This window comes from Nelumbo nucifera, chromosome 2 (assembly GCF_055504915.1).
Source record: "Nelumbo nucifera cultivar China Antique chromosome 2, China Antique-T2T, whole genome shotgun sequence".
Lineage (NCBI taxonomy): Eukaryota > Viridiplantae > Streptophyta > Magnoliopsida > Proteales > Nelumbonaceae > Nelumbo > Nelumbo nucifera.
This window is the reverse complement of record NC_142650.1, coordinates 52,755,728-52,827,518: the sequence shown is the minus strand read 5'-3', so window position 1 is coordinate 52,827,518 and position 71,791 is coordinate 52,755,728. Positions and strand designations below refer to the sequence as shown.

At 40.0% G+C, this 71,791-nt stretch overlaps 3 protein-coding genes and 1 pseudogene across 3 annotated transcripts; 1 reads left to right on the top strand and 3 right to left on the bottom strand.

Moving 5' to 3' along the window:
* The first annotated feature begins 13,405 nt into the window (after positions 1-13,405).
* LOC104601199 (uncharacterized) lies at positions 13,406-14,430 on the top strand. Its single transcript, XM_088896895.1, has 2 exons — positions 13,406-13,843; positions 14,060-14,430. Exons 1-2 carry the CDS (start codon positions 13,514-13,516, stop codon positions 14,114-14,116), a joined length of 387 nt encoding a protein of 128 aa, XP_088753021.1. The 5' UTR covers positions 13,406-13,513; the 3' UTR covers positions 14,117-14,430.
* Positions 14,431-18,833: 4,403 nt separating this feature from the next.
* On the bottom strand, positions 18,834-51,329 carry DEX1 (defective in exine formation protein (DEX1)). Its single transcript, XM_010264453.3, has 13 exons — positions 50,811-51,329; positions 50,398-50,508; positions 50,064-50,146; positions 49,755-49,872; positions 49,468-49,634; positions 45,872-46,380; positions 45,624-45,694; positions 25,593-25,849; positions 21,640-21,821; positions 20,363-20,646; positions 20,106-20,223; positions 19,835-20,017; positions 18,834-19,727 (listed from the first exon to the last, which is right to left on the bottom strand). Exons 1-13 carry the CDS (start codon positions 50,966-50,968, stop codon positions 19,410-19,412), a joined length of 2,559 nt encoding a protein of 852 aa, XP_010262755.1. The 5' UTR covers positions 50,969-51,329; the 3' UTR covers positions 18,834-19,409.
* Positions 51,330-52,107: 778 nt separating this feature from the next.
* On the bottom strand, positions 52,108-52,226 carry LOC148802220 (5S ribosomal RNA; annotated as a pseudogene).
* A 2,537-nt stretch (positions 52,227-54,763) lies between these two features.
* Positions 54,764-60,938, bottom strand: LOC104601197 (zinc finger CCCH domain-containing protein 40-like). The gene is made up of 4 exons (XM_010264451.3): positions 60,028-60,938; positions 59,150-59,419; positions 57,897-58,120; positions 54,764-55,854 (listed from the first exon to the last, which is right to left on the bottom strand). The coding sequence occupies exons 1-4, from the start codon at positions 60,130-60,132 to the stop codon at positions 55,035-55,037; spliced, it is 1,419 nt and encodes a 472-aa protein (XP_010262753.1). The 5' UTR covers positions 60,133-60,938; the 3' UTR covers positions 54,764-55,034.
* Positions 60,939-71,791: the final 10,853 nt, after the last annotated feature.

The window sequence follows — 71,791 nt, the reverse complement described above, 5'->3', positions numbered from 1 at the left end:
CATAAACAGCTATATAAGGGGATATTTATGTATTTTGGTTTTTTTTTTTTGGGGGGGGGGGAAGAATGACACGAATGCCTCCAACAACTATATACCAAGTAGTTTGGGGGGGTATTTTGGGTAAAGTGATAAATAACTTTATAATGACCAAAATACCCCTCACAACAACTAAAAAATGACTAGTTTTTAGGGTATTTTGGGCAATTGAATTATTTTCAATTCCTATAAATAGCCCTATCATCCACCATTCTCATCACACCAATTCAATAATTCTTATAAATAGCCCTATCCTCCACCATTTTCAATTCCTACAATGATCAAAGTTAAGAACAATAGGAGAAAATGATGAAGTCAATATTTTTTGTATACTTAATAGTTGTATAGTATTTTTTCAAATTATTATAAATTTTGTTTTAATTTTATTTAATTTATTTGATATTTTTTAATAAAATAATTTTTTATTTTCAATTTGTAACTATATTGTATTTTTTATATTTTATTAATTTATTCCATTTTCCAATTTTCATATTTCATTCATCCAACCATTGTATGCTTTATATCATTCAAATTTGAATGAAATAAAATTCTTATTTTCTTCCAATTTGTTATTCACTTTGAGTCTTTGTCTCTTTGACTTCTTATTTGGTTAAGTATTTTTTTATTTATTTGTTAGATTTCTTATTTTTTCAAATAATTCCCAAAGGAAAGTTAAATATTTTAGCTTTACTTAACAAAGAAATAAAAAATAAATAAATAATGTAAATAAAAAACAAAAAAAAAACTAATCTGGCCCAGTTCGGCCCACACTCAAGGCCCGGCCTGTGGCCCAACTCAGCACGACCTGTAGCCCACTCGGCCCAGGCCGTGGCACAACATGGGCCCACATGGGCTTGGGTTGTGGGCCGACCCCCCCAAATTATCCCTAGGGAGGACGACCTATTTTATACCTCTAATGAAATGCAATGTTTTAAAAAAACGACCCGAAACTAAAACTGTTTTGGCCACCAATTTCTGGGTTGACGATTTGACCGTCCGATCTGAACGGATGGCCCGTTCTGACAAAATAAATTTAAAAATAAAAAAAACAATTAAAATTTAAAAAATGGCAAAAACCGTTGAACGAGTTGATTGTTCGACCACCCGGGTCAATGGGCCATTGACCGATTCAATGGTTTTTGGCTTGGGACTGGTTGGTGTAAAACGAAACTGATTTCTTGGAAGGTTCCCGAGCCAAACAGTCTGACCATCCGGGTCAACAACGGTTCGAAAACCATGATGAAATGTGACAACTAAAAATGTAATTTGAACTATGATGGCGATGTTTGATATGGCTTTTGTTTATTTGATAAACAGTGCCATGCCATCATCAATCAACATTTGCCCCATCATGATTTGTATGCATAGGCATTGATAAAAGTTGGTCTTGATTTATGTGTACGCCAACCGTTGAGGGAAGATTCATTTTAACACTTCCCCCAACGGTTAAGCATTTATTCACTCTTCTGATGATGTGGTGCCTAATGGCGCTTAGTTGTCAATAAACGATTTATTAAGTACTTTTTCTTGGTTTTGAAGACAAATAAAATACAAACATTTATTTAATAAACAAAAGCTATACCAAACACATAGTATATTTCATCTCATTAAGTTTCATATTTAAGGTACCAACTCCCATTATCTTGCATTAAATCCTATGTTTAACTGTTTTGTTCTTTTTCTCTTTAATAAATTCTATTAATTACATTTATATCTAATAAATTTTAATAATATAGAATACATGTTCTTCCAAACCAACCTAGAAACAAAACCATTTTTCTATCATAATGGTAATTAAGCAATTTAACCATCTAACTAAAATGGATGAAGCCCATAATATCATATCAATTCAATCATCATGTAAAATTGTTACCTACAAAAATCAGGTATACCTTTGCTAGTATAAAGAAAAGGAGATCTAGAGAGAGGAAGCTCAGGTGTTTTGGTTTCAACTTTAAAAAGGGATGTTATTTTACTCATTACACACAACATACTTTCAAAACCTTAAGCCCACGACTGAAAATTTCCGGACCGGGCCGGACCGAGCAATTAAATTCTCTCTCCTTACCAAAACAAGAGATTCAAGATTCAGAGCTGCACCCCCGATTAGATTCAATATTCGATCTCTCTCTCTGCCTACCAAAAGAAGGAATTGGGATCTGTTCCTCACATAACACGCCTCACACCGACCTCACACCCACATTTCACTCTGTATTTGGAGCATTTATGGGGGAGATGTTCTCTATGTGCGGCCAGAACATGCTCTGAGGTTAGTGTGAGGTGTGCTTTGTAAGTAGCAGACGCGGACTCCAAAACAAGGTTCTACTCACTCCATCACTGTCACAAAAACCATCGAACCGCAACCCTTTTATTGTTTCTAGTTGAAGAACTCAAACGCCCAACCTACCTGGAATTCTTTACCGAGAGCAACAACCCACCCTTCAAACCAACCAAAACTCCTCCAACCAGAGAAAGGAAAGTAAAGCGAAAGGAAAAATTGCAACTTGAGCATTTTGTTTGAGCTCACAAGTAGAAAAATCACCCTATCAAATACACTTGTATTTCTAAGTTCATATTTGCTTGGTGATGATAAGCAATCCGACCGATCTTAGCTGCCAACGACCTTGCCTCTGAATCGAGTAGCGGGGGACCTGAAATGGGGGAGATGATGAAGCTCCGGGGAGAACCCGGTGTAGAGGCTCCGAAGCTTAAGTTAGAGTCCTTCAAAGGCAAGATAAACCAGATAGCGCAAAGTTTGCATACCTCCTCTTTGGGGGTGGAGAGCCTTTTATAACCACCTCGTGCACTCACTCCTAGACTCCTATCAGATCGGGAATGAGTATTTCTGTGCTTCTACCAGTTCGGGCATCATCGCCTCTACTGGGACAGAACCGTCACTGCTCTTTTTGTCGGAGCCGTCTTTGTAACTGGAGGCAGTGGTGACAAGTGACAGTGGTAGGTGGCCGTTGGAAATGCGGCCGTCAAGCGTCAGATCCCAAGTCAGTCAGGTGCGCCGCCCCTGGATATGGACTCCTTCGGTGTCAGGTACGGCGTGGTTTGTCCAGTTCAATGCTCCGGGAGCGAAGTGCCTGGAGCGGTGTGTGAGGCAAAGTCTCGAGTTCGGATAAGGGGAGGTCCCGAACTGTCATAAGGCGGGCCAGTTCGGGCCCTTGCTTTGTGTGACTCGGGGTCAAAAAGGGGGGAGTTCGGGCTCCTCGCAGGGAGTCCGATCACTAAGTAGGGAGTTCGGGCCTCTTGCTAGGGAGTTTGAACTCTAAGTAGGGAGCTCGGGCACTGAGTAGGGAGCTCGAGCCTCTCGCTAGGGAGTTCGAGCTCTAAGTAGGGAGCTTGGGCCTCTTGCTAGGGAGTTCGAGCTCTAAGTAGGGAGCTCGGGCCTCTTGCTAGGGAGTTCGTGATCTAAGTAGGGAGCTCGGGCCTACTGGTCCCTTCCCTTTGGTGTTTGTACCTTCGGTATGCTGTCTTGAGTGCCGAGCTGCTTGCCTTTTTTGCCACGTGCCGTGATTTGCGAGGTCGGGCCAAATCTTCCTTCATCAATTGCCCCCCACTCCTCGTGCTAAGGTCTTGCCCTGGCGTGGGGAGTTCACAAGGTGTCATGTAGATTTGTCCTGCACTTTGAACCTTGGTTCTGCTGGTGCGAGGTGCGTTGTCAGGGTTTCTTGGGTTTTTTCGAGCATCCATTTATGCGGGAAGCGTGTTGGCCTGTCTAAAGGTTGCTAGATGTGGTGGTGAGCGCGCTTTGCTTCGAAATTTCAAAAAAAGGGGGCGCGAAAGCGGGCGTTTATTAAAATTTGAAAAAGACGTGCCGCTGCCGTTTTTTCTGAGACGTGCGCTGACGTTCCATCGGTTTCGGGCGACGTGCGGTCAGGGCGGTCGTAGGCCGTCGGATTGGCTTTGATCTGAGCCGTTGCCTTTTGGTCACTGTGAGCATAAATAGCGGAGGGGGGGGGACCCCGGTTTGTTGTCGCTTTTGTATTTCTCTCGAGCACGCGTCTGAGTTTCAGCTTGCATCCAGTTCGCGTCCAAGTTTTTTCAGTTCGCGCTCAAGGTCTTCCGTTCGTCCGAGCTCCTGTGGTCTACAACTTTCGTCCGGGTGAGTACTTTCCTGGGTCTCGTCACTCCCAATGTCTAGCTCGGATGGCTCAGATAGTCATTTCAGCGGGTCTGATGCAGGTTCTACGAACCAAGTTGCATCCCCCGATAGCCTTAGCGAGCCGGAGGTAGAGCTCGAGGAAGAGTTCGAGCCTGTAGGCCGTGGCGCTTCGGGTAGTTTGGCGTCCACCTCTCGCCGGGGTCGGATGTTAGACAAGTTCGGCCCTTCGACCATGACGCCCGAGGGGCTCCAATCCCTCATTACTTACTATAACTTGCCTGAGGAGTATGCTTATTTCATACCTTCGAGTAGCTTTCCTTGGGAACACGGTCCTGATGAGATCATAATATTCCGGGAGCAGCTCGCCGCGGGGTTGCGATTGCCTTTCCACCCCCTCTTCGTCGAAGTCTTGAACCACTTCGGCGTGACAGTCGACCAGCTTCACCCGAACTCCATTCGGAACTTGGTGGGACAATCTCCCTTTTCTGTGACAAGAGCTTTCCGTTGGACTTGGAGATTTTTTCTTCAATCTTGATGTTCAAGAAGCAAGCGAGTCCTCTCCCCGGGCGCAGGCGAGCTTACTACCTGTCTCCTCGCCCGGGTTTTAAGCTTTTACACGAGCTCCCCAACAAGGTCCCAGCATGGAAGCGGGACTATTTCGGGGTGCGAAGTGTGATGGGGTGGCCTTTTCAGATCGGGTGGGGAATGGCCGCTCCCGACTCCGGGGTTACGCTTGACAAGGAGACGGCGAAGGTTCTCCGGCAATGGGCGCGGATTGGGCTGAAGTGTGAACAGTATCTGACAGAGGCCAAACTCATTGCGGCTGGCCTGAGCTCGGGTAGGTCCTTCACTTAGAGACTCTTATCTTGCTGTCTTTCTTGCTTTTTACTGATGGCGAACTTCTTTTCGCAGGTGTGATGGATTCGCGAGGGACCCGAGGTGGACACTTGTTTCAAGGTATGAAGAGGAGAAAGCGGGTTGCCAAGCGAACTCGCGCTGAGGTGCCTCAGGATGCGGAGCCCGAGGTGCCGGGCTACCAGCCAGAAAATCCGCCCAGCGGGCCCGAGATGGTCCCTCCGATGCAGGAGCCAGCGGGGGGCCCTTACGCTGAGACTACACACACAGGGGCTCCTACATACTCTGGTGCTCCTGCTTACTCCGGGTCTGCTCATACGCGAGCTGGTCCCTCGGGCTCGGGGGGCCCCGGGGGATTTCAGGAGCGTGTTGACGCCGACCTATGCTCTTCAAAAGAGTAAAGAGGCCATCTTCCCCGAGGAGGTCGCGGCATGGACTGATCTCCCTCTGCATCAAGTGGTCTGCCATGCCGTTACCCATGCTATGGTGGTAAGTGTTCTCCTTTTTTAGCTCTTTGGCTTTTGTTTTGTTGGTTCTTTTGATCATTCGGTCTCTTTTGGCAGGTAAATTCTTCCATTCACGCCTTGGCGGCTCAGGTGGAGAGGAGCTCGAGGCAGGCGCGAGCTGCCGAAGAGGCTCGTCGTGAGGCCGAGGAAGCCGCTCGTGCTGCTGAAGAGACTGCTCGTGCTGCTGAAGAGTCTGCTCGTGCTGCCGAAGAGACTGCTCGTTTTTACCGGATCAGGTAGGCGAGGTCTCAGAGAGATGCCGAGGCCATGGGAGTGGTGGTGAAGCACATGGCGGACTTGAGGCTAGATCTGCAGCATCAGGTCGAGTATCTTCAGGAGGACATCAGGGAGAAGACGCAGATCTTTTCCCAAGGTATCAAAGATGCCAAGAAGAAGGCCGTCGAAGAGTACATCGCTTCGCCGGGTTTTGATGATCTGATGGTGGATTCATATTGGAGGGGTTTTAAACTAAGCCGGTGGATGATCCAGAATACGTACCCCGAGCTTGATGTTAGCGCCATATCCACTTCGCGCATAACTCAGGAGATGGCTAACGCTGCTGACGCCGAGCCAGACTCCGAGGGCAAGGCGGGGCCTTCGGGTTTTGTCGAAGTGCCTTCTGACGATGATGAAATAGCTCCTGGCTTGTAAACTTCTTTTTTTTTGTACTACTCTACCTTTTGGAATGGAAGGATTTGTATAAGTGCTGAGCATATTTGCCGAACTGAGCATTCTCTCCCGAATTGAGCATATTTGTCGAACTCCATGTATTTGCCGAACTGACCATTCATTCGATCTGTTTTCTGCCTGAGTTAACCGCACTCGCGCAGACTGTTTTCTTTGCTTGCTTGTGCCGAGATTCCTTTGTTAGCTCGGCATCCTAGCCCGTAGGCTTTGGTGGTGATTTTACCCATTTCGCTTAGCGGTCTATAGATAGTATCGCCTTAGGTTGACAATGTTCCATGCTCGGTGTACTTGTTTTCCCTCTAGGGTTTCGAGCTCGTATGCCCCCCCGAGTGCTTTCTTTACTCTGTAAGGTCCTTCCCAATTTGGTCCAAGTTTCCCTACGCCAGGTTCGGGCACCATGACCTTACGGAGAACCAGGTCGCCGATGCGGAAGTTCCTCTTCTTTACTCTGGCGTTATAGTATCGAGCTACCTTTTGCTGGTAGGCCGCAGTTCGGATGTGCGCGAGGTCTCTCACCTCGTCCAGTAGGTCGAGGTTGGTGCGTAACTTGCCTTCGTTTGTCTATTCGTCGTATGCTTCTAGTCGCAGCGTAGGTACTTCGATTTCCGCCGGGATTACCGCCTCGGTGCCGTAGGTGAGGTTAAAGGGGGTCTCTCCTATGGCGGTTTTTTCCGTGGTTCGATGAGCCCATAGAACACTTGGTAGCTCATCTGCCCACAACCCTTTAGCTCGGTCTAGTCGTGCTTTCAGTCCGCGGAGGATGGCTCTGTTCATTACTTCTGTTTGGTCATTTGCTTGCGGGTGTGCGACCGACGTGAAGTTCTGACTAATTCCCATACTTTGGAACCATTCTTGGAACTTGATATCCTCGAACTGTTTGCCGTTGTCGGAGATCAGTACCCGAGGTAGCCCGAAGCGACATACTATGTTCTTCCAAAAGAAGTTATGTATGTTTCGGGCTGTAACTATTGCCAGAGGTTCAGCTTCTATCCACTTTGTGATGTAATCTACTACCACCACTAGGAACTTTCTCCCACCTGTTGCTGGCGGGAATGGTCCCAGAAGGTCGATGCCCCATTGGGCGAAGGGCCATGGACTAGGGAGGTATTTGAGATCGGTAGGGGGCTGATGGTGGATATTGGCATGCTTTCGACACTTGTCGCATCTTCTGACGAGCTTGATGGCCTTTGTCTTCATCGTTGGCTAGTTGTATCCTCGTCGAAGTGCTTTTTGGGCGAGGGCTCTGCCCCCCAGGTGTCCGCCGCACAAGCCTTCATGGGTGCCACGGAGTACTAGCTCGGCTTCGACTGGGCGCAAGCATCGCAAGTAGGGGAGCGTGTAGGATCGTCGGTACAACTGTTCATCTATCATGACGTATTTGGTTGCTTGGCGCTGCACCCTCTTGGCTATGTTGCGGTCCGCGGGGAGGGTTCCATCTAGCAGGAAGCTCGCGAGTGGGTCGATCCAGCTCAGCTCTGCTTCAGTGACGGGAGCGACCTCTTCTGCCCCACCGAGAATGCTGGGCCGAGGTAAGTCCTCTACGTACACGGTTCTCATGGCGTTGTGGCTCGTGCTGGCTAGTCGGGACAGGGCGTCGGCCTCAGTGTTCTCTGACCTCGGGATTTGCTTGATGAAGTGTGACTGGAAGTTGAGCAGAGCCTCCTTTACCTTTGCCAAATATGCAATCATTGTGAGCTCACGCGTTTCGTATTCGCCTGTAACTTGGTTGACCACGAGCTGGGAATCACTGCAGATAACTACGTTCTTTGCTCCAACCTTGTGCGCAAGGTTCAGCCCGGCTATTAGTGCCTCGTACTCCACCTCGTTGTTGGATGCCGCGAACTCAAAGCGTAGTGCATATTCCAACTTTGTTCCGCTCGGGCCGCGTAGCACTATTCCAGCCCCGCTGCCTTGCTGGTTCGAGGAGCCATCTACGTGAAGGATCCAGGGCTCCTCATCCCAGTTCGCGCTTGGTCTAACCAGGAGAGATGTTACACTGGCTGCTACTTCACGGGGTTCGGACTCGATTGGCTTGGGAGCTCCGAGCTCGCCCGAGCTGGGGATCTCAGGCTCGATCGGCTCAAGGGCTTTGAGGCTAAACGTGCATTCTGCGATAAAATCTACCAAATCGGCTCAAGGGCTTTGAGGCTTGGCAGTTCTTGGCTTGTACTGGAGATCGTAATTGCTGAGTTCGATGGCCCATTTCGTCAGTCGACCGGAAACCTCGGGTTTGAGTAAAACTTGTCTCAGAGGTTTGTCGGTCAGGACGATGACGGTGTGAGCCTGGAAGTATGGGCGGAGTTTCCGAGCTGCTATCACGAGTGCATATGCTAGCTTTTCTATCTGCGGGTACCTTGTCTCTGCTCCCTGCAAAATTTTACTAACATAATATATGGGTCGCTGGACCCGGTCTGTTTCCTTTATTAGTACCGAACTGATCACCTCGTCGCTTGCCGAGAGGTACAGTTCTAAGACCTCGCCCTCCTCGGGCCGAGCTAAGGTTGGCACACTGGCGAGGTAACCTTTTAGCTCGTCAAACGCGAGCTGGCAGTCTTGGGTCCACTCGAACCCTTTGCCTTTAATTGCTTTGAAGAAAGGTAGGCAGCGGTCTGCTGACTTGGACATGAAGCGGCTTAGAGCGGCTATGCGGCCATTTAGCCTCTGAACTTCTTTTACTTTCCGAGGTGGTCTCATATCTAGGCTGGCTTTTATCTTGTCTGGGTTGGCCTCAATACCGCGCCGATTGACAATGTAGCCTAGGAATTTGCCCGAGGTCACACCAAAGACACATTTGTTGGGGTTCAATTTCATGCTAAACTGACGTAGGATTTGGAAGACAAAATCTAAGTCTTGTATTAATTATTGTGAAAACTGTGTCTTGATGACCATGTCGTCTACATAGCACTCTATCTTCGTGCCAATCAGGGGTCGAAACAGCCTATTTACAAGTCTTTGGAAGGTCGCCCCAACATTTTTTAATCTGGAGGGCATGACCTTGTAACAGTACAGACCGAACTCGGTTATGAAGCTGGTTTTTTCCTCATAGGACCGGTCCATCCGGATTTGGTTGTAGCCTGAGTAAGCATGCAGGAAGCTTAGCAACTCATGTCCCGAGGTCGCGTCCACTAGGCGGTCAATTCTAGGGAGGGGGAAGCAATCTTTCGGGCAAGCTCGGTTCAGGTCAGTGTAGTCGACGCACATGCGCCACTTGCCGTTCGCCTTTTTTACCAGCACAGGGTTGGCCACCCAGCTCGGGTAATGGACCTCCCTTATGAAGTCTGTTGCGAGGAGCTTCTCGACCGCCCTCCAGCGTTCTGGGGCTAAGTTGCGTTTCTTCTGTCTAACGGGTCTGACTATAGGGTCAGTGTTAAGTTTGTGAGTTATAAGGCCAGGGTCAATACCGGGCATATCGGCTGCGGACCATGCAAAAATATCTAAATTTTGAAGCAAAAAACTTACTAGTTCGGTCCGTAGGGGTTCTTCGACGGAAGCACCAATCTGGAGTGTGCGAGCTGGGTCCGTGGGCGAAGTCGGGATTGCGACTGTTTCTTCTGTGGGCAAAGCTCGTTCCTCGCCTTGCTCCGCAGGCCGCTCCAGATCGAGGTCGTCGGCTGCCTTGGTTTTTCCCTTCACGGCGGCAACATAGCACTTGCGGGACTCGAGCTGGTCGCCCCGCGCTACCCCCACACCGAAGTCCGTAGGGAACTTCATGGCCAAATAGTAGGTGGAGACCACCGCCCGTAGGATATGCGTGATCAGCCGCCCTATTATGGCATTGTATGGGGAGGGGGTCGCAACCACCAGGAAGTCATGGTTGAGTCTGACCGCACAAGGCCATGTGCCGACTTCCACAGGTACTGTTATTTTTCCAAGGGGTCTGACTTCCTCTCCGCTGAAACCCACCAGGGGAGTGTTTGCAGGCTTTAGTTCGCTCCTCCGTAGCTGTAGCTGGTCAAATGCTGATTTGAAGAGGATGTCCACCGAGCTGCCCGAATCTACGAGTACGCGTCTAACCTCGAAGTAGCTGATCCTTAGTTTAATGACAAGCGCGCCATCGTGGGGGTAGCAGACTCCTCGTGCGTCGTCCTCTGTGAAGAAGATTGGTTCTTCGGTATTTGGTCTCTTGGGAGGGTTCCGCTCCTCGAGGGCCGCTTCGCGAACTGAAGGCCGGGCTGCTGCCGAGGTACACCCTGCTACCACCGAACCTCCCACAATTACATGGATGGTTCCCCAAACTGGCCTCTCCACCGGAGGCTGTCGCTGCAATGGTTCGACAGGCCTGCTGCTAGATTCGGGGGCATCCTTTTCGTGTTCCCTTAGCCGATCTGCCTTATTGTTGTGCTATACAAAGTTTCTCAAGTATCCGCGACGGATGAGCCCCTCTATCTCGTCCCGGAGATTATTGCATTGCTCGGTACTGTGACCATGGTCTCTATGGAAACTACAATACAAATTCTTATTTCTTTCGTTCGAATTTCCCTTTAGGCGGGGTGGCCACTTCACTTATGGGGCGTCCTTGATCGTCATTAAGATCTCGGTCCGCCTTGTGTTCAGTGGCGTGTAATTCGTCCGAACTGCTAGGGGAGCTCGGAACGGCTGGTTTGGCTTCGGCTCTCGAGCCGGGTTTTTCCGGTCGACTGGGTTAGAGGGCTCGCCTTCCCTCTTTCTTTTCTTGTTTCCGCCCTCGGTCCGTTGGTTGATTTCTTCCTCTGTCCTCATGAACTTGTCCGCGAGCTTGAGGAATTCGGCCACGGTTGCGGGCTGGTTAGCTACCATGTGCCACTTGAATTCTTTGTGCATTACCCCTCTTTTTGCCGCCACGAGCTGCACCGTGGGGTCTAACCGTGGTATCTGCAAGCATGCTTCATTGAATTGCTTGATGTAGCCCCGTATGGATTCTCCTTCCCTTTGGACTACTCCGAAGATGCTTTCTTCTGCTCTGGGGCACCGTTTGCTGGTGACAAAATGTGCGGTGAAGACTTGCACAAACTGAGCCCAGCACTTTATCGATCCGGGGGCCAGGTTCCTATACCAAGTGCGGGCTACCCCCCTGAGGGTGGTGGTGAAGGCACGCACATGCATGATTCGCTGGCTCTGGCGAGGTGCATTTGGGACTGGAAGGCGTCAACATGGTCGTTGGGGTCGAAGGACCCGTCACACTTGTCCAGAGGTGGGAGCTTGAAATCTCTGGGCAAGGGGACCGCCAAGAGTTCTGATGCGAGGGGGGAACGAACTGAGAGAATTGGGGCAACTCCTATCTCGTCCGAGATCGCCTCTTCTTTGCCTCTGAGCTCTGACAAGACACGGGTGGCGGTTTGGCGACTTCGCCGGCGCCTTCGCTGTTGAGTGGGCCTTGTACTGGCGCTCCTAGCCTCTGTGTTGCCGAGCTCAATGGGCCCGGAATGCTGGTAGTCTGCTGCTGCCAGTGCGCCGAATCGGTTTTCCATGAGGGGGAACTCGGGCTTGGAGCGCCGAGGTGCCGACCTCGCGGGCGAGGTTCCCGACCCGCTTACGAGCTGCGAGGCGATGATGAATTTTTTCTCTCTTCGGCCTAGGGACGAGGCCTGGCTGTTAGGGGGGTTCTGGGGCCTGGAGGCCTTTCCTTGGTGGGGGCGCCCATCCTACGGGGAGGCCATGACCGGCCTCGGAGCAGGGTGGCAAGGTGGAAGTAGTGATTGGTTCAGTGGCAGTTTGGGGAACTGCTGTTGATAGTGATACTGGGAGATGTTGTGCAGCACTTGGTGCTGGTGAAGCTGGTGTTGTTGGAACTGTTGCATTTGGGCTTGCATTGCCCGCATGCACTGCATCAGGTCATCCAACCGGTTTTGGCTGGCTGCCAGGGGGACGGCAGTCGTTTCAGTAAAGGTTGTCTCAATAGGGGGAGGAAAGGGGATGCTTGTGGCAGGAAGGTTTACGGGCGCCACTGCTTGTGGCGCATTCAAACTGGGGATTCCATCCACCGAAAGGGGGATGGTGAACTGTCCAACGCACACCACGGGAACTTGAAGCTGTTCCCCGGTGGTGTTTGTCTCTATGCTGCGTCCGGCGTTGCTGGAAGAGGCCATGAGTGTTGGGTTTTTTGAAGAAGAAGAAAAAAGGGGGTATGAGAGTTTGGAGGGAGGCTTTTTGAAGCGATCCCACAGACGGCACCAATTGATGATGCATAATCCGGCCGGTCTTAGCTGCCAACGACCTTGCCTCTGAATCGAGTAGCGGGGGACCTGAAACGGGGGAGATGAAGAAGCTCCAGGGAGAACCCGGTGTAGAGGCTCCGAAGCTTAAGTTAGAGTCCTTCAAAGGCAAGATAAACCAGATAGCGCAAAGTTTGCATACCTCCTCTTTGGGGTGGAGAGCCTTTTATAACCACCTCGCGCACTCACTCCTAGACTCATGTCAGATCGGGAATGAGTATTTCCGTGCTTCTGCCAGTTCGGGCATCATCGCCTCTGTTGAGACAGAACCGTCACTGCTCCTTTTGTCGGAGCCATCTTTGTAACTAGAGGCAGTAGTGACAGGTGACGGTGGCAGGTGGCCGTTGGAAATGCGGCCATCAAGCATCAGATCCCAAGTCAGTCAGGTGCGCCGCCCCTGGATACGGACTCCTTCGGTGTCAGGTACGGCATGGTTCATCCAGTTCAATGCTCCGGGAGCGAAGTGCCTGGAGCGGTGCGTGAGGCAAAGTCTCGAGTTCGGATAAGGGAAGGTCCCGAACTGTCATAAGGCGGGCCAGTTCGGGTCCCTGCTTTGTGTGACTCGGGATCAAAAAGGGGGGAGTTCGGGCTCCTCGCAGGGAGTCCGATCACTAAGTAGGGAGTTCGGGCCTCTTGCTAGGGAGTTTGAACTCTAAGTAGGAAGCTCGGGCACTGAGTAGGGAGCTCGGGCCTCTTGCTAGGGAGTTCGAGCTCTAAGTAGGGAGCTCGGGCACTGAGTAGGGAGCTCGGGCCTCTCGCTAGGGAGTTCGAGCTCTAAGTAGGGAGCTCGGGCCTCTTGCTAGGGAGTTCGAGCTCTAAGTAGGGAGCTCGGGCACTGAGTAGGGAGCTCGGGCTTCTTGCTAGGGAGTTCGTGCTCTGAGTAGAGAGCTCGGGCCTGCTGGTCCCTTCCCTTTGGCGTTTGTACCTTCGGTATGCTGTCTTGAGTGCCGAGTTGCTTGCCTTTTTTGCCACGTGCCGTGATTTGTGAGTTCGGGCCAAATCTTCCTTCATCACTTGTCATTAACCAGACTCGAGCAATTCTGAGTTCCTGGATTTTGAGGAACACCAAACGATACAGAAAAACCTGCATTTGGGTCCTTTATTTTCCTTAAAAGGAAAAAGAAGATATGAACTTCAGAAGCCTGGAAGAGTTTTGGCCCTTCTATGTCAACCAACACTCGAAACCATCGACAAGGCGTTGGCATTTTCTAGGCACGCTTACAGGTCTTCTCTTCTTGATTTCTTCAATCCTATTCAACTGGTGGCTTCTGTTCTTTGTGCCATTCTTTGGCTATGGCTTTGCCTGGTACAGCCATTTCTTTGTCGATGGTAACATTCCCGCAACATACGGGCATCCGCTTTGGTCTCTTTTATGTGATTTCAAGATGTTTGGGTTGATGCTCACTGGGCGGATGGACAAGGAGATCAAGAAACTCGAAAAGAGGCCGGTATTGCAGGTCTTTTGATCCTCTTGTTGTTGTATTTTGAAGTGATTTCAGCTGTATCAGAACTCTATATGCTTTGAATTCCTCTTTTTCTCAAATGATTCCGTGTTGTTGCATGTGCTCAATGCCTGAATCTGTAGTACTAAGCCTAAGCTTTATGCTAGATTGTACAGACTCTGTAAGCAAGTTCTGCTATAATCGTTTCTGGGTTGGATATTTTTCTTGCAGCACAACTGTTTTGTTTTAGATCGTTCAAAATCTTATGAGTTGGATTCGTTGCATTGAACACAGTACAAATTTAAGAGCATATAGACAAGGTTTGATGGTTTCTGTATCCAGTTTGCTTTGCCTTATCATCGAGGAAAACTAAGGAAACTTTGGCTTCTCTGGTTGTCTATAAATTCAAGCAATTTCAGAATGTTGTAACCTTGTAAGCGCATTACTCTTGTAAAATCTCTGAATTGGTCTTAAGCCCAATGAGCTAAATTAAGAATGTTTGTTTATTGTTAATTTTGTTTCCAAACCTTTTGTTCTCTGCTCTTGCATTTCTGTAGAGACCCTTGTATTCGAATAATCAAGGCAAAGTTAGGTGCAAGTGGACTTTATATGCATTTGTTATTGTTTCTTTCTTTCTGTGTGAAGGATTCTGTTTGCAATTGTTGTGGTTATAGATTAGTGTGGTCATATAAACTTTCAAGCAAAATTTAGAAGTTATAGAAATGATAGTAGAATTGCTTTGAGAACTCGTCTTTGAATGTGCCGTATGCCTTGATGTTTCCATGAAGTGTTTTGTTATTTCCTGTGTAATCTTGATGTATGGCACTTCTTTGATAAAATAGATGCTCTCTTCTGTATGAGGAAAAAAAATATTGTTTATGGAATATCTGATAGAGGAGTGTAGGACTAAAAGTGAGTAACAACTCCTTACAATTTGACCAGATTAGTCTACCATTAAATTTGGGGTGATGAATCTTCTCCATCACAACCTGTTAAATTTTCTAGTTTATGGACTAGGTCAGTATAAAAAAGGGGCTTCATTTATAAGATTAAAATGTGTACATGAATTTGAATTTGGGAAGACCACCTGTATCTTGTTCTTTAATTTGCCAGTAAAGGTGTGTCTCAATGGTGCCTAGTTTTCAGATGGAATACTTTTGAGGTAGGATCAATCTTAGACCAATTTTTTTGCTTGTTCGGATGTATATATAATTTGTTATGGAAGCAAACTGAGTATGGATGTGATATCAATAAGCACGATTTGGTATCATTTATCACTTTTTGGCATGGAGCAGATTTATACTCTTTATTTCAATGGTGAGCAGATGGTCATTATGGTATATATACCACCATCTTCCGTTTATTGGGGTATTTGAAGGTTAAGGGGTACTGATTTCTTCTGGTGAGGTGTAAGATGATGCTACTAGAATGTGCCTTTATCTGCAAATAATTTTGAGGTATGAGAACCGTGTTTCTTTGCTGGGTCAGTGAAAATTTGAGTTAAGGAAGTGGCAATTAGCAGAATGTATTGGAAGAAACCTCTAGGGAGAAAGAACCTCCAAGTTGCATGGCCAAGCTAAATTATGGTGATCTTTCATTATTGAATCCTTGTCCGTATACTCTCTATAGTTGTTAGCAGAGTGTGACGTGGCGGAATTGGGGCACAGAAATAATTTGATTTCATTTTTAATGTGATTTTAGCTCTCTGAAATAAGTAATGCCAAAGACCAAAGGAGTAGGTAGATTTTAAATGCAAAATTGTTTGGAATTGTTCAGTTGATAGAAAATATTATTATTATTACTATACAAAAAGGAAGTTTGACACCCCTTTTGGTCAATTCTTCATACTTCTGCTTTCCACTTAATAAATCCTAGTTCTTCTGCATAATAGAACCAACCATGGAATGCCACAGTTCATTGAAATGGAAAACTGTTAAAACAATAAAGGGGGAAAATTTGTTGGCTAGATATGAAATATGAACATAAGAAGCCTATTTTCAGTTATTCCACAACAGCAAAATAATTTCCAAAAATTATACCATAAAAAATATTGAAAACCCTTTAATCATTGAAAAAACAGCTAAACCAAAATTAGGAGGTAAATAATCAAACTAAAAGGCTTCCTCCATAGAATTATGTTGCAATATAAAAAATGAATTGTCAAGAAAACCTTATAAGCTTACTACTTATCTTCTCATCTATCTGATGTAAAATGGGAAGGGGAGAAGTCCTAATTGGGTATATGTGGTGCATAAAGAAAGAACCAAATCTGATATGGGGGAAATAAAGGAGAAATGGAAGGGTTTCAGATATGAAAGATAGCAGAAAATAATTTATAAAAAAAAAAACATAGCAGAAAATAGAGAACTTCAAGAATACCAATCCTTGTCACTGTACAAACTTCAGACTTCCCATTAATTCTATTTCAAAAATTCAATTACAATGACTATTTATAGACCCAACATCAAGGCTCAGGTCACCCTTTATAGACTCCAATTTAGACTGAAAAGTTGACCATATACAATTTATAGTTGCTTTAAAACTAAAGCATATCTATGACTAACCTATAGCCTATAGGGACACTTCAAGGAATTGCATCCTAAACACTCGCTACTAAAGTACTAATCATACAAGTAGAGAAACCAAAAGCAATTCCAAAATAGACCAAGAATTTAGAAAAGACTTCAATATTTGTCAGAAGTCTAACACCCTATTAGTACAATGGCCATAACTCTCTCAAAACTTGTAATATTTACAAGATCTAGATTCGTTGGATAGATAACTAAATAAGCTATCCAATGATACTAAAGTCAAGTAAATAAACAAGCTTTGACCCCTGAAAAATAGGCTGAAAGAAAGAAGAGTAACATGATTGCAACATCAAATTTTCAAAATCATAAAACCTCTCTAATAAATCTTTTAAACTAATTTGACCATTTAAGATGATTAATCCCATTGATATGGCCTCAACAAACTAAAAAAATTACTTTTAAGGAGCTTAAGTTGACCAAAATCCTTGTCACCCAAAAATTATGTAACCTCCATTGATGCAAGAATCTATTGAAACTTTATGTCTTCCTCCATAGTTTCCTTCCATTTCTCCACATACTGTAAAAATCACAGCCCAGTGCATCAGGCTCCCGCCAATGCAGGGTATGGGTAAGGACAAATGTACAAAGCCTTACGCCGACCGATACACAGAAAGGTTGTTTCCAAGATTTAAACCCTGGTCAGTACCCCTAAATCCATTAAAAGAAGCAGCAAGGGGATGTCCAAATTTATTCATCTTAAGTTGTAAATTTAGTTTGAAACTGCTTACCAAATAAAAATATTTTTCCAGCAAAGAAAAGGCAAGTCAGATATCTATACAAAGTTTTGTTGACAGTTGTCATCCTGTGCACCATGATTAGGTTCCCATGTAGCAAAATTTCAAAATTGGCAAATATCTATACAAAGCATCCCAGCATCAATTAACTAAGAACCATGACTCAAGGAACCAAACGCAAAGTGTGCGCGTGCCTTGTTTTTGCAATTTGACCTCTTCTTTTTGCTATGCTTCAACTATGTTTCTATGCACCTTCACAAAAAACGTTTTCTGCGCCTATGACAAATTATGTTTCATATATCTCATTTTTGGGGCAAACCGCACACCACCTGATCTCTTATGATAAGACTTAAATTACACATAGGTATACTGTACTTTGGGGGTAGTCTCACTTATGGTGTGGACTTTCAAATTTGCCACTTTAGTATTTGAATTTCCAGAAATCTGCATTGAAGTTCAATTCCGTTAAACTAACATTGCAGTGTGAGGTAAATATGCATTGAAGTCCAACTCCGTTAAACTAACTTTGCAGTGAGGGGTAAAATTATAAAAATGCCTTCTGTTTCTCTTTTTTCACTATTTATCTTCTACTTTTGGACTTTGGACTCAAACCAGTGGTGGCAAAGTAAGTTCACCCCGGACTGATCATTGAAGGTAGTATCACTTTTGGACACTTACTTTTCTGCTGTTGGTTTACATCTACCATCCAGAGTCCAACGGTAAACGAAAGATGAATAGTGAAAAAAAAGTCAGAATATGGGCACTTTTATAATTTTACCCCTCACTGCAATGTTTGTTTAATGGATGTATCTTTCTAAATTCTATGAGTTAAAGTACTAAAGTGGCGTATTCGAAAGTTTGGGTCCTAAAGTGAGGCTATCCCAAAGGCCCCAAAGTGTAGGTAAAAACAAAATGCCATGTTTCGAGTTTCAATAGGGGCTCGCATGAATCAATAAAAGAAAGTCTGAATTCACAAAACTCCCCGGTGGAAATACCCAGTTTTTTAATCTTAACCTTATACCCATTATATGACCATGATTCTTCTAGACAGTAGACAGGATCTTTAATCTTAAGTCACGGTGTCCAAGAACTGTCGGTGCTCCATAATTTACATGTGGCTCATGTAGAGATCATGGCTCATGGGTACCAATATCCATTGCCTCAATAGAAGATTAATAATCCGGAAAAAAAAAATCTAAAAAAAAACACTGTAACGGAGGGGAAAATCTATGATGCCGAGGAGACATGATACGAGAAAGGATTTGACCAATTTGGTAAACACTTTTAGGGATGGTGGTTTAAAACCACATACCGGGTCACTGTTAGTTTTCGAGTGGATACTACATGCCCTATATGTAAGCAAGCACAGGAAACTCATTTCAGCTGTGCATCTGGATCATCTTAGAAATTGTAAATTTTTATTCATTGGGGGATGTTCCCAATGCATGGCTGGAACGTGCTGAAAAGTCGGTGTGAGGTGCGCTCTGTGAGCAGATCTGAACTCCTTGTTAGACATTTATTCCCTTGATTTATTCTTTATTTTTTGAAAAGTCTAGTGTTTGTGATTCTCATGTATGGATGTAAAAGGGGGAGGGTTGGATTGGTTATGTTAGATCCAATTTCTATTCCCATATGGATTTGGATAGAACTCAAAAATAGATTGATTTAAACATAGTAGAGTAGTTTGAAGTTCACTTATGTATAAGAATTTTGATTCCAAGAAACAAGAATTAGATGAATGTGCCAAACACTGCTGCAAATTCTGAAGATGAGAATTCTCATAATCCATTCTTCTCTGAAAGTATTATGAGAATCAAACTTTTCAGAATTGATGCCAAACAGGGCCTTACCCAAGCGGTAAAAAAAATCCCCAACTAAAATGCTCTTACTGAACAAGTTGTCAATGACCTTTAAGGAACAAAGACAAGTAGCTAAAAACAAAATATCTACTTGTTTCATTGATATTCCTATGGGATTGGGTGTAGAAAGGATGATCAGGACAATGAGATCTGAGAACTATTTTAGTCTCAACCAAGAACCAAGTTTACTAACCTCCCATTTTGTGAATTGCCCCAGTAGCAGGCAACACCATACCATCTGCGACGTTGGTTAACTTAGGAACCATTCACTAGGTTGTTAGTGAACTTGCATCAAGGCCCAGCAAGTAGCACAAACCCTCAGCTGTAATGGCACTTGGTCAAAGAACATTTCTTAGCTTCTGGAATCAATTTGTGGTTCAGCTTCCACTCTAGCATATCATAGGTCAGTGTTCCGTGAGAAAGATGGCAATGGCATGGATTCCTGAGGACGGAGTATAACAAGCACACCAAACATCCCAAGCATTGGAAGAACCAGAAGCCACTTCAGCAATTTGTAGAAATGCATATGGAAGGTGAGGGAAAATTCATCTGAGAAGTAGAGTCCATTCTTATCAACCATCTCCACCAAAACTGTGCCAGTTGTCCTTACGTTCACTGTAGGAAGCTTTATTCGATATTTTCCAGGTTGATAAAAAACCTGGTTGATTGTTATCCGCCTCTCTCCTTGGTAGTTTCCAGGGACCAATAAGGTTGTCTGCATTATTTTTGAAATAAAAGCAGATAATAACAATTAAATTATATTTTCGTGATGAGTAACTTTAAAACATATTTTGTAGTGGTATTGCTTCAGGAAGTGCTTACAGTGACATTATAAGGCGCTTGAGACCCTGATGGAAACCTGTATCTGTCTATAATCTCTATCTCTACCCAGAAGTTCTTGCCTTCTTCATCACGGAAAGCTCTAGATGTATGCGAAGCATAGACTCCTTCACGGCTGTACTGGTTTGCAATATTGTTCATTCCCTGATTAGGTGATCTCCACGCCTGAAGAAAATAAATAGAAAGATTCAAAACAAAACTCAAGGGGAAAATCCAGTAATAATAACAAGTTGAATTGAAAATTTTATCCTGCCTTGAGGGGATGATGAGGTGCAGGAGTTGAGAAGCAGAAGACGTTTCCATTCATGGTTGTAACAATGAGATCAAGATCATCTCCACCATCAACATTGTCTGCCAAGACCATGCTATATCTGTTGCATAAAGATTTAAAATAAGATACATTTTGAAAATAACAGAAAAAGCAAAAGACAATTTTAGAGTTCTCTTTCACTTTTCTATTTCCACTTCTTTTTATTATGTTATAGCATGAAAGGATTAAGCACATCTTACGAAGTCTCGCCAATATCAACAACATCAGCACAAGATGTGGGCCCATCAATAAGGTACAAGTAACCATCAAATGATGTTGTAACAAGAGTGAGTCCCTTCTGCTTCTCTCCCCGTTTAGTTAGATCAACCAAAAGAACTTGATTCATCACTCTCCCGTGAGTGCGGTACGGATATGGACGGACTGGTGACCCATCCTTACCACTGAGAACATATATGTTCCCTGATAGTGTTGGAACCACAACATCAGTGTGACCATCTCCATCAACGTCACCAATTGTTGGACCCTGATTGACGTGTTGATAAATAATTTATCAATTGATCATCAAAGCAATGCATGTCCCAAAAGAAAGGAAAAGTAGAAAAGATAAAACAAAAAATCAAGACGGCAGTCAAGCAAAATTAACATAACTACATACTACCTTGAAATGTAACTTTGTTCTCTTGTGAATTCATCTAATTCCCATAAAATGAAGAGAGTTGTATTTAAATTAAAGGTGACCTGTTACATTGGTGCCTGACAGTATTACCGTCTCAGAAAGTAACAGTTCCTAAATTCTACTTGCACAGTAACATAATATTAGTGAACAAAGATACCAGCAACAGTTCCTAAATTCTCCAATTCCATGAAATCACCAAGGTTAGGTAGAAAGCATGAATGGCATTAATAACAGGGAATCTAGGTCAAATCCAAATGCAATTGCGCATTTAAAAACCACAACAATAATATGATTCTAACCTCCAAGTCCACTTAGTTGAAATTAGCAACACTAGCAGAAGGACTAGAATATCCTTCACAGAGAACTTTCATATGAAATCAACTGTGAAATCCTACAAGTTTATATTAAAACCTTCATAGAACGAATCACTGAAAAAGTTTAGTTTACCTGATATTTGAGATTTTTACAAAAAACAATAGACTATTGACATCCTCATCTTTATGATCATTAATCTATAAGAAAAAAAAATTCTAGAGGTCATTTATCAAAAAAAAAAAAAAAAAGTCTAGAGATCAAGATCTTACATGAATGGGAAAAACAATAAGATAACAAGACAATATGTCACACACAGTATTATATGTCAACCCACATGGTGTCTCAATTCGTAAGTTCTCTGGCTGGTTATAGCTGAGACTTGGGATCAAATCCCACTGTCACCAGGGTTGGGGGTTATGGGAGTAGGGGACAGGGTACCCCCTGTTGTGTAGCCCCATATCCCCAAATTTGAGATAGGTGCCCTAAATTTTAAATAATAAAAGAAGTTGCCTATACAGAATTTACCTGTGGCACAAGACTTTTTAAATGTGTCTCCCAAATTTCTTCACCTTGTGCAGTCCAAGCAGCAACATTTCCGTGTGTATCAGTTGTAACCAGCTCAATTTTGCCGTCATCATTGATATCTGCTGCAACTACAGCTCCCTGAATTTCAGCCATCTCAAGAGGAAACTTTTGTCTCACCTTGCCTGGGTTGATTTTATAGGTATTAGGCTCAAGCTAGTTTGCATAAGACAATCAAATCTTGACAAATACACAGCCACTGCACATTGCTCCTGTTTGAAATAGCTAAAGATACAAAAAGCAATGAGCATTCCCAATTAAAAGGTAACAAACAGGAGGGGAATAGCAAATATTGCACTTTCATATCCTCAATCCGGACACAATTTTGCCTAGAAGTTAGAATGAAGGCCTTTGCCTTCATCTATATAAGGATAGACAACCATGTGTTGAAGCCCATTCCCTTTTTTTTGTCATACATAGTTTTCAAGGCGCCAAGGCAAGGCTAGGCGACAGGGGGGGGGCGCCTTGTCACCTAGGCGATGGATTTTTTATGTATAAAACATAGATCCTAGGGTAATTCCCTAGGTACCATAACCATATTTCCTTAATAATTATTCATAAGTTTCATCAGAAAAGTATAGAGTTCATGTTGAAGTATAGAAAAGCAACATATTCATGAGAAGAAAAAGAAGGAAAAGAAAATTAGTAGCTACTACTACTACTACTTATTGGTTCAGGTTTTGAAAGTCTTTGAGGGTTCAATACAGCATTTAGCAGTGTTTGTGTTGATTAAACCCTAACAAATAAGAAAATAATAAAAAGAAATTAGTATATAAACACACAAAATGAATATTTTTAGTTTAATAATGTCTATTTTCTAATTATAATGTCAAAAAATAAAGAATAAAAAAGTATTTTATAATAGAAAGTACAAAACTGCTTGGCAATAAGGCGAGGCGAGCCTCAAAGGGCACCTTGTCGCCTAGGCGTCGCCTTGACAACTATGATGTCATAGGCCCAAAGCCAGGCCAAGTCTGGTCCAACTTGGGCCCACACAATATTTTTTTTCTCAAGTATTACACAACATATAATTTAAAACTTCATAAATAATTAAGCTTTCAATATTTAATGCCATAGACCCAAACCCAGCCCAAACAGACCTGGGCCCAGGCTTATACTTTAGAACCAAAGTCTGGGCCCGAGCCTGGGCTATAACCCTTATCATAGGTGCTAAAGCCCAGCCTGGCCCACAATCACCCCTACAGCCAGTGTGTATCATTCTTCTATTTGTGCACAGGTATATAGACCTTAGCTCACATTAAACTGGAATTTCAGAAACTATCATGTTCCATGTATTAAATGTTTAAATTAACAAGAAAAAAGTTAAATGTCACTTAGTAAAATGTTACATGGACTTCTATTGTAGTTAATATTTCTCTCCTACATTTTCTCCCATTACACTCCCCCTCTCCTGTGACAAGATGAAAACCTATATGCACTCCCTTCCATGTCATTCATGTATGTTAACCATGGAAATTTTCAAATCAAGTTCTTCCTACAGGGTCAACAGCCTCTTTTAGATTATTACCTATTTCCAAACATCCTTACATTTTCTCTATTTCTCTTCGACTCCTTTGAAGTTTGAACCATACTTGGCACACACTAATAATACAAAAATTCAGCGATTTATGACAGTATCTAGGACATGTTACAACAGTTAAGGGCACAACTAGAAACTTTAGATAATGCCTATTTTTTTAACTGAAACTCTAAGCCACATTAAACTTGAATGAATTGTAAAAAATTTTTGTCAAAAAGAAAATGTTTTCAATTTATTAACCAACAATAAAGGTTATATTTGTCACAGATGAACAATCCACCCTAAGTAGTTCCAATTGGCATTTCTTAGTCAGTATATTAAGGTAGGTTAAACATAAGCCTATATAGTTGAAACTTGAGAAAAAAAGAAATGCACAGAATGACTGGACATTTTTAATATCTATGACACATTAAATAATATGAGAGAGAGAGAGAATAGCTTATGATGAAACTTGCTTCATGTATAACAAAGTTATGTAGCAGAGTAGGGGTAAGCCTAGAGAATCATTCAAAAATGGAAAATTTTAACCTAAGATTATAGGGGTTCATTGAGCTTTATATTTCACCATTTCATCTGGAGTCAGTTTTCTCCTATCTTTAAACACTTCACAGAAGCCAAATAACATTTGCCCTAAGGTTGTAATGCAGTATGCAGCCAATTCATAGCAACTACAAAATGTTAATGCAACAAAAACAACAAAGAACTAGAAAATCAATGGTTTACATCATTTAAGAAATTCCTATCACCCTGAATGTTGTTCTCAGAAAGGTGCAGAATATAAGGGTCCGTTTGGTTGCGGAGAAATACTGGGATGAGAAGGGATGGGATGAGAAAGGAAATTTTATTTTCTCATTTTGGCAACCTATGTTTGGTTGCTGAGACCAATTATTCTGAAAATTTTGTTTTCCAGTGTTTGATTGTTGAGAAAATTTTGCAAGATGCTTGATTTCATGCCCCTTCAACCATTAACAACGGTGGAACATGAACACCCATGGTTGTCTTCTATATTCCCCTTCAACCATTATCAATGATGATGACAGAAGTTTAGCAAGGTTTAGATCTGCAACAATAAATTGTTCTACTTGATAGCAGAGGTTCAATGATAACAAATCTGCAATAGAGGTTTTAGCATATCTGCAACAATGGTGATGGCCAAGAAATCAGGAATGCCTAAGAAATCTAACCAATATATCATGAAAAAAATTACAAACTTGTTAGATCTGCAACAATGAGAACAGAGGTTTAAGCAGATCTACATTTTAGAGAAAAATACAAAAAAAAAAAAAAAGTTTACCGGAGAGAAACGGAGCATGGATAGGTCTTACCTTCGTTGGAGATGAAAAACAGTGATTGGACTCTTTGGCAGTTGGGGTTCTGAAGCTTCTAGGAAGAAAAACAATGAGGTTTTTGAGAAAAAAAAAATACAAAAAGAAAAGGTTCAATGAAAGAAAAGGAGGAGACTCCATGTCTTAACTTCACTGGAGATGAAACACCCTATCGATAGGGTCTGAAGCTCGACTTGGAAGATAAAAGATATTGAGTTTTCAGAGAAAAAAAAATACAAAATGGCTCAAAAATGTGAAATGGAGATGGAGATGGAGATGGTGAATGAGGTCTTAGAATCGTTAGAGGTGAAGAAAACATTGGTTGGAATTTGATCGTAGGGACATGCGAATGGAGATGACGCCTTCGACAGTGGTTGGAGGTGAATGGAGATGTCACCTTCGACATTTTTTCTCACCCACTTCTCATTGTTTTCGTTTCTCAGCGGGGTCACACCTATCTGGTGAGACCCCATGTCTCTACTTTTGGGATGTGAGTTCTCATCCCATCCCATTGCTTCAACCAAAACAAATGAGAGAAAATAGGAATCTTATGCGAATATTCCTATTTTCTCATCCCGGTTGCGGCAACCAAACATACTCTAAGGGGAAAACTGAGAGAAAAGATGGATTCTCTAGCAAGCCAATGGATTTCAACCAGAATCATGTACCATAAATTAGAAAGTCCCAAGCCAAGTCAAATAAGTACTTGTGACAATATTGTGTATGAAAGATCCATTATACCAAGCCCGAGTAAATGCATGGATCAAGGCTTTTATAAACTGAAAATTTGTCTAGCATGCCAACAATCAAATGGTTAAAACTGGGAATCAGATAAACAATCACCAAGAACTTCTAGACAAGAGCAGGTTACATAAACAACTCTAATGGAACAACCTATTTCATAAAGTATAACAATCAACATGAATCTGCAAAATCTGCAGTAGGAATGAAAAATTGATTTGACATGATCATATTTAAGTGCACAATGACACTACAAGCAATAATAACATCCATATAACATTAAAAATTACCATGATGATCCAGAACATAAAATAAGCCATAGGAAGTTCCAACAAGAATGTCCAAATTCCCGTCTCCATCCAAATCAACCACAGTTGGTGAGGAATATATGTACGCACGGAAATTTCCAGTATCTGTACTTAGATCTAGTTCTGCGGTCCATTTGACTTGCCTTGTATCAAGATTGAAAACTACAATAGAACTTGCCACATATTTTCCAATATCTATACCCCCCAATTCTTCCAAATGCTTTGGGTTGTCATAGTACCTGTCAGCTTACAAGCAATTACTACAGAATCAAAAAGAAAGTAATCCATATATACACACAAATTTTTTTGATAAATCCATATATATACACAATTTGTTTTTTTTTATCAATAACACTTTCATTAATTCATCTGTAGAAAATTTACAAGTGGAAGACAAACACACTTATCTTCCAAGAGTCACAAAAAGCTTCAAGAAAGGAAAAAAGAAAAAGACACTAACGTTACAGCTTAGCCCAAAACAATGAATCCCTTTCTGCCCCTTGTTTAGCTAAACCGTCAGCTAGGGAATTAGCCAATCTTTTAATCCAACATGTCTTCACTTCCATCTCCCGCACCAGCCACTTGAAGTTCCTCCTCTCATTATTGTACTTCCATAAATCATTTTGATCTTTAGTCAGCCACCCTATCACCACCTCTGAATCCCCTTCAATTATGAGTTTCTTGATGTTCAATTCCTTAGCTTTCCGGACTCCTTCCATAACTGCAAAGATCTCAGCTCTAAGGGAGTCACCCACTCCAATTGGGCCTGAGAACATAGCAGAGATGACCCCATTTTCATCCCTAAAAACACCCCCGATCCCCGATTGTCTTGGGTTTCCCCTACTGCACCCATCAAAGTTTAATTTCAAGAATCCACTAGGTGGGGGGGTCCAAGCCACACTCATTACTGACTTGGTCTGTGTGCAATTTGCAATTTCACCCCACTTCCTCAACATGTCATCCACAGTGTAATTTGTGAATAGTTCCAAAGATTTCAGCCACTGTACCACCCTAATATGTATGATAGCCCTCATATCTGCTGCTCCTCTCTGAGTTTCTGAGAATATCCTAGAGTTTCTTTCTTCCCACAGTGTCCAACATACTACAGCCCTTAGTCCTCTCCACATTGTCCTTCCCCTTTTTATCCGCCACCTGAAAAAGGAAGAAGAGAAAAGGCCCTGCAAGTCTGATGGGGGACTCTAGTTGCATCCAAATAAGGAGAAAGCCCAATCCCAAATTGACCTCGCAAAGTGGCAAGACACCAGTAGGTGAAAACCAGTCTCCCCGTCTACTTTACACAGAACACACCACTGAGGTGACAAGCAAGTATTGGGTCTCTTCTTTTGGAGTAGATCACCAGTGTTGATTCTTTTCAAATAGGCTTCCCAACAAAAACTACCAACCCTAAGGGGTATAGCTCTGCACCAAACCTCACCAACAGGGAAAGGGGGAAGGATAGGACTGGTGGACTGACTTAAGACTTTGAAGAACGAAGCACAAGAGAAAACGCCATTGGGGGTAGGTGTCCAAATTCTAGAATCCGCCCTAGTGGGGTCTAAGACAATGTTATCAAGAAGTGCAATAAGGCTCAAAATACTGTCGAAGTCTGAGTCCCTCAAATCCCTTCTTAGACCCAAATTCCACCCAATCCCAAAAGTGGAAGAGGACGGGGTGGTGAAAGACGAGATCGACTCATTTTTCAAATCAAAAAGAGCATACAAAGACGGAAACTGATCCTTTAGAGGGGCGCTCCCCACCTAGGTTTGTTCCCAAAATTTTATGGAGTTACCGGAATTCAAGTCATACCTGATATTAGGGAAGAAAACTGGTAGCAGGTCATGAATGGCTTTCCAAGGAGAATTGCTTGTGGCCCTAGCTCTGATGGAGCGTCCCATCCATTGTGCTCCAGCCCATGTATACTTACCATTATTCTAGCCCATAGCTTCTCCTTCTCCATAGGAAACCTCCACAACCACTTCCCCAACAGAGTCATATTCCTTCTCCTAATACTCCCAAGCCCCAAACCACCACATGACTTACTCCTACACACTATCTCCCAGCTAACTCTATGATCCCTCTTCTCCTCTCCCGGCTCCCACAGGAAATCTCTCATTAGCTTCTCTAAACTGTTAGCAATCTTCACTGGGATTTTAAACACCGACATGAAAAAGAGGGGTAAGTTAGCAAGCGTGGCCTTAATTAGTGTAATTCTCCCACCAAGAGAGAGGTAGTTCTTTTTCTAGGATACCAGTCTTTTTTCAAACCTTTCCATCACCGGGTTCCAAAAACTCTCTCTCTTGGGATTATCACCTAATGGCAACCCTAAGTAGTTCAAAGGCCACCCTGAAACTTCACACCCCAACACTTTAGCACTCTCCCTAACCTCTCCCTCCTCCAAATTCACCCCCACTACACAACTTTTCCCAAGGTTAACCTTCAAATTGGACATTTGCTCAAACAGTTGTATCACCGACTTTAAGTTCCTGATAAACCTCACATTACCGTCTTTACAAAACAGAATCGTGTCATCAGCAAACTGTAAGTGAGTGAGGGGGGTTTCCATCCTCCCAACTCTCCAGCCTCTAATGAGCCCCCTAGGATCTGCTCTATGAATCAGTTTCCCCAAAACCTCCGCAATTAGAATGAACAAGAAAGGAGAAAGGGGGTCTCCTTGTCTTATACCCCTACTGGCTGGAAAGAAATCTACCACTGTCCCATTCACGAGCACTGAATAATGACAATTCTGAACACAACCCACGATCCACTTAAACCATCTAGCCCCAAACCCGAATTTAGTTAAAACTTTCCTCAAGAAATCACAATCCACCAAGTCATAAGCCTTTTCCAAGTCCAGCTTACAGACCACTCCCTTCTTCTTATCCCTCTTAAAATTCTCCACACTCTCATTAGCAATTAAAATTTGATCTGTAATTTGTCTTCCACTCACAAAAGCTCCTTGATAGTGTGCAATGATATCTGGCAGTACCTTCTTCAGCCTCAAAGACAACACTTCTGCAATGATCTTATACAAGCTATTAACCAAGCTAATTGGCCTAAAATCCTTCGGGTGGGATGCATCTTTCTTTTTTGGAATTAAAGCTATAAATGTAGAGTTCACACCCGGATTGACAATTCCTCTCCTGAAAAACTCCTCAAACACCCACAAGAGATCATCTTTCAAGATATCCCAACAATCCTAATAAAAAGCCATTGTGAACCCATCCGGCCCTAGAGCTTTTGTTCTATCCATAGAAAACACAGCCTCCTTGATCTCTTCTAGATTAAAGCTTCTTTCCAACCTTCTCCTGTTCTCCACCCCTACATCTGGCCAATCCAAACCTTCTACCCACACCCTTCTACTCACATGCCTTCTTAGAATAGATTTGAAGGTGCTCCACACAGACCTTGGCAATCTCCTCTTGTTGTACTAACTCAACTCCATCTACTACCAATTTGGAAATAAAGTTCTTCCTTCTCCTGCCATCTGCTAGAGAGTGGAAATACCTAGTGTTTCTGTCTCCCTCTTGCAACCATTTACACTAAGATTTTGGCCTCCAGCTAATTTCCTCCTTGTGCAGGCAGTCCTCTAACTGTCTTCTCAAGTCTCTCCTAAGATCATTGTCTTCCTCTCCAAATTCTCCCATTTCCTCTTTAGAGTCAAGGCTTTCAATCTTATCCATCAAGTCTCCCTTTCTTTCTTCTATCCTCCCGAACTCCATCAAATTCCACTCCTTGATTCTTGCTTTCAAGAATTGTAGTTTCTTATGGAATCTCATCCCCTCCCACTCCACCAGCGGGTTACACTCGTGCCACCACTCCCTCACTTTGTTAGGAAACCCTAGATGAAGTAACCACATATTTTCAAATCTAAAGGGGGTAGGACCTCCACACCTTCTTTCCTCCTTACATATGGGCCAATGATCCGAGGTCACCCTTGGGAGAGCTCTAGAAGCCAAGGTTCCCCAATGTTCTTCCCAATCCAAAGAGAACAATAATCTATCCAGCTTAGAGCAAATGGGTCTAGATTGGAGATTTGACCATGTAAATACCTTATGTGCTAGGGGAATCTCTTTAAGCTCAAAGGCATCCACAAAACTGTTAAACTTCCTCATGCTTTTTGTCACCCTCTAGTTAACCTTATTGGACTCCTCCGAGAATCTGATCACATTGAAATCCCCACCCATGCACCAAGGCCCATCCCACAACCCTCTAACATCTGCCAGTTCCTCCCACAACTCCTTTCTCTCTCTGTAGTCAATCGGTTCGTAAACATTTGTGAGCACCCACATATAATCATCCCCTTACTGCTTAAACTTCATGGAAACCGAGTACTTTCCGATCAACTCCTCCAGACCTTCAACCACATCCCTCTTCCACATTGTTACAATCCCCCCGGAAGCACCCCATGATGGAGTCGCCACCCAGCTAATCCCCCTGGCTTTCCATACACTCCTTGCCCACTTGTCATTAAACTCCATTCTCTTAAACTCTTGCAACAACACAATGTCTGGGTCATACCGTCTTATTACCTCTTTTATTGTTGCTCTCTTCTTTGCACTCCCAATTCCCCTCACATTCCAACTAAGAATCTTCACTCCGCTTCTTTTTTAAAACCCCTTGCCACCTACCCACTACTTTCCCCCTTTCCTTCTATCTCCTTTTACCCCGAGCTTCTTGTCTCCTTCTACATCTCTCTTCAATCTCTCTACTTCACTCAATCTCCTCTTCTTTGTTATGATCTGCTTCTTCCTCTTTTGTAAACTTTCTTTCAACTCATTCAAATCTTCCAGCCTACAACCTAACTTCCCTACAAATTCTGCTATCGTGTCTTCTCTCACCGAGTCCTCCACCCCTACCCTTCCTACAGAATCCCCTCCATCTCTGTCCACCTGCCCTTCCTTCCTCTCCTTTGGTCCCACCTCTGTTCTTTCCTCTCCATCCTTCCTCCCTTTCATGTTACCTCCCTCCTTCCCTGCTCTCTCCCCGTAATCCTCTCCATCTCTACCCTCATTCCTTTCCCTCCTCTCCACTAACTCCTCCTCTCTTCCTTCCTCCCCTTCCCTCCTCCAGATTAGCTTCCCTTCCACTTCCTTAAACACTCTTTCAATGATTTCCCACACTTTTCCACTCCCATACCTTTCTTCCCGCACCTTCCCACATTCCTTCCTTCCCCTCTTCCCCTCCTCGGAGAGCCCGCCTGCTAGCTCGGCTGCATATTCATGGGCTACAGGACATGGAACGGAAACGGAATCTGGAACCAAAGACACAGGAGACACATTAGTAGCACAAACTGAAATCACATGGTTACCTGGGACTGATGGACAAGCTAGAAAAAAATTGCTCCCGGCCTCCCTCTCTTGTTCCATAGGTTGGTAAACATTTATCTCCCTGAGTTGGTTGGGAAGTACTTCTGTCCTTTGGTCAACCTGGTGATCTTTCCACTCTACCCCTGGTTCACCCTTAGATGGCGTGTTCCTGCTCTGCTTCTGGTTCTCCCGGTTTGCCCCTTCTGATAATCCTTGCACACTCTGTAGTCTTGGGAATGAGATAAGACGATTGCAATCTTCACCCTGAAATAAGCTTGCAATATTTCACCCATCCATGTCACCTCCAACACAACTACCTTCGTCGTTTACACTGCCCACGCTAGTGCCATCAACAGAAAGGTCCTCCGGTTCATCATCGCCTTCACTGCCTTGCACCCAGCCTTCAATCTTCTCTTTTAAATCTTCAGTTCTTCCCCTAGCGAAACTTGGCTTCGGCCTCTCTGAGGAGCGTCACAAGGGGCTAAGCTCCTTCAGACTTCGTCGGGAAACCCACTGTAAAGCCCACTTCTTCTCTGGTTTCCGGCACTGCGCGCATTCCCCCCTGTCTCGCGACTGGGGACGATGATAGATCGTTAACATTGTCCATCTTAGTCGAAACCCCAGTCATGTGGTTCATTAAAGGCTCACGCGCCTTTTTAACAAACTGGGTCAGGCACGTTGACCTGTTTGGGCCTTTAATAACACCACTAACAGTCCGCATGGGCTTTTGCTTTGGCCCATTCTTAAACACCCGCGAGCTCACGTGACTTTTAAGAAGGTCATGCACATCCAACCCCGGGCTCGGTTTGGTTTTATCAGGTCTGGTTCGGTTCTTCCTTGGACCAACCCCTTTTCCTTGTTCAAAAAAGTCAGATTGGCGCCGGTTACAACCTGTGCAAAGGACCTGCCACCCTCCAGACTATTCACTGCTTCCACACGCGAAAATCCCACCCCCTGAATGCTACCCTTTTGTTTCTACAGCATTTGTTTTTCCATTTTAGTGAAAGTGCTTTTCTTGTTTGAATCCTCCAACCCTTTCTTGCCACGCAGTTCTTCTTCAACCTTCTCATCTCCCTCCCTACGAGCCTCTTTCCAGAGCACCGATTCAATGGATGAAGCCAGCCACACTGAGTAGCATTGACCTTCAACTAGCGCCTCTATCTTCCGAGGAATCTCCTCAGGTTTTACTCCATTCGATAAAATGGAAGCTGAACAAAGGTCTCCCCAAAAGGCACCTCCTAGTGATCCTCCACACATCAAAGCAATGGCTTCAGCAGTTTCTTGCTTCCACAAGTGAAAGGGAAGACCTAAGAGACGCACCAGCACTCCATCTTCAACAAAGAAATCTTTGGAGTTTGATCCCGGACACCATCTTGATACTGTGAAGTTTCCAAGTTTAGCTTGGATATTTAAAGCCTCAACTTCTACTCTATTCTCAAGCAGATCCAGCAAAGCCTTGTCCTTCTCAAAAGGTGTTAAAATAAATGTGCTCTTCAACTTTAAACTTGCTGTTAACAGATATGCAACTTTCCTCCAGTCTAGAATGTGAGCTGAAGCTTTAACTATCAGTTTACTTTCCCAATCACTTCTCTGTATGTTTACTCCCATTCTGTATTTACCTGCCCCAGCTATCACTAAAAGAGTCTCTTGCTTATTATTGCTCACCACACTATTAGAACTGCTTATCTTCCTTTTTACTATTACTTCTCTTTTAGCACCCAAGTGTTGCAGCAGTTCACATAAGGCGCCATGAACTGCCTTCCAGCCCTGACTCTTCCTTCCTTCTGGGAAGCAGACCATCTGCTTTCTACCCTTGCCAAAAAATTCTGTCAAAGAAATAAAATAACCTTTAAGGTTTCTCTTACACTCTACAACAAACCTTCTTCCAGTTTCTGAGAGAAGCTCTTTCCAACTATTTTGTTTGCCTTTGTTACTTGTACCTTCCACAAACTCCTTGAACCCTTCAATTACCCCCAAACCTTCTAACAGCACCATCCCTCTCTTTGCTTCCCTGATTTTCAAGCTCAGCTGACCATTTAATCTCAGTTCCTCAAATAGGAGCTCCTTAGATTCAATCTTCAAAGCTTTTTTCCAACGACCTACCTCCACAAATTCTCCCATCTTCCCATATATATACACAAATTATTAACAAAAATACCACCAAACAGCAAGAATGAAGGAAATGTGGAGCAACAAATGTATCCCAACAAATTATAAAAGAGAAGAAATAGAATTTAAGCTTCCCAGATGCATCTGTTGCAAATATCAGTGTCAACCAAGACTGAAGAGTGTTAATGCAATACTCTGAGCCTCTCTTTCTTTATATCCCCCCAAAGAGATTGAAAGATCAGCATTACCTAATCAGATGGTTCACTTGGTTTGGGTCCCACTTCATGTCTCACAAGATAGGCCTTACAGAAGCACCTATATTTTTATCAGTAATTTCGAGGAATAAGTAGATATAAAAAGTAAACCACTACTCTCCAGTGGCCCTGGGAGAGTTAGACAGAACATATTACGCAGCCATCGGTTGACACTTTCACACAGTAAAATGTAAACAGTTACATATTAGCACATGATCCTCGCATTCCCCATTCTCAATCAGTCTTGACTCCCATCTTGGCTAAGTATCTGCTAAATTGTTGGCAGACCTGGAGTTACATCCAAACTAGCAACTCATACTGGATATTAGAGAAGATATTAAGTTAGATCTTCTCTAATCAAATATCTTAGGCCTCAAGGCCCCTTTTAGATTGCAGACAACATATACCTACCCGACAGTGACCTTCAATCCATAATTTTCAAGGCTCTGAGGTGAGGCTAGGTGATAGGGGGCATCTTGTTGCCTAGTCGCCTAGATGATGGGATTTTTTTTAATAAAAACCATGAATCCTAGGATTTTTTTATCAATATCGAGTGAACTTTATTAGAAGACTAAGCCAATTACAAGGAAAAAAGAGGGATAACCTCTTTTATCTCTCCCCCAGAAAAAAACAAACAAAGCCAATACAACATAAGAAACTATTTCAATTGAACCCAGAAAATAGAGGCTCTATTCATCCCTTGCTTTGCTATCCCATCAGCGAAGAAGTTGGCACTTCTTCTGACCCAAGACACCTTGAATTCAATATCTTTTGTTAGAAAACTAAGCTAATCCCAGGGTAATTCCCTAGGTTCCATAGCAAGCAGCAACCATCTTTCATTATTAATTGTCTATAATCTTCATAAAAAATGTATAAACTTCATTTGAAACATAGAAATTCAACATATTCATAAAAAAGCAGAAGAAAGAAAAAAAATTTCAGAAAATAGAGCGGCTGAGCCTCTAATTTTTACCTGGGAAAAGAAGAAAAGAAAAGAAAAGAAGAGATGAAAGAAGAAGACAATCAATACGTGCTGATTGGACAAAATTTTGAGTTCTTCCATGCTTATTAGTTTAGGTATTGAAGTCTTCGAGGGTTTAAGACAGTATATATCCTGATTGAACCCTAACAAATAAGAAAAATAATAAAAAGAAACTAATATTTTAACTCAAACTGAATATTTTAGTTTAATAATGTATGTTTTATTACTATAAAACAGCACTGTGTAGAAAATATCTTGGCGATTAAGTGAAGCAACCCTCCATTAGTGCCTTATCACCTTACGCTACCTTGATATTACCTGATTGTCATAGTTATGTAGTATATCCTAGAGGCAGTATCTATTTTATATGGTGGTGGGTTGTTCATGTATCATTTGGTGTAGAAATAGCAAACATGCCTTGGGTTATTTAGTTTTTCATTTGATTGATAGTAACATGTTTGTGTCTTATTGGATGGTTAACAAAAAAAATTGTTGTGACTAATGTGAACTCATGAAAACCAAATCACCTATGCACTCACTAGGTAATTTGGTTTATTCTTTGACTTATAGCATGTTTGGAATTTTTTTAGAGGCCACAAGAAAGCATTGTGATTATGTGAACTCATAACTCCACATGTTTGGCTACCTTCATATATCTTGATATTCCTAGTAAGGTAATGGATCCTAGAGGTAGTCTCCATTTTATTATATGATAGTGGGCAGTTCATGACTTCATGTATCACTTGGGGTAGCAACTAGGAACAACAAGCATGTACTCAATGGGTAATTTCGTCTTTCATTTGATTGATAGAATGTCTATGTTTGATTGGAGGGTTGCAAAGAAGTGTTGTGACCATGTGGACTAATCAAAACCAAGTCAACTAGGCATGCACTCACAAGGTGATTTGGTTTTAAATTTGATTATTAGTATGTCAATGTTTTATTGGAGTGTCACAAGAAAGAGGAGTCTTGAGGAAGTTAAGGAATGCTACAAACAAGGACCATCCTATGGCTGAAAACCTCAGAACTGTTTGTGGACTTTTCCTGTGATGACCCATTGGGCAGCAGTGGCATCAATAGCTTCAGAGAAATCCAGAGTACAAGCAAGGTGGACTCCTCCTCCAGAAGGGGTAATTAAGCTGAACTTTGATGGTAGCACTAGCAGTCAGGGTAACCCAGGGCCTTCAGGAATTGGTAGAATCTTGAGGGATAAGAACAGCAACATTATTTCCTTATTCTCAGGCCCAATGGAAGTTGGAGATTCAACAAGAGCTGAATTACTAGCAGCTGTACAAGGCTTACAGATTGCAAGCCAACTTGGAGTGGAAAATCTGGTAGTTGAAGGAGATTCCAAGGCCATAGTTAATTGGTTGCAGAATCCGGACACTGTCACTTGGGGCTACAGAGATCTTCTGAGGAAAGTAAAATGGATTACAAGAAGCATGACATTCAGTTTCCAATGGGTCAGCAGATCAGCTAATGCTTTGTCAGACTCTTTGGCTAAGCAAGGGGTTTCTCGGGTATCTTTGTATTGGGCTAATTTATGATTTCAGTGTTTGAGTCTATACTCATACCTTTTGGGGAGGTAGCATCCCGTGCCTCCTCAAAGGCTGTTTGCACTTCCCCTTTTTTTTTCTCTCTTTAATAAAACTGCCTAATCATTCGACAAAAAAAAGAAAGTTTTATGACCATGTGAACTCATTAAAATCAAATCACCTAGGCATGCACTCACTGGGTGATTTGGTTTTTCTTTTGATTGATAGCATGTTAGTGTTTTACTGGAAGTTTTATGACCATGTGTACACATCACAACACATGTTAGGCTACCTTGGCATTTCTTGATTGTCATAGTAAGGTAGTAGACCTTAGAGGTAGCCTCTACTTTTTCATATGTTATTGGGTTATTTTTGCATCATTTGAGGTAGGAAAAAGGCATGTATAGGGTTGTAAGAAAGTGTTGTGACCATGTCAACTCATCAAAACCAAATCACCTAAGCATGCACTCATTCAGCGATTTGGCGTTTTATCTTATTGATAGCATGCTTGTGTTTCATTGGAGGGTCACATGAAAGTGTTGTGGTCATGTGAGCTCATCGTTCAACATGTTAGGCTACTCTAGTATTTCTAAATTGTCATAGTAAGGTAATAGACCCTAGAGACAATCTCTATTTTTTTCATATGTATAGGGATGCTATCGCGTCATTTGGGGCAGCAATAAGGTGCATTCACCGGATAATTTGGTTTTTTGTTTGATTAATGGCATGCTTGTGTTTTATTAAAGGGTTGCAAGTAAGTGTTGGGACCATGTTATCGAAACCAAATCACCCAAGCAAACACTTACTGGGTGATTTGGTTTTTCATTTGGTTGATAGCACATCGTGTTATTGGAGGAACAACCTAAAGTGTTGTGACCGTGTGAACTTGTTGACCCACGTATTAAGCTATCATTCTATTTCCTGATTGTCAAAGTAAGGAGTGGACCCAAGAGGCATACTTTTCAAGGCAATGAAGCAAGGCTAGGCGATAGATGGGTACCTTATTGCCTCTCACCTAGGCAATGGCTTTTTTTGAAATAAAAACCATGAATCCTTGGACAATTTCCTAAGTTCCATAGCAATCAGTAACCATCTTTCACTATTAATTGTTTATAATCCCCATAAAAATGTATAAACTTCATTTAAACATAGAAAATCAACATATTCATGAAAAAATGGAAGAAAATAATCAATTCCCTAGGTTCCATAGCAATCAGTAATCATCTTTCACTATTAATTGTTTATAATCTCCATAAAAATGTATAAAATTCATTTAAACATAGAAAATCAACATATTCATGAAAAAATGGAAGAAAATAATAAATATGTGTTGATATTACAAAATTTTGAGTTCTTCCATACTTATTAATTGAAGTTTTGAAATCTTTGAGGGTTCAAGACACTATACATGTTGATTGAACCCTAACAAATAAGAAAAATAATAAAAAGAAACTAGTATTTTAACTCAAAATGAATTTTTGAGAAAAAGGATAACTTTTATTACAAAAGAAAGGGGAAGGATGCACAAAAAGCTTTAACAAGGCTATCTGCACACTATTAAGCTCCCAGAAAGGTCCTTTGGAGATTTGACATTTTCTTAAATGAAATCAAAGAGATCTCAGCAAGAGTTATTTATAGTTCAGCACAAGTCAAACCAAATAATTTAGTGTAATAAATGTTTGTTTTAATATTATAGTCTCAAAAAGTTAAGGGCACCCTATAAAAAATATCTTAGCGATTAAACAAGGTGACCCTCCATGAACACCTTATCACTTAGGCAGTGCCTTGACAACTATGACTACAGGTAGTCTCTTCTTTCATATGATAGTAGGTTTTTCTTGTATCATTTGGGGTAACAACAGCTGACATGCGCTAAAAGGGTGGTTTGGTTTTTCATTTGATTGGTAGCATGTTTGTGTTTGATTAGTGAGTCACAAGAAAGTGTTGTGATTATGTGAAATCATCACTCTACATGTTAAGCTACCTTAGTATTTATTTTTTTTTTTTTTTTTTTTTGAGAAAGGGTAATGTAATTTTATTGATAGAAAATACTAGTACAAAGGCCCCCCAACTAAACACCTTAGAAGGGGAAACAGCCCAAACATAGCAAAATTACAGATGCCATAGGCTCCTAGAATTCAGCCTAGCCCCCAACTGAGCAGCCTGAATTCCCTTCGAAGCCGAGACCCAAGAAATCAGCTTTCCAAAAGAAATAGATATCAGGTCTTCCGGATCCTTATAGATATTCTGAAATAGTCTTTTGTTCCTTTCTGCCCAAATGGTACTGATAACTGCAGCCAGAATGGACATCCACACTACTGAAGCAAGCTTTGACAATCCCTGTAATCCCCAGCTCCACATCATCTCCTTCACCGAAGCTGGCATTGACCAGGCAAGACCCACCGAACCAAGAAAGTGATTCCAAATTCTAGCAGATATTGAGCAGTGCAGAAACAGATAGCTGCTATCTTCCACTCCTTGACCACATAACACACCCCTCTGATCCTGAATATGAACCCCTCTCTTACATAGGTGGGCTTTAGTTAAACACCTGTCTAGAACTGCAGCCCACACTAGAGCATTGATTTTTGAGGGAAAGGTTGGATTCCAGATTCTGGAAGCAGGCGTATCTTCTGAAGTACTCATTGTCAAGTGAGTGGCAAATGACTTGACTAAGATGAGGCCATCTGTACTCCAAGTCCAGGACCAGCTGTCTTCTTTGAGCAGATTTAGGGGTTGAAGGGAGAAAAGATCGAGTAGATCAGCCAGGACAGGAATTTCCAAATCCTTAAAATTCCTTCTGAAAGAAGGGCACCAGACTACTGAGTTCCCCACCACCTCATAACATTCAGTAATCACTGCATCTTGATGGTCTGCTAACTGGAATAGATGTGGGAATAACTCTGAAAGAGTGTTTCCACACCAGGGATCTTTCCAGAAGGACAGACTGTCACCCTTCCCTAGGTTGGGGCTTAAACCTCTACTGAAAATGGGAAGAGTATCCATTATTATCCTCCATACCAAACAGCCTAAGGATGGGGGAGAAGAAGTGGTGATCCAATCTCCTCTATCAGTGTTGTATTTTGTTGCCATTAACTTCCTCCACCAGTGGTTTCTTTCCAACCCGAACCTCCAGATCCATTTCCCAAGAAGAGCCTTATTAAAGGTCCCCATTCGCCTAATACCCAAACCTCCTTTACTTTTCGGAGAGTGCACCTTCTCCCAACTCACCAAGTGGATTTTCTTCCTATCTTCCTCCCAACCTTTCCATAAAAAGTCCCTTTGCAGCCTCTCAATTCTTTGGGCCACTTTGCTTGGAATTGGGAATAAGGAGAGATAAAATGCCGGCAAGTTGGATAAGGAGCTTTTTAACAGGGTAATTCTGCCCCCCAAGGACAAGTATTTAGCCTTCCAAGTTGCCAATTTCTTTTCTAGCCGCTCTAAGACTGGTTCCCAGATCAATGCAGAAGTGCATTTTGCTCCTAGTGGGAGTCCCAGATACTTTGTTGGAAGGAACCCCACCTGACAAGCTAATCTCTCTGCCAAGTCCTCTGCATTTTCCACTTTTCCCATTGAGATCAAACAGCTTTTACTCCAATTAACTTTCAGTCCTGTCACCAGCTTAGAATTCCCACTAATAGGTCCAAGTGTTCTTCATTAGCTTCCATAAAACATAAGGTGTCATCTGCAAATTGCAGTACCTGAACCTTCTCCCCTCTTGGCACCACCTCAAAGCCCTTCCACCACCCCCCTCCCCTGTTTTTTGAATGAAAATTGTAAGTATTTCCATCACACAAATGTACAAAAGAGGGGAGAGAGTCTCCCTGTCTGAGCCTAGAATTTTTAAAAGAGCCTACTGATTGGCCATTTAGGGTGACTGAAAACTTAGGAGAGGTGACACAAACTTTTATCCAGTTCCTCCAAGTCTGCCCAAAATTCATTTTATCCAACACGCAGTCCAAACATCTCCAATTGAGATTGTCATAGGCCTTTTCGAGGTCAAGTTTGCAAAGCAGGCCCGGATTTCCCTCCCTTAACCTTGAATCAGTTAATTCATTGGCTACCAAGACACTATCCATCATTTGACGACCGGGGATAAACACAAACTGATTTTGAGAGATCTGACTCGGCAGCACCTTTTTCAACCTCTCTGCCAAAACCTTGGCCACATTCTTATAGAAGCTGTTCAGGAGGCTAATAGGTCTGAAATCCTTCAAGTTTGTAGCTGCTTCAACTTTCGGGGTTAAAGAGATGAATGTGGCATTTAGGCTTCTTTCCAATGAGGCATTCCTATGGAATTCCTGGAAAACCTGCATCACATCTAATTTCACCACTTCCCAACAGCTTTTGTAAAATAAATTGGTAAGCCCGTCCAGACCCGGGGACTTCTCTGGATCTAGATTCTTTATCACCTGCCAAACTTCCTCTTCTGAAAAAGGAGCTTCCAAGCATCTTTGTTGGTCCTCAGAAATTCTTCTGAAATTAACTCCCTCTAGCAGAGGTCTTTTTTTCCAATCTTCCTTAAAGAGTCTCACGAAGAAATTTATAACCATTCTTTCCTTGTCTCTCCAAGATTCCCCAACCTCCCCTTCCAGTTCCAGCTTTTCTATTCTATTTATTATATTTCTAGCCCTTACCATTTTGTGAAAAAAGCTAGAATTTCTATCCCCAGCCTTGAGCCATTTCACCTTTGCTCTTTGTCTCCATTTCAGTTCATCCTTATATGCTAGTTTATCTAGGAGCAGCTTTGCTGACAATCTTCTTTTCTTTTCTTCCTCTGAGATGGGGCCTCTTTCCTCTGCTGAATCTATCTCTTTGATTTCCTCAAGACACCTCCTCTTTTCTTTTTCAGATTTGTTCCAATTTTCTGCCTTCCAAGATTTCAAAGACTCCTTAATTGCACCCAATTTTTTTGCTAAAATGTAAGAGCCTGTTCCAACCACCTGAGTTTCAGACCAAGTATTTTTTCAAAACAGTACAGTCTTCTTCAAACCAAGCATGTTTCAATTTAAAGCTAGAATTCCTTTGGACTTGCCCATCACAAAACAAGTTGAAGAGGGGAATGGTCTGAAATTGGCCTTGGCAAAGCCTGCTATTTCAGGTTTTGGAATAGGTCTTCCCACCCCGGGGACACCAAAAATCTATCAAGTTTTACTAGGACCGGATTCTCTTGGTTGTTTGTCCAAGTAAATTGGGCCCCAATTAGTAAAAGATCTATCAGTTCAAATTGATTTACAAAATTTGCAAATCGCCTTCTGTCTCTAGCTCCGTTTCAACCCCCATTTCTGTCTTCCAAAAATCTAGTTACATTGAAGTCTCCCCCTACTACCTAAGGAATTGTGGAAGACCCTCTTGCTTCAGATAAATCCCCCCAAATTCTTTCCTTTTCTTCATTTAAAGTTGGGCCATAAACATTGGTAAATAAACCCCTCACTCCCCCCCCCTCCCACTCTAATTCAACTGAAATGGAGAAATCCCCAACATGGGAGTCAATCATCTTGCATTTCGATCTATCCCACATGGTAATTAAGCCTCCTGCACTTCCTCTAGATGGTTTGTAGATCCATCTAACTTCCCCTTCTCCCCAGATACTCCTGATTGTTTCAGCTTGCACCACTTCCAATTTGGATTCTTGCAAGAAAACCACCTCCGGCCTCCATCTCTTCAATAAGTCACACACCACCCTCCTTCTCCCTAACCCTAAACCCCTCACATTCCAAGACAAGATTTTTAACTCCATAAAGAAACTCGATAAGAACACCCCCCCCCCTTTTTGCCCCAGCCTTTCACTCTTCTCTACCCCTTCTTTCCCCCTCCCCTTACCTGACCCTCCCCTTTCCCCACCTTCTCATTCAAACCCCAATAGAGTCTTAGCATTTCCCTATTTTTCTTGAAAGAACTTCCCCCTTTTCTAGCGTTCAGTTTTTCTTTTTCTGCCTACAACCACTTCTCTATCCCCTCTAAATAGCTAACTGTCTCCTCCTCCAAGCCCTCTATCGACACCCCCAAAAACTTCCCCAGCCCCAACAACTTTGAAGTCACCCAGGCAGAAGTAGAGTTGACCTTCTTCCTTCACTCAATTTTCTCACCCCTCTCCCCCTCCGCAACCACCTCCTTTCCCCTTCTCTGTTCACCCTCTCGAATCAAAACGGAACTGCGTACCTGATAATTTGGGATTTTGGACGACGTATGTAATTATGGGGTAGCTTCCTCTCTAGCTTCAATTATGGCCAATGGGGTAACTTCTTCTGGCCAACGGGTTTCTTGCGCATCTCAGCTCCACATCGGCCTGCAATCGAGCACAATTATCCCTTTCTACAAGGAAAATCTTGTCTATCGAGGCTAACCAATTCGGACCCGGTGGTCAAGCACACTCACCCTCCCGAGTTCCCAGATGGGCTTGAGGAGAAACTAGATGGGTCCAAGTTTCTTTCGGGTTGCTTGGACCATTTGTGGTAGAGTAGTCCTCCCCACTAATTACCCTTGGTTTTCACCTGAACCACCCCCAAGGGTCTCTCTACCTATTGGCTTGCCAAATTCAGTGGTCCCCCCCTTTGTTGCTCTAGCATAGCTGGCATCCAATCCAATTCTTTTAAACATTCCAGAATAGTTTCTTCTAAGGCTTCTTTCGAAAAGCCCGCTCCTCCTTGGTCCTTGTTTAAAATTTGAACCTCCTTTTCCTGTTGTCCATTGATACTCGGTTCCATCACACGGTGGGGGAGGGATTTTTGACTTCTCGAGCCAACCCCCTTGGTTGACCCCGTAGCCTCCGACCCCGTCTCAGGTATGGATCTTGAAAGACCCCTCTCCCTTCCCTCTTTCTTCCTCTCCTCCGGTAACCGCCCTTGACTTCCGCTATCCTCCACCTCCTCCTCTAGAACTATTGTTCTACTTACCTCTAGCTCCAAATCTTCTCTAGCTCCTCCGGGAGGATTCAGTCTAGCATATACCCTGCTTAGTCTGCCCACCAATCAATCACCAACCGGTTTTGTCCTAACCTCCAAGGTCCATTGTACAACACCCATTCCGCCTCCTCCCTAGATGAGAAGATAAACAAGTATCGATCATCTATAAATTTTTTGATCCTCACCCCTGCAACCTCCCCCCAACTTCTTGCCACCCAAGATTCAATTTCTTCCACCCCCACCTTCCTCTCAAAGCAACCACTAAGCAGCCCTTCAGGAAACTCCTTCTAGCTTCCACTCCCCTTTCTTTCATTTCCAGAAATTGCCAATCCCCTCCCTTTGTATGATCGTCTCTCCAAACCCAGCCAAATCCCTACACCTACCGCACTTTTAAAGGAGAAGTTTCTTCTCAAGCCTGCCCCTTTCTTGTTCGGATTGTGCCAATTCTCCACCCCCCATCTACCTCCCTTTCTCCCCAGAAAACCCGAACCATCTCGGAACAACATCTTACGTGAATCGGACAATCAAAGCCATGTAAACAACTTGTGTGTTTGCCTTAGTATTACCTAATTGTCATAGTTAGGTTGCATATCCTTGAGGTAGTCTCTATTTTTTTCATGTGATAATGGGTTGTTCTTCTATCATTTGGTGTAACACTAGAAGACATGTCTTCACGGGGTTATTTGGATTTTCATTTGATTGTTAGCAGTATGTTTGTGTTCCATTGGATGGCTGAAGAAACTGTTGACCATGTGAACTCATCAAAACAAAATCACACAAGCATGCATTCACTAGGTGGTTTGGTTTATTCTTTGATCTGTAGCATGTCCACATTTTTTCAGAGGCCATAAGAAAATGTTATGATTATGTGAACTCATTGATCAACATATTAGACTCCCTTTGTATTTCTTGATATTCCTACTAAGGTAGTGGACCCCAGAAATAGTCTTCACTTTTCATATGATAATGGTTAGTTCATGTATCACTTGGAGTAGCAACAACATGCATGCACTCATTTGGTGATTTGGTATTTCAATTGATTGATAGAATGTCTATATTTTATTGAAGGGCTGCAAAAATTATGTTGTGACCATGTGGACTAATTGGAAACAAATCACCTAGGCATGCACTCACAAGGTGATTTGGTTTTAAATTTGATTGCTAGCATGTTCTTAGCTTATTGGAGGGTCAAAAGAAAGTGTTGTAACCACGTGAGTTCATTGAAATCAAATTACCCAAGCATGCACTCACTAGGTGATTTGGTTTTTCTTTTGATTGATAGCAAGTGTTGTATTGGAAGGCCATAGGAAAGTATTGTGACCATGTAAACACATCACAAAACATGTTAGGCTACCTTGGCATTTTTTGATTGTCATAGTAAGGAAGTAGACCTTAGAGGTAGCCTCTACTTTTTCATATGTTAGTAGGTTATTTTTTTGTATTATTTGGGGTAGGAAAAAGGCATGCACTCATTGGGTGATTTGATTTTTCATTTGATTGTTAGTATGTCTGTGTTTTATTGTAGGGTTGTAAGAAAGTGTTGTGACCATGTGAACTCATCAAAACCAAATCACCTAGGCATACACTCATCATTCATTAGGGATGTTGTGTCATCTGGGGTAACAATAGTAGAATGCACTCACTAGATAATTTGGGTTTTTGTTTGATTAATAGCATGAATGTGCTTTATCAAAGAGACGCAAGTGTTGTGACCATGTGAACACATTGAAACAAAATCACCTAGGCAAGCACTCACTAGGTGATTTGGTTTTTTATTTGGTTGATAGCATGCCATGTTTTATTGGAGGGTTAAAAAAATGTTGTGACCATGTGAACTCATTGCTCCACATATTTAGCTCTCTTTCCATTTCTTGATTGTCAAAGGGAGTGTATCCTAAGAGGCATACTTCGCACGTCATCAAGGCATGTGATGTTTTTTTCTTAATCAAACACATCAAGGCATCCTAGATGATGAGTTTTTTTTTTTGGGAATAAGAACCTTGAATCCTAGATTCCTAGGGTAGTTCCTTAGGTTCCATGCCAAGCAGCAACATCTTTTGCTATTAATTGTCTATAATTTTCATAAAAAATCTATAAGCTTCATTTGAAACATAGAAAATCAACATATTCATGAAAAAAACGAAAGAAAGAAAAGAAATTTTACAAAATAGAGGGGCTGAGCCTCTATTTTTGTCTCAAGAAAAGAAGATAAAGGGTGAAAGGAGATGATGATGATGATGAATGTGTGTTGACTGGATAAAATTTTGAGTTCTTCCATGCTTATTAGTTCAAGTTTTGAAGTCTTCAAGGGTTCAAGGCAGTATAGATGTTCATTGAATCCTAACAAATGGGAAAAATAATAAAAAGAAACTAGTATTAACTTAAACTGAATAATTTTGTTTAATAATGTGTATTTTATTATGACTAAAGGTTTAAATATCGATACAATAATGTTCTGTATTAGATGTATCTTATTGTATTATGAGGTTTTTGATACATCTGTTTAAAGTTGTTTTCAGGAAACCAATTCTTTTATTTATGAAATAATATAAAAACATCTATAAAATGAAAATTAAAAAAACTAAAAAAGAAAAAAACATGAAATGGTTTAAAATATTCATACAGCTGGGTGTATCAATACTTTACACCAGGATTATGATAATCTCGAAAGGTTGAGAATATAAAAGTATCCATGAGCACTGTGTAAAAAATATCTTAGCAATTAAGCAAGACAACCCTCCATGAGTGCTTTATCACCTAGGCAGCCTAGGCACCTTGACAACTATGATTCAATCACAATCCCATTCCATCCCATTCCAGCCCATTCTTATGCATTCACTTTCAAGGAGAGAAGAACAATAAAAGGAAATGTGAACGATGGATAAAGAGAATGGTGTATTAATACCAAGGAAGAGAACTCACTCGTGGTCAAAGAAATAAGACACAGCAACAATCATCTCTGATATTCCATCTTTGTCAATATCTGCTATGATCTATGGATAACAAGAAAAAATACTTGTCAACAACAAGATACTCATTTTTTTACTGATAAGGAAAGGATATCAATGGCCAAAATTATTTTTGGTGGTGCATGCAAGAACACATACTGTCTGCAAGCACACACACAACACACTACAGGCAAGAATACTTATCTAAAGATCCATACTTACTGGAGTACACAGGATATGTGAGTCCACATTAACATAATCCTCCATCCTGTCGTGTTTGTCTTCTGTCCACTCTTCATCTCCCCACATGGATTCATCAACATAATCATCATAGTCATAATTATACTCATCAGCTAGATCCTCGCTGTCACGGAATAACTCAAAAGATGAGTCAGCATCTGCTTCCAATGCTCCATCATTTTCCACAGTTGCCCCATGAACAGCCTTTTTAGTATCTTCAGATTCAGAACCACTCTCCTGCTTTTTCAAATCATTATCTTCAAGAAGTCGCCTCTTGGGGTTTGTTATGTTCTCTGCTTTGACAACTTCTGCTGTTGCAGTATCCTCGGATGAATTATTCATGCTAGTTGGCAGCTTAACACTTGCTTCTGCTTGACTAGAGTTTAGTTTCCCTTCATTTTCAGTGTTGGATACATTCACTGATGAACCCAGATGACCTTCTGGTGATGAAACCGAAGTGTTTAATCCAGACAAACTACTTCCATTTGTTTCTACAAAGAAAAGTGATGTTTACTGAAACAGTTAACTGCTGCTTCCTGAACATTACTCAATTTAACAGAATGAATTAAGTAAAGAATTTTCATTAAGCACTTTGTGCCCCAGTGGTGACTCCAACTTTCTCAGAGGTTGACATCTCTAACTGGTTGGTGCGACTCCAATCTAGAATTAGAGTTATAAGGCAAGACACCAAACACTCCAATTCAAGGCTATATGACTCGGCCAACTATTTTCTTCCCCTAAATCCTTCTCCATAGCCAACAATTCTTAGGTTTCATACCCTAGGCTACCACACACACAAACACACATTCATATGAATGTATCAAAGGGTGCATGATTACCTTTTTTTTCCTGGTAATATATCTCTATTTTTTATGAATAGGTTAGTAATGTATCTCTATTGCCCACCTAGTTGGTAGCCTAGGCGATAAACCTTCCAAAACATTTAGTAAGTGATGCTTTAACCAATCCTGAATTTCATTCATCATTGCCCCAAGAGAAATTGAGGAATGTACATTATTCATCAGGAAAATGGTGGATACATCATTGAGTCCATCTAAGGAGGAACAAAGATGATGAAAGGAAGATCACAAGGATGAACTCAGTGTCAGATTTTATAACAGATCTAACGGTTCACTACAGGCCAGGTGATATCTCATGAAGTGGGAATGATTTGGGCTTTCCTTGGCCAGGAGTGTTGTGTAGGCAGAGGGTATTTGTGTTGGGGCTCAGCCCTGCCAAAGCAAATTGTAGAGTATTGAGGAACTGACTAGGTCAGCCCTGGGGCTTTTGTTACATTTTTTTTGTCTTCTACTGTTTATACTTTCAAATAAATACTTTCTTTTCTCTCATTTTATCATTAATGAATTCTTCTTGAACTTGTTATCAATTAAAAGAAAAAGATTTGGGGCTTTCCTATAGCCCATAGAATGGAAGTTTATACTTGGACTGTGGCTTCAAGGAAGCTGCTAATGAAACAAGATAGAAAGAAGCAATTCCAAATCAGCCAACCATCATATTTTGTGTGGTAGAGGCTTGGTTTGTTTGCATTGCTTATTTGCATTGGTGCAAAAGCATGGGAGTGCAAATGCATTGAGAGTAAATTCTGGTTTACTTTCATTTCAGGTTTTACTTTGTTTTGCTTGTTTGCATTGAAAATGAAGTAAAGCCTGAAACAAAGTAAAGTAAAACCTAGAGCAAAAAAAACCAGAATTTGCACTACCATGTATTTGTACTAGTGAAATGAATTTGCACTGCAAACAAATGGAGCTGGAAGAGAAGAAATTGCACAACCATCTCTTCACCAACTGCAGAATGGCAAGAGACATTGGATTGTGGCTTCCAGGTCGCATGATAGATTAAGATAGACCATTAAGGGATGGATTTGGAAGGAAAGGAATAAAGAGTTTCGAAGTTAAGATAGACCTTGGATAACCTACAAAGAGAAGACCCTTTCTTTGTATCTCTCCTAACTGGTGCACTCTTTGCAGAGCTCATGGTGAGGATTGTTATCATTTATTTCTATCTTGTGATGTCGTTGCAAAGCATTGTGTCTGGCTTTTCTCTTTATTTGGGTTGGGTGTAGGTGGGAGATGCCAACAGAATTAAGCTTGTTGTTCAACTCATCTACCTTCTCATGGCCCCATAAAAGAAGAAGCATGTGGAGGTGTGCAAGAGCAGCTTTGATCTGGACAGTTTGGGAAGAAAGGAATAATAGGTTATTCCAAGAGAAGGAAAGGAGCAGCCAGGCCTTGAAGGGTTGCATCATGAATAGGGCGATACACTGGTTAAAGTCTATGGAACTGTTTCAGCCTTTCTCCTTTATTGATCTATGGAGGAACTGGACAGCAGTAGCAAGCTGCTCATCCATAAAGGACAGGGTTTCTACAAACTGGGCCCCTCCACCACAAGGTTTTCTAAAACTGAATTTTGATGGGAGCAGCCAGGGCAACCCAGGGCCCTCTGGATTGGGAGGAGTTCTGAGAAATGAGGCTGGAGAGGTCATCCTTCTTTACTCTGGCCCATTGAGAGTTGGGAATTCTGTTAGAGAAGAATTGTTAGCTGCCATACAAGGAATCCTTCTCGCAAAAGAATTGGGTGTGGAGCAGCTGTTGATTGAAGGGGACTCTAAGATAGTGGGGTGGCAAAATAATTCAAAGGAGGTTGCATGGATTTACAAGAACAAGCTAAGGAAGTATAAATGGCTGACAAAAAATGTCTGCTATGGTACAGTGGGTGGGAAGATCAATGAATGCCTTGCTGATATTTTGGCGAAGCAAGGGACAAATAGGGAAACACTGTTCTGGGACAAACTGTAATATTGTAGTAGCACTCTTGTACTCCTTGTTCAAATTTTATAGTTTTGTTATTTGGATTTCATGTGTTGGAGAGGCAGCATCTCATGTTTCCCTAAGGGCCTGTATTTTCCTCTTGATCTTAATGAAATGTGGTTTTATTTAATAAAAAAAAGAAGAGTTTCAAAGTTAAAGCTGGAAAAATAACAAATTTGAAGTATCTGCAGAGCTATCATACACTGTGTTGTACATTGATCATTAAAGACTTCAAGGACACAGAGGGTCAACAAAAGACAATGGGACAAGGACAATATTGTTCAACAATTTCATGATTTAGCTTTGTTATTTTCACCTAAGTTTGGGAATAATGTACTTTTTTGCAACTGTATGTCCCGCAGGAGTTCTGACACTGAAACTTTCTATCTTAAATCATTAGGAAGAAATAATTGAAGGTAACAAATGGATAAACTAAACCAGTATCACTAAACTCCACAAAAGGACAATATGTCTTTTGGTGAGTAGAAAAGGTTTCACAATTTGTTGAGGTAATTAGGATCCCATTGTATAGTAATTTGTTGTACATGTGTCATCTATATACTTGTGAGTTCCTCTATATTTTGGATAGCAATTATTAGCTTGATTTTGAACAAAAAGGTAAATGAAAAAAGAAAAGAAAAGAAAAGAAAAATAAGACACCAAAAATAGTAATACAAACTACAGACCACATATCAAAAATCATACAATCAGCCTCTCATGGAAATTATCTTGAAATAGAAGATTACTTACGAAGCATTGACTTCAAGCTAGCAGCCTCGGCCTCCTTAACAAGCAACTCATCATGGACATCTGGATGAGATCGATCGACTGGATCTGAATGCAAGCCTACATACCAATCTTTATGAACTTTTCGCCGAGGTACCTCCAGTTTATCTGACATCAAGTATCCTGACACCCTAAAATACAACAAAATAGGAACTAGTCCAAACCCAGGAAGCTTTGGAGTAAAAGTACACAGGAAATGAAGTTTAAAGAATTACCAGAATCATCTTAATAACTGATAATGAGATAATTACCTAAAAAAGAGGATTTCGCCATTGTAGGTGGCTAAAGCTATTTCTCTTACACCATCCTTGTCAATGTCAAATAGGAGAGGTGTGGAATGAACAGTAGACTGGTGAAAGGCAGGCCACCCTGTAAGATGCAATAAAGTAGAAAAGGATAAAAGAAGCAAATGCAGATTTCTAACCTCTGAACTGGAAATATTCTGCAGTAGTTTTAGTTACCATGACTAATTAGCGAATGTTCTCACTTCAACTCAGTACAATTGGCAGGAAATTTTCTGTAACTAAACCGTCTTCCAATTGAAAGATCAAAAAGTATACCTGGCATTTTATCTCCATCAGCACCCTCCAGTACTTCCAAGTAGTGGACAAAAGAAGGCACCACTATTTCAAGCTTCCCGTCACTGAAATTCAAAAAGATTGTAAGTACTTCCCATAGGTCTGATTCCAAGTATAAAGACCCATACAATGTGAATCTAGAAATAAAAATATGATAGTCCAGTACTCCAGTTTGTTACCAATCAAAGGAGACAAAGAAAAGCTGTCCATCAACTAAAAGCAGTGAAAATAAGAGGAAAAAAGGCACCACATTTGACACATTTATTGCATAAAAGTTGTATTTCAGTATCTTATATGAGTTAAAGAGAGTATTTACCTGTTGATATCTGCGATCAATGGCGTTGCATATATACTAGAACTGACCTCTGTCTGCCATCTTAGTTCTAAATTCCGAGGGCATCGAGTGTTCAACAGAGAATCTTCGTCTCTGCAAACGATCCAATAGCACCACAATATTTAGTAAGCACTTTGATACATCGTCAACATCACGATCATGACAGTCCAAAGGGCTTTCCTTATGTTACTAGGAAGCAATTGAAACACTTCAAGTATATTAAATAAAAAAAAAACACCCAATGAACTAAGCGTTGTCATTCGCAGTTCTAATTCCCTGTATATTACGTCTAAATTCAAACTTTGTGGTCGAAGAAAAAGGAAAGTTACTTGATTCCATTTTCTTAATTGAGCAAAAAAATAACCCTGAACCCAAAGAGAGACATAATGACTTACATGTTTGGATACCCAAGGGAATCGTCGGTAGCCTCTCTTGCGCGAAACTTATTTTTCTTCGCTTCATCCGGTTGCGATCTGGAGACGCCATATATGAGATTGAAAGATGCAAGAAGGAGGAAGTAGAGCAAAAAAACCGTCGTCGTCGGAGATTTCATCAGATCCTCGCCTGACCCGAGATTCAGCTCGGTCTCAGTAGATAAAAATCAGTTCAAGTAATTAATAGATAGTTAGCTAATCAAATGCGAGAGAAATCCTAGCCAGGGTATCGCGTAATTCGAGTGATAAACAATCCGAACAAAAACCCTAAACAGGGTTCAGGAGAAATCTGACTTTCTCGGCGACGACAGGGATGATCTTTGGTCGAGCCTTAGGACATGATTGAAACAGTTAAAAAATTGGAATACAGGGATCGGGATTGTCTTTTGGAAATGCCCCGCGGTTTCCGATACTTGGACGCCCTGTGGACCTAACCTACAAACACGATCAGATAATCCACGGGTTTCTCGTAGACTCGAACAAATGACTTGGGCCCAGAGAGCCCTGAATAAATAAGCCCAAGCCCAACCCCAGACCAAGGATTTTTTTTGGTTAATCAGCAATAACTTTCCCCTTTTCCCCTTTTACCCCCTTTTTTTCTCTCAAAGTGCTGTTGCGGGGAGTCGATGCTGGGACAAACCAGCTAACACACCAACGTGCCAGCCCTCGATTGGTATGGCGTGGGGATTGGGGAGCGGAATCAGTTAGCAACCCAGGGTCTCAACAGCCGGTCACAATTTAGTTTACCATGGTTTTTAAAACTGGACCGGCCTGAACGGTCGGACTGGAAAAACTGGGACTGATCACATGACCAATTCCATTTTCCCCCAAAACCGTTTTTTTCCCCAAAACTGTTGATTTTGGCCAGCAAACCGCTGAACCGCCCGGTTAATCGTTCAAATGGTTTTGACCGTTTTCCAATTTTTTTGGATTTTTTTATTTTTTTATCAGAACGGGCCAATCGGGTTGAACGGGACCGTTCAAACCGATAACCAAACCCTTGGCTAGTTCGATCACCGGTTCATTTTTAAAAACCATGAAGTTTAAAGCAGTGCATTGGAAACATCTCCCTTATCCTTAGTGGAGAGAGATTCCCAATATACAGTTGCAATGGCTCTTGGGACCCTTTTTTTTTTATTTTTTTGAAAGACTATACAACGAGGTAGCCCATCCCCCAACTCAAGTGCAAGGGAAGATTCTATCCCAAGTTTCCAAAAGGAGATCTTACCAACCAACTGGTTGGCATCTTACAAAAGTTGGGGTGCAACATGAGGATTTCTTAGGAGGTCACCCATCGTAGTACAATTCTCACTCAAGCACATTTAACTTCAGAGTTCTGATAAGATCCAGTACATTAGTGTTGGTATGATTACACCCTTGTTGGGATTAGATCTGAACTCATCATCAATATAGGTGGTGTTTGGTATCAAGGTGTTGTGAAACTGTTGTCATTTCCTTTAGTAACACATAAATAAGCGATTATGCAGGACTCTTGTTTATGAGATCGACTTCCATTAGGGAAAATTTGTGCCCACACCATTCTAACAGCCTTTCGCAACCTTGCATTGAGAATATCTCTCCATGAAATAAAGCACACAAGTACGGAGATATTCTCAATGCAAGGCAGTAAAAGCTGCTTGAATGAACTTTGCCCTAAATAAAGTCGAACTCCTTGTTTACTAGGTTGATTAAGTACAAATGTTTTGTATCTTTTATCTTTGGTTATGTAAAACTCACTTTTAAAGGAAATATCATTTTGACACTTTGTTGCATTTTTCAATTTAGGATGCATGAATGGAAGGGACACACAATACCATAATACCAAACAATCAAACATTGCCTATATCTGTTTTTGTGGGCAATTTTGGGCCATTCTATATGAGCAGCTGGGCTTTAGGGCTGGGACCTGTATAACTCTCCATCCATATATTTTACTTTCCACTATTGATTAATTCTTTGTGAGATGTTTTCTTGAAAATTATCTTGTGATCCTAATTTTTTTTATTATTATTATTAAAGTTGTTTTAGGTACAACTTGAAATGTTTTGAGTTTATCAACATAAATTAGCATATAATTGTTATTTGAGGTTGTTTATAATTGATACCTTAAAAATACGTAAAGGGAGGATGTTGTTTCTACTTGATCATTATAGTTCAAGAGACTCTTTGTAGTCTTGTATGTAATGTGACAACAAATCTCTCACAAATCTGCACCGATTCAACCCAAAAATTATAGATAGAAACAAAAAGAGTACCAACATGACCGTAAGTTATCCCTATTTAATTAATCTGCTGTCTCAATCGGGTGCCACCATTAGGCTAAGGTGGCATTTGATAAATCTGAAATTTCATATCTGGAAAATTAAAAAAATATAATGTTTGAAATCCGAAAAGAAGCATATGTGCTTTTCTACTTTTTAAAGGCTCTAAATCCACAAGTTTGTTTGTGTTAGATCAACCATTTACCATATGAAATTTACTGATTTTATTATTTTACCCCTACAACATACTATTTGAAAATGTTGAATTCAATTTGCATTATCTCATAAAAAATAATTTTCAACCTCAAAATAATATAGAAACAATACAAATAATAATAATAATAATAATAAAATGACGTATTAAATTCTTTTATTTATAACAGCCTTCCATTTGTTGGATTTTGATATTCAACATCCCTTAACAGCCTGTTTGGTTGGTGCGACGATCGAGAAATAGTGAGATGTGGTTTCCCAAAACTTAGAATGCGGGGTCGCACTAAAACGGTGCGACCCTAGTGAGAAAGGAAACCATGTGCGAAAAGTACAAGTCAAGCTGGTCGAGGTTCGGTGGAGGTACATTGAAACGGTTGCACTGTAGTGGCATCGTTAGGGATGGAGAGGTCCAGTGGAGGCGCAAGTGATGATAGTCCGATAGAGGCACAAGTGATGAAGCAACGAACACGCGAAAAATACAAGCCAATTTGATCGAGATCCAACGGAGGCGCATTGAAACAGCCGCACTAAAATAGTAGTGGCATCATCAGAGGTGAAGAGAGGTCCGGTGGAGGTGCAAGTGATGAGGCGGCGAACAAGGTATGGTAAAACAGGGGTGGTTGAAATCAAGGAAAACGGGAGGGACAAAGGTCTTGCTATCGTTACTGGTTCAAGTAGCAGAGGCAAGCGAAGAAAAAGATGAAGAAGAGGGAAAAAAACAGAACGAGGGAGGGGGAAAAGAGGGGAGAGAGAAAGAGAGAGACGAGGGAAGATTGGAACTCACCTCATCGATGCCACTAGTTTTGAGTTCAAAAGGAGGAAGATGATGCTGGTTCGAGTTCGAAGGAAGACCATGAACGATATAATAAATCAAGTGAAAAACTTATTTTTTCTGAATAAGGGTATTTTTATAATTTTGGGTATCCTTAAAGGGTATTTTTGTCAAAATATAAAAAATCAAGCAAAAAAATTTTCTCAGCAATCAAACACCAAAATGCCAAAATGAAAAAATAAATTTTTCCTTCTCATTCCATCCTTTGCCATCCCTCCCGTCTCAGCAACCAAACGGACCATAAACGTGAGAGCTTCACTACTCGTAACTCCTAAAAAGTAGGAACTAAGAACAAGAACGAAAAATGGAAAAAACTAAGAATTGGCAATACAAGCAATAAGAAGTTAAGAATGCTGGGGTCATATTTTGATATGGCAAAGTTATCGTGATCTTTTTTTTTTTTTGGCTTTTCATTTACCAGGATAATGCTTTACTAATAAAACCAGACCAGCCTCATATCATATGAAACCACCCCAATGGGTATGGGTACCCATCACACAATCCATACTCATCAACAAATAGCCATCCCTGTGACATGTCCTCTCCCGTTGACAATCAATCAATCCATTTTACTTGATGACTTAAAAAGAACAGAAATGAGAAATATATGACGAATTTTTATATTTTCAAGTATTGGCTTTGGCTAACCCGACACTAACTAGTATAACCACAAATAAATACAAGACGGAATGAAGCCCAAGCATCCTCTTTCTGTTTTTTTTTTTTATCGGCAAACATGAATACTTCCTTGGATCATATATGGAATAAAGGATGAAAACTACATGGAACAAACAAGGAAATCAACATCCAAATACAAGATCGATTAATAGATAAACCAGATCCTGGAAAAAAGAAAGGATTAAACAATAACAGAAAGTTCTAGTACTGAGAAGATCCTGGTGGGCCAGGAGGTTGTTGATATTGCTGCGCTGCTGGGGGGGGTGGCGGCACCACAGACTGATATGGTGGGGGATATTGCTGATAAGGTGGAGGTGGCGGGATATATCCATATGGTGGATAATAAGGGGGATACTGACCTTGATGCGGAGGCATACCTTGGTAACCAAATGGTGGCCCTCCATGTTGCTGCTTCTCTGAACCTGCTGCTTTTGCCTCACCTGATCCGCTTGGGGCACTACCGGACCCTTCCTGAGATGAAACAAGTGCACCCATCCTTTGAGGATCCATTGAAGGATAATAGGTCCGCTCTGGCGGGAGTGGAGGTGGAATATTAAAGTAGTGTATCGTTTGTGGCTGGTCCTGCGTCCCTGGTGGTTGCAGCTGCTGGTTCTGCTGTTGAGATATAACAGCCCTTGGTAGCATACCACCATGTGCTACTGCCTGCTGTCTTGAGGCCTCATCATCTGGGTTCTCCGACTCTGGTTTTGGGGCCTGGGGCCTTCCCCACATTAGCTTTAGTCTCACACCCTTTATGACCAGCTTATTGGAGAGCTCTTCTGCAGCTTTCTCTGCACCTTCTCTTGTTGTGTAGGTTACAAAGGCACAAGCACGCTGAAGAACCATTCTTATAGACTCAATCTCACCATGGGCATAGAAGTGGTCCCTCAGATCCTGCTCAGTGATCCTTCCATCAAGCCCACCAACATAAAGAGTCTTAATACTTTCGTCTTCAGGGGGCACCAAAGATGGCATTTCACCTGCTTTGTTCAGAAGTTTCAGTGCAACTGGATCATTCACTCTGCAGAAATGGAGACAATAATCATAAATTTGACTCAGAGCTAATGCCAAGTTGGAGATCATAAGCATGGCACAAACAGGTAAGATTTGCAAAATAACACAAAAGCTACTACCAATAGGTACTGTTACAGTACACTCAATGCCTTGACAGAAAGAGAATAAAGGTAATGAATTATATTGAAGAAGATGGACTATAAGGATTTGGTTAACCACCCAATGGCAGTTTGACCTGATGCCATAGGCAAAGTTTTTAAGCACATCGAAGCAGGGTTAGGGGAAGCTAATTCTTGATCTACTGTACTGGGAAAAGAGAATATATAATGCAAAAAGAAGTTAAAATTACAAGTAAACCCCACCTTACTCAACTTTCTACCAGGGGGACATGAAGATCAATCTGACATCTTGAGATTGAAACACGTTAACTTGAAGAGTCGACTCGACTTGCAGTAAACTTACTAGCAAATAATTGATTGACCAGAACCTCAGTAGCACTAATTATGTTCACGTATTATCAAATATATGTAAATGCATATGTACATTGTATACAACTGTAAAAATAGCCATGCATACACAACTGTTCATATGTATTATTGATTGGAGAAAAGAACCCCCTAGATTCAAGAGAGCTAATTATCAATTTTACAAGTTCCATGATATCTACCAAAGATACAATTTACAAAAAGGTAATAAAACTATAAGAGAATACAATCTAACTAAATTAGTAACTCATTTATATGGGTATCATAGTTTTCAAGGCGCCAAGGCAAGGGTAGGCGACTGGGGGGGCGCCTTGGCACCTAGTTGCCTAGGCAATGGATTTTTTTATGTTAAAACATAGATCCTAGGGTAGTTCCCTAGGTATCATAACCATAGTTCTTTAATAACTATTCATGATTTTCATAAGAAAAGTATAAATTCCATATTAAAGTATAGAAAATCAACATATTCATGAGAAGAAAAGGAAGAAGGAAAATAAAATTCAAAAAATATAGGGGCTGAACCCTTATTTTTGTTATAGGAAAAGAAGAAAATAAAAAGTATTGGTAGTAGTAGTAGTAGTAGAAGAAGAATATATGGAAGAAGAAAATGTGCTGATTAGATAAAATTTTAAGTTATTCATTACTTATTGGTTCAGGTTTTAAGTCTTTGAGGGTTCAATACAGCATTTAACAATGTTTGTTTTGATTAATCACTAATAAATAAGAAAATAATAAAAAGAAATTAGTATATAAACACACAAAATGATTATTTTAGTTTAATAATGTCTATTTTATAATTATAATCTCAAAAAATAATGAATAAAAAGTATTTTATAGTAGGAAGTAGAAAACTGCTTGGCGATTAGGCGAGACAAGCCTCAAAGGGTGCCTTGTCGCCTAGGCGTTGCCTTGACAACTATGTATGGTATTCAAGTATTAAACTACATACCAAGAAAACTGGTTTTTTTTTTTTTTGATACAATGGGAAGAAGGTATTTATTAGTTTTACACTTTTGCTTCGGGACTCATCCACAAGCAAAAATCTTCTACATATAACTTGCTGGTATTTATACATGTCATCCACAGTCTAGCACCACAATTTTGAAGTAGGTGGGCATTTTTTTTTCATTAAGTAGGAAGACAATTTCAAAGCAAAGAGAACTTTGAAATCCAAGAATTTATAAGCCATAGAAAAGTGACAATGGTGGGGTTGCAACTCGGGTTGGGTTGGATTGGGTTGATTTGATTTGATTTGGGGATTTGTTATGTTTTCAATGGGCCTGAGACCGATGTAGTTGGAATTCTTCAAATCGGGCAACCCAACTTCATGTCATAGTTAATGGGAAGCCATATCAAATTTTAAACATCATCCCTTCCATGATGTGTCTAGCATGTAACTTCAGTAAAGCCAAGGATTATATGCATCCAAGCAGTTTTTCATTTATCACAAAATGTGGTTGTACCATGACTTAGTGCATTCAAGTAAGATATATAAGCACAAAGGAAATAGAAGATACGCTTTATCATACATGAAAATGGGAAGTTAGTAAACTATTCCACATACCCATAGTAACGATCTTTTATATTTTGTTGAGATAACTCGCCAGTAATGGGCATTTCATGCCGATATGGACATTCAGCGCCTCTTGTGCATTCACCACGTACATAGAAACTGCAAACATGCGCTCTGTTTCTTTTGTAATATGGTGTTGTCCTTTGAAGCTTTAAAATAGTGTCATTTGGACGAACCTTTCCATATGAAGATTCATAATCTAAGCCAGCTCTAGCCTGTCAAGTATAACCACACTCAATGAGCATAAGATAATGCCACCATCAGGGGGAAAATAACATTGCATATTGAAATAAAACCATTCCATAAAGCACATCTCAGTATTTCTGTTTGAATATCTGAAACAAAATGAATGCATTTATAAACCCTAAGCAATTGCAAGTATGTTTCGCATGAACTTGTTGTTTATTTAATCTTTTATTTTTTATTGCATATTCAATAAAACCATTCCAGAACAGAAAGCACATCTCACAATTTTGGTTTGAATATCTGAAACAAACCAATGAATCTGTAAACCCTAAGCAATCGCAAGCATGATCTGCATGAACTTGTCATTTATTTAATCTTTTATTTTCTTGATTGGCATTAAAATTCTATCAAAAAAGGGGTCTTTAAAGAAGAAATCTGGCCCTGAAAAACAGGCCCAAAATGAAGATGCAAATAGAGAAGGTAGATAGAAAGGTTTGAGAAAAACAGGACTCAGTGATATGAATGTTGCCCCATTTGAGATCATCTGAGGACTTTCTAAAGAAGAAAATAGGAGCACCATTCAATGGGCCTTCAGATTTTTTTCCTCAGATATGCTCCAAAATACTTAGTTGCTCCTAGATCTTGAAAGATGGATTAATTTCAGTAGACACCGATGTGGGGGTAAAGCCTTGATGCAGCTTTTATATGTTTTATCTCAACTTTGTATAATGAGGATACCATGTCCTCCTTACTTGTGCACTTCTCAAAAAAGTATCAATAAGTTAACTTTCCTATTGATCAAAAGAGAATATTATGGCTCACAGGTTCCAGAATTTTGTAAAAGATACAGCATGCATACTCTCACTTAGATGCATTAGAAAACTAGCAGAAATGAAATGATGATTAGTTTAACATTCTTGAGAATATTACTAGCAGCATGAATCACTTTGACTACTATTTTTTTATTGTGCCTCTAGATTACTCGGTATCAATGCTACTAATAGGGGTGGGGTTGTCACATGGATAAACAAGGATTTTGCCACTAATATCAAACATACCCTGCGGTCATGCTCCTCTGCAAAGTACTCCCTGTTCACATCACTCTTTGGAATGGCATCGTTTGAGTTGATAGCAAGTGCAGTATCACGAACCTGAACTGGCAGCCCATACTCAAGATCCAAGAGACACACTTGACACACATTCTTAAGCTTACTGCAGGTTTGGCAAACCTCTGTCTTCTTAAATCTTGCATCACGACCTGGTCTCCACCTGAAAACCGTGAAAGGCCGTGTACAAATCTTGCATTCCTTATCAAAATCTGCTTTTGTCTGCATGAGAGAAAAAAGATGCAATAGCCATAAGTGAGTGTGCTATAGGTTATTCATAAAAAAAGAAAGTGTTATAGGCTTCTTCTGGACCAACACTAAAATAAAGTTAATTTGACCTGAACATACCAATACCGATGATGTTGCAGATAAAGACTACAACATTAACGTAGCTTTCTGCAATGGCTTCTAGTAGTTTTTCTTTCATTAATGTGGGTACTGGGTAATCTAATGGCTTCTAATTTGTATAATTACAAACGCTATCATATGCACAAAAACTGTCTACTAGTACAAAACATCGAAAACAGAGTCACCGTGTTCTCAGCAATGATCAAAATCTGGATTAAACTACAAAACAATTGGGCCAACGTGAAAAGGGCAAATCGAGCTCTCAATTAACTCGTCTTCCCAAACCCAGTAAATAGGAGGCCCATTTCCCAATCAGTGCATAGTTTGTTAATAACAACTAATCAGCCGGGGTAAAGTGCTTTATTTTACAGATGAAGTAAGACGAACTGCGAATATTTTTCTTTTCCTTCTTTGTCGACCATCCCTAAAGATCAATAACCAAGAAAGCAAATTAGGGTTGAACAAAATAAGGGGAAGATTACCATCCGAACGTAGGGATTGTCTCCGAGGCAGGACTCGCAAATAATGGGGAAATCAGAGCGCTCCCAACCATCTGCCTCTGGATCTCTTAACAATCTGTGCGCCATTTTTTTCTTCTCTTCCTAACGCCTTATCTCTGATACGAAAGATGAAGGCCGGACTTAAAAGAAAGACGGAGACGTGCGTGTCGAGGCCCCGGGACCTTAAAGGGGTTTATCCCGAAAGAGGGTTGGATTGAACAGCATCCCGTTTCGTCGTCGGGCCCAAAAGGGGTCTGTATTCTTCCAATCAGTTCTTTACTTCTTATATACCGCCTTCCAGAATTTGACGACTCAGACCGTTCGTTGATCCGTAAAGCGGCTCGACCACGGTTCAACAGCTAATGGTGGAAAGTGGAATCATGTCACCTCATTAATGACTTCTCAAAGGGACGAAACACACTGGAATAGAACTTCTCAAATGTATTCTTCCTATTCAAAATCCCAAATGGTTTTGAATAATTTCACTGGAATAGAACTTTGAGATGATTTCCGGTAGAGTTTACTGCAACTGGTTCAGGTGGGGAATCTGAATATGCGCCGAATCAAAGGGACGAAACACACTCCACCGCCGCTCTTCCGCCCTCTTCAGAGGGAATGAAGGACCAGGAACCAATGGCGGGAAAGGAAGGCCGCCGTTCTGCTCTTCGTCTCAGGGAAGGGGACGATGAACTGTAAACCCTCGATGACTTCTCAAAGAAGAAAAAAAAAAAAAAAAAACTTCTCCCTCTCTCGAATTCCTCTGTTCTCACCTGTCCCCTTTCTACCCTGTGCGCTCTCTTCTTGCCCGAAATCTCCCCTTAAAGAGGAAAGCCGAGAGCCTCTCCTATTCTCTTCAAAAGAGACTCCCCCCTTTCGATCCCCTCTTCTCTTCCTCTCTCTTGGGAATGGCGCCTTTATTTAACTGGAGGCCAAGTAGACGTGGCAATTGGGTTGGGTGGGATCGGGTTCGGGTTGGGTTGGATTGTCAAATGCTAGACCCTAACCCTAAATATTTGGGTTAGGATTGACCCATGGGTCAATTCGAATCATCCCAAAAATAATTGAAATTTAAAAAAAAAAAAAAATGAAAAATGTCAAAATTAAAAGAATTAACCTTAAAATTCCAAATTTAAAATAAAAAACTTAAACATTTAACAATTTAAAGAGTAAACAATAAAAAGTAAAGACTAATAGAAAAAATTAAAGAGTGGAAACTTCTAACAAGGCATAAATAATCTCGATTAGACTTGACAATCGGGTCAACGGGTTGACCCATGACCCAACCCATTTTTTCGGGTGGGTCGGGTCAGGTTATTTTCACATTTGGGTAGCAAATATGAGGCCCAAACCCTATTTTTTCGAGTTGGGTTAGGTCAACTTTTTACTAGGTCTAAGGCCAAGGAATGTGGTTCTATCAATTTTCCAAAAATGAAAGGGGGGTTTAGGTAAGTCAGGGTTTAAAAGGACACGAGGGTTCAATATTTGGGGTGAAGGGCATTTTGGTAATGTTATGTTTAAAGGGTATTTTGAGGATTTAAGGAACTGGGGTATTTTGGTAGGATTATGGGAATTTTGGGAAATGGGTATTTTGGTAGTTTTAGTAGGAAGGGTATTTTGGTAATTTGGTAAGAGAGGGTATTAAGTCAGAGGGTATTTTGGGAATCAGGTTTTGGATAACTATGGTCAAGGGGATTTTGGTGATTATGGAAGGGGGATTTTGGTAATTTTAGTCTAAGGGGTAATTTGGGTAATTCTATAAGGGGTATTTTGGTAATTTTGGTAAGAGGGATATTAAGTCAGAGGGTATTTTGGGACCTAGGTCAGAGGGGTAGTTTGGGTAATTTGGGTCAAGGGAATTTTGGGAATTTGGCCCACGACATTTTGGGAATTGGGAATTTAAGGTATTTGAAATAAAGGGTATTTGACAATTTTGGTCAAGGGGTATTTTGGGAATTGGGAATTTAGGGTATTTGAAGTGAAAGGTATTTGGTAATTTTGGTCAAGGGTATTTTGGTGATTTTAGGAAGGTTTTAGAAAGAGGGCATTTTTGGGAATTAGGTTGGGGTAATTTGGGAATTGGTCAAAGGGGTAGTTTGGTCAAGGGCATTTTGGTTTGAGGGGTATTTTAGTAATTTTAGTGGGGATAATATGGAAATTAGGTCAGGAGTAATTTGGGTAATTTGGTGGGGGTATTTTTTTTAATTTTGGGAAAATGGGTTTAAGGGGTTGGGCCAGGTTTCTGATCCAATGGTGGGGATTTTTGGGTAAGAAAATGGAGGGTTGAGATGGGTCTGACCACCAAGGGGGTTTTGTGTCCATGGGCTAACGAGATTGACTAAAATGGAATCTTTTTAGGTATAAGGGTAAATGTGGGTATTTTTGGCTAAAATTTGGCAAGGTGGGGTTTTTGGGATTCTGGGTTGATTAGTGAGGTCAGATTGGCCCAATTGGGCCCAGATCAGGCAGATTTGGAAAGGGCTTGATATGGCTAATCTAGAGCCTCAAAATGAAATCTTTGTGCGGTCAAGGGGTAAATAAAGTTTATTTTGGGTGAAATTTCACAAGGTAGGGTTTTTGGGCCGTATGATGTGATTGGTAAGGTTAGATTGAGCCAACTGGGCCCGGATTGGATAAATTTGTAATCCGATCAACCTGGAACCTTGAAATGGAATCTTGGTGCGTTTAAAGGGTAACGAAGGTATTTTGGGTTGAGATTTCACAGGTGGGCGTTTAAAGGGTATGATGGTTGTGTCCAATTCAATGGTTAAGGTGTAAGTGGAAGTCGATCGGGGCTATCAGATAGGTATCGGGTAGGTTTAATGGTGAATTTGAGGGATTTCAGGGTAAAAGTTGGGATTTTTGGGTTTTTGGGTGTTTTGGAGGGATTAGAAGGGTTTGATCGGGTGTTTGGGGTACCTTGGAGGTTCAGGTGGCAGACTGAGCAAAAATCGAGTGCTAGCAGCTGCCCCTCTTTGTTGTGGGGCAGGAAACTACGGAACAACAAAGACCAAAAGAAGCACACAGAGATTTTTGCAAAGGGCAAGTTTTGAAGAGGGATGAGCCGAGGATAGAAGATTATGGCAAGGTGAAAAGGAAAAGTTCTTCTGCAACATTGTTTCATCGTGTTCGGGCCGATTTTATTCTTGGCAAAGCGACCTTTCTTAGGTATTAAGAACCTTCGAAATCAGGGTACATTTGCCTTGAAAGAAAATAAATAAAACGATTGATAATATGAAAACTATTTGGAGAAAAGACCCCTCCTAGGTATCAAGAACCTTATGGAATCAGGGTACATCTTCGAAAACTAGATCTGGGTGCATCTATGAAAATTGGATTAAAGTAAATCTGCGAATACTAGATCTAGGAAGAAAACTGCAAAAACTGGATTAAAGTAAATCTGCAAAAAAACTAGATTAAAGTAAATCTATGAAATCTGAATTAAAGTAAATCTGGAAAAATTTGCGAAAAAAACTGAGCTAAAGTAAATCTGTGAAAAACTTGATTAAAGTAAATCTACGAAATTTGGATATGGGATAAAACTGTGAAACTGGACTAAAAGTAAATATGGGAAATCTGGATATGGGGAAATCTACGAAAAGTAAATATGGTAAACCTGGATTTGGGAAATCTGTGAAATCTGGATATGGGATAATCTATAAAAACTGAATTAAAGTAAATATGGGAAAATCTACGAAAAACTAGATTAAAGTAAATTTGTGAAACCTGGATCTGGGATAAAACTGTGAAAAACTGGATTAAAGTAAATCTGCAAAATCTGGATCTGGGGTCTATATATATATATATATTAAAATTGGTTCTGCCATGTCAGCAGCCCTCTCCTTGTTTCAAACCCCCTTCCTAATTTTTTGTTTTTTTTTGAATTTTTTTATTTTTTTAATTCCACATAATATATATATATATATTTATATACTAATAGGATATGGTTAAATAATAAAAAAAATTAAAACTTGATAAAATGCAAAAAATATAGAAATTAAAGAAAAAATTGGGAACATCTTTAATATCATATATTCATCATATTAGACAAGAATAAGTATGGTAAATAAGAAATACTTTTATTAGTGATGGAAATAGAATATAAAATTTAAAACCAATTGGAAATAAAATTATTTTCCTATTCCCTCTCATTAAGTCTCATATCTAAGGTATATTCTCTCATGAAGTCCTATATTTAAGATATATTTTCTCATCATTAAATTTTATTAATTAAGTCCACAACATTGATTTTAATAGTATAAAAATAAAACCATTTTCTTCCCTCCCGGTAGTGGGTAAGCAATTCAACCATTTGGGTCAAATGGGTTAACCAATAATGTCATAATTAAATAATAAAAAATCAAAATAAATAATATATAAAAATACAAAAAGGAATTGAGCATATATCTAATATTATATATTCATTATACTAAATAAAATTAAGTATGAAATGTAAGAAATATTTTTATTAACGATGAAAATGAAATTACAAATCTAAAATAAACCTTGAAATGAAATTAAATGGTTCATAGTCAAATAATAAAATTTTTAAAATAAGAACAAAAAATCACAAAATAAAGAAAAAGTAGAGAACAATTTGGGCACACATTTGATGCTATATATATAAATAAAATAAAATATTGGGTCCATCTATAATATTATACATTCATTATATTGAACAAAAATAATTATTATGCATAATTTTATCAATGATGGAAATGCAATAATAAATGGTTTGGGTGGTGGGTTCAGAAAGTATAGTAGTTCTTGCAACTGTAGTGACGAGTACAAGGAAACTAAACAAGATAATTGTATGTGTTCATGACAAAGGGGATTGTTTAAATGGTTACGATGAAGGAGACAATAGAGGAAGAAGAAGAAGAAGAAGAAGAGAGAGAGAGAGAGAGAGGATTTTTAAGTGGACCCACCTATTATTTTTTCCTTAAAATTACTTATAGGTTGAAAGATCCATATTATTATTTTTTTGTTTTATTAATAGTTCATTATAATTAATTATTAAATAAAAATATTAATTTTGTTTTATTCTTGATCACATGTGAACATGTGAGAATTTTTAAGTGCGACCCATGTGTAATTTTTCTTTTTTTTTTTTAATTCAGTAGTACCACATCATTAGGCATTATTATTTTATTATTTGTTTAGTAGAATTGTGAACATCTTAACATTGTATGCTTTTACCTTAAAATGGCCTTTTCACCATAGTTTGAGGGCAAAAATGGTTATTTTGAATATTTAGAGTCAAAAGTGGTCTTTTTTGCAAAGTTCAGGAGTTGTCAAAATCAAAATTCCAATATTGTTTCAGCTTCAACCACAAACCATGAATACAAGGGTATCCCTATTACCAATATAATGTCTTTATATTGTACCCTTTTTCAATGGGAGGTCTAGCCTCTTTGAAGGAGAAGACCTTACATGCATACTAATAAGAGAGCTATGCATGTGTAAATGACAACATGAAGAAAAAAATTAAAAATAAAAAACCCAAAGTGAGAGGACAGTTTTTTGGGTGGAAGAGAGAAAATAAGAGTTTTAGGGAATGGAAGCAAATTAGGAGAGGGATGTAGTGTAGTGATTGATTATAGAGATTGATGGAGAAGGAGATTTTGACCAAGAGGGAGAGTGAGGGAGAAGAATGAGAAAGATTGAGGGAGAACAATACAGAGAGAGGTTTTAATTTGGCTACAGACCGAAGCAGAGAGAGTGGGGGGACAGAGGGAGCGGGAGATCGAGAGATGAATGTGATAGTGAGAAAGAAGGGAGGGAGATCGAGAGACAGAGGGAGTAGGAGAGAAACTGAAAACCTATTTTCGATATAGGTTTTTTGTTGTGTCTAACATGGAATAAGAATCCCATGTTGGAAACTACCACATAAGCCTCTGATGACATGGCGGTTTTCAGAGTTTTGTTGGTTTATGAACCAACCTGCAACCTAATTTTAAATGTACAACCGACTTTGAGTATAATTTTCCCTTTAAATTATATATTTCATTTACATTATATAAAATATATTTTACTTATCACATTTAATTTTTGTTTGTCTATGGTATCATTTTACTCAAACCACTAACCCACCATCTAAAAATAAAAATTGTTTGATTTCTAGGTTGACAATAAATTTTGTATTACATTTCCATCATTGATAAAATTATTTCTTATGTATAAAATTTATTTTTGTTCAATATAATGAATGTATAATATTAGAGATGTACTCAATATTTTATTTTTTATAAATATATAACATTAGATATGTGCCCAAAATTTTCTCTTATTTTTTTTTTTATTTTTGTGATTCTTTGTGTTTTCTATTATTAAAAATTTTATTATTTGACTATAACATCATTTAATTTCTAGGTAGATTTTGAAATTGGCTTTTCATTTTCGTCATTAATAAAAATACTTCTTACATTTCATAGTTATTTATTTTAAATTTTTATTATTTAATTATGACATTATTTATTAATCCATTTGACCCCAAACGGTCAAATTGCTTGCCCACCACCGGGAGGGAAGAAAATGGGTTTGTTTTCAAATTACTTTTCAAAATATTTATTTTTATACTATTAAAATCAATATTGTGGATTTAATTACAAGAATTTAATGATGAGAAAAATATATTTTAAATATAAGATTTAATGAGAGAGAATAGGAAAGTATTTTTATTTCCATTTGGTTTTAAATTTTACATTCCATTTTCATCATTAATGAAAACATTTCTTATTTAATACTTTTTATTGTTTAATATGTTTGTTAAAAATGTTCCCAATTTTTTTAATTTTTAATTTTTTTAATTTTTTAATTTTATTATTTAATCATGGCAACATGGATTAACCCAAAATGATTTAATTTCTTACCACCACATAGATGAAAACACTATTTTTTCTAGGTAGATTTTAAAGGTGTAAGCTTTTATGTTATTGGAATTATTAATTTATTAAGAATGGATTTAATTAATAGAACTTAATGATGAGAAGAAATAAAAATGATTTAAATATATAATTCAATGAACATGAATGCAAATTAATAACTTAAATGTTGGATTTAATGAGAAGGGAATTGAATGCATTGAATATTTTTAAATTACCTATTCTCAACCCATTTAATATCAAGAACCAATTACCCTATTTGCCCTCCCTTTTTTTATCATTAAATTTAAATATAGAGGGGTAAATATTATCTTTAAAAAATCACAAAAATATTCTTGAGGTCATTTATATATATATATGGTGATTCATGGCAGCATGATCATTCAGTAAATGGTATCCCCACGAGCGACATAAAGTAAGCGTGTGAAATCTATTGAATGGTATCATTCGTTTAACCTCCCCTAGCCTCCGTTGAAATTTCTCTACTACCTCCATTTCCTTCTTATCGTCTTCTTGTCTCCTCATTGGAAAAGCTAACGGAAAATCCGATTCAAGCCCTTTCTCACTATTTCTCTCATCGTTTCTTCCTAACAAGCTTTGTCTCTCTTTGTCAACACTCCTCAGTAGCCTGTCCATCCAACATTGTTCACTTGATAAGCCGAATTGGAGTAAATCCTAGGAATGATCTCTCTGGTTTACTCCTCAATATGTTGATCGCTTTGCTGCCTTAAACTGTTCCTAGGCATGTCTCTATCTTCCCTTTGTCCCTTTCTCTCCCTAAACTTATGTCTTCCTAACCCCGCCCATTATTTCATTGGTCTGGCTTTCAATTGCAAGAATATCCTCATGGTCCTATCTTCATCTCTCTCTACAAATGTTAACCATTGCATGCTTATAAGGATTGTTGAATCTGTTTTAGGATTTGTATGTGCATTGTCATTTTAGGGTTTTGTTTTCTTTTTGTTTAAGGGTTTGTTGAGGGTTCGATTTCTCTTTCTTGCATGGTGTATTTTAGAGGCTCATTTTTCCTGTTGGTTGCAGATTAGGTCGAGCTCCAGTCAGGGGTGATTTTCCTCTTTGCTTCAGTTAGGGTTTAGGTTTTCTTTAGTTCGGTTCTCTCTTAGTCAACATTGAGCTTCAATTGGAAGTTTTTACTACACTTGAAATAGCCTTTGTTCAAATCCCATCTTTTACTTTAGATTTCTTCTCGTTTTCAATTTCTTGAAATGGCTTGCATGAAGCAAGGTTTTGAAACCGATGCATTCCAAAGGCAAGGGTAACCTTGGTATGTTCCCTTTGCATTTCAATTTTCTATGTATTCTGTTTTGTGTATGACTTTATGATGTTGTTATTCGTGCATTCTGGGCATGCAAATGGATTTGAAGTGGGGCAATGAGATTAAATCTAATATTTGGGTTAGTTGTACCTTAGATCTTAGTCTTATGTTTGACTTTAATAGCTATAGCCTGGGCTTTGGGTTTGACTTTAATAGCTATAGCCTAGATTTTGGATTTACATTTATGTTGTCAATCTGCTTGAGGGAATGCCAACATATAAAAAATAAAAATAAAAATATGCTTAGGGGATCGATATATTTTCAACCTTTGGTATTGTCTAGAAAATTTCTATATTTGAGAAGAATAGTGGAATGTAGGCACTAGTCTAATTCCCTGGTAGGATTCTCTTTACATTTATTGGAACTTGTTGATTACTGTTTCATGTCTTGTTTTGCATTTGTATTTGTTCAACTGACTGTAGTTGATAGTAGGAAATTGTAGTTTTGTTTTTCTATTTTGGAATTTAAGAAATTTTCCTAATAAATTTTTATTTTACAAATTTTGTCATTTGTCCAAGATTCCTTGACTACATAGAGAGTGTCTTGACAGCATTGCTGTGTCTTGTTATTGACTTATGGAATTAATTTGGTATTTTGTACTTGTTATCTAGAGCTTATTTCTAACACAATATTTTCTTATTTTTATAGTTTGGCCCATGAATTTTGTTCAAAATCATGAAGCTGAATTTGCGTATGGTGTTGGCCATATATTAATCTAACGAAAGCTAAAATCTTTGGTTTTGTTTATGAAGCCCATAAAGGTTAGTACGTACAAATATAATGCTTTGCAATATCGGCTATGATCTGAAGAGTCATAGACTTATTTCAGTTGACAACAACATTTGCTCAAAAGCAAGTGAAGGCTCAGCTAAGGGTTTCAATTACCTTTCGATGGAACTTCATGTTGTAGAATGCATACAATTCAAGAGTAATTTTATGATGACACTAATGTTCGCTTTGCTTTTATTTGCAAATTCCAAGGAGTTTGAACATATATTTTTTTCTCTTTTCCTTTTTTTTTGGTGCAGTGAATACTCTCCATTGAGGGGACTCATACCACAACAAGGGACTTGCCTTCACTAACTGAGAGAGATTTTCACTATTTGTGAGTTTAGGGCTAGGAGGATTTCCTGCCCCGGTTTTGTTTTTAATTCAAACTTTCAAAGAAAACCTGATACAAATAAATGAAAGTATGGAACAAGCAGATTTTCAAATTAGTGATTTAAAGTAGAAAGCTAGGTGTATTCTATCCTATTTAGCATATATCTGTTTTTTATTGAAATAATTCCTACAAAACATTGTTTTATTTGTTTATATGATACATGTGCCTTTGTATATCTACATCTCAAATAAGATAGGGCTCAAGAATTGGACTTTGATACATGAATGCTGGTTTTGTAATTTGTACTATTGTATTTGTGGTCTCCATGACATGTTTGGGAGTCTAAAGATACCGTTTAATATTCAATTTCTTTTCTTGATTCAAATTTTGAATCTCATAAATGTATTTCAAGACTTATAACTGACAAATAAGACACAATGAGCTAATAATCTCAAGTTAAACCATTGTTGCCAATGAGAAAAGAGGGCATTGTAAGGGAAGTTTAGAAGTTTTTCTATTGAACCAGTTAGGATGTAGCGCAATTGTAAATTAACATACTCATTGAGCATTTGAGCACAAATTATCAAAAATAAATAAAAAAAAAACTCATTGAGTATTTGAGCACATCTTGGGTAAAGCAATAGTGATAAGAGTTGTGTTTTCTTAACTTAATTTTCATAATATTTTAATGATTAAGTGTTCAATTCAAATACGAGAATGAGATTCTACTCAATTTTGTATAATCTAAATTGTAAAAGGAAACAGAGAATTCTACTGTTTTTTTCCCAAATTAGAATAATATATAATCTTGATTCTTGATACCCACCTTTGGGATTCAAGGGTGAACAATTTTGATAGAAGAAAAAGACAAGCTTCAGCAGTTAGTTAATAAAGGTACATACTCATATAAGATCCTCTAGCAACATTAGAGTCCTCAAGGCATTCATTATTCATTTATTTATATTTTTCGTAAGGACCAATGGCATTTATTATGTTGCGTTGTATCTCCCCATAAATATTCTACTATATTCCAATATTTCTTGCATCTCTTGATTAATTGATCTCCTTGGGTTATGAACTTTATTTGTACTTTTCTTTCTATAGCTTTCATTTTAGCATAAAGTGATTGCGTAGAAAATCTTACACTTTATTATCAGCCCTAATCTTCTTTACATAGGTTTTTGCTAAGAAACTTGGAAAAAGGATACAAACTTATTGATTTCTACCCAATGAAATGGTTAACTTGGTTGTTTAACAAGTGCAATTATAGATGGCATATGTAAGGTTTATGTACATATAAACTGGATAAGGTTCATTATTACAAATATCAGCCTTATACATCATGGATTTCTACAATGAATGCATTTTCTTTCCTCGGACCTATCAAAAATTTGAATTATTCATATATACATTTTCTTATTGTTGTACTTTGGATAGTTACTAACAATGACTTGATTGTTTAGGAGGAATAGCCTAGATAGTTATAGACACCAGTGTCTGATAACATTTTGCTCTTGTGGAGGATGGACATGTGCTACTTCACATAGGGAATGCATATAGGAGAGATTAGAATTTGTATTTGGTGTAAACTTGTACTTTATATATGGATGTATTTTCTTATAATATTAATTACATGTAAAATTATAGATATTCAAATAGTGTTAGCTATCTATATGATGGGTTTTCAAAGGTAATCACATCTAACATTTCAAACTTGGACTCTTCAAACCAAGTACTTGAGCTTCACCATTTTTTGATATGGAAAGTTTTACTTAAAATGGTTCAAAATCCATTTTAACATTTTTTCATGTTGCCCCTCTTACACTTCGAACTTGATTTTATGGAACAAATCAAGAACTTCGAATTGAGTTTAACTCCATCTAAGCACAATGTATTTTACTACTTTATTAAAGAAACCAAATAGTTCGATCTGTTTTTTTATTCCCGCTAGTTACCCATTAAACCAATAAAGAAAGCACATATGCTTAACTATTTTTAACAACCATAAGGAGAGAGGGATTTGTTTTTCTAATGTTTAGCCAAGTGGCACCACTTTGCCTCACTTCCTCCTAAATTGTCTATAATTCCTATTTATCTCCTAAAGTATCTCTAACTCCTATTTATCTCTTAAATTATCTCTAATTTAGTAGAGTGGTTCTCTCTCCTAAACTATCTCTAATTCCTATTTATCCTCTCCCCCACTTTTTATCTATATCTATCTAGAGAAAGTTTCAATTAAAAAAATTTAAAACTTTAAATGTTATAACTAAATTATATACTAAATATAAAATATTTATTCAAAACACAAAAAATTAATATATTTAATAATATTCATATTATTGATAATTTGATACTTTTACAAAATTCATCATGAAATTATGTAGTAACAATATAAATTATAACTTTATGAATTATTCAATTTAAATG

What these genes read in the sequence shown, in the direction of transcription:
- LOC104601199 (XM_088896895.1), top strand. Translation starts at nt 13,514, where the DNA reads ATGAACTTCAGAAGCCTGGAAGAGTTTTGGCCCTTCTATGTCAACCAA. An exon ending in AAAAGAGGCCGGTATTGCAG is followed by an intron (nt 13,844 to 14,059) that starts GTCTTTTGATCC and finishes TTTTTCTTGCAG; the next exon opens with CACAACTGTTTTGTTTTAGA.
- DEX1 (XM_010264453.3), bottom strand. Translation starts at nt 50,968, where the DNA reads ATGAAATCTCCGACGACGACGGTTTTTTTGCTCTACTTCCTCCTTCTT. An exon ending in TTATGTTCTGGATCATCATG is followed by an intron (nt 21,822 to 25,592) that starts GTAATTTTTAAT and finishes AAATCAACCCAG; the next exon opens with GCAAGGTGAGACAAAAGTTT. An exon ending in GTTGATATTGGCGAGACTTC is followed by an intron (nt 20,224 to 20,362) that starts GTAAGATGTGCT and finishes TTTATGCAACAG; the next exon opens with ATATAGCATGGTCTTGGCAG.
- LOC104601197 (XM_010264451.3), bottom strand. Translation starts at nt 60,132, where the DNA reads ATGGCGCACAGATTGTTAAGAGATCCAGAGGCAGATGGTTGGGAGCGC. An exon ending in ACAATCCCTACGTTCGGATG is followed by an intron (nt 59,420 to 60,027) that starts GTAATCTTCCCC and finishes TCTCTCATGCAG; the next exon opens with ACAAAAGCAGATTTTGATAA. An exon ending in ATAAAAGATCGTTACTATGG is followed by an intron (nt 55,855 to 57,896) that starts GTATGTGGAATA and finishes CCATTTCTGCAG; the next exon opens with AGTGAATGATCCAGTTGCAC.